Source organism: Ylistrum balloti, unplaced genomic scaffold (genome assembly GCF_031769215.1).
Source record: "Ylistrum balloti isolate Yb309-2 unplaced genomic scaffold, AGI_CSIRO_Ybal_v1 Utg370370, whole genome shotgun sequence".
In the NCBI taxonomy this organism is placed as follows: Eukaryota; Metazoa; Mollusca; class Bivalvia; order Pectinida; family Pectinidae; genus Ylistrum; species Ylistrum balloti.
The window spans coordinates 2,491,205-2,542,434 of NW_026782260.1; the positions used below are offsets into that span (position 1 = coordinate 2,491,205).

Genomic DNA, 51,230 nt, shown 5'->3' on the forward strand with positions numbered 1-51,230 from the left:
TTGACTTCTGTTGCACCAAAAACAATAATGTCTACATGTGTTAATCAGTCGGTAAGGTTTAAGAAATTTTTTTTTCTAGATGTAACGATAAAAAATCTTTATTCATCTCCTTGCCATCGACCTATCAGAACGGTGCTTCCGCAGACCCTTCTGTCCGTGTACAGATTTGGATTAGAACAAATTTTCGCCACGCTCGTGTTTTTCAAAGCGAAGAGAAGATTTCACTTATGTTAGTGATACTTCAGTTCTAGATTAATAACTATTTTATTAATAAGCTTACGCTCGTCACATTGAAAAATATATCGATTTCTCTCCTACTCAATAAATCACCTGCAAATTGCACTAACCTTACTCTGGTTTCGCATTTGTCTATAAAAAGTAATAATATTCTGTAAACTCGCGAGAAACGCCTGATAACGAGATTTTTCGGCATTACTGGGATATGCTGAGATTTTGGATAGGGATTGATCATTGTGAAGGATATAAAAATCTGTGGACGAAATCATCAGTGCTGATTGGAGATCCATGTGAAATCAATACGACGCATGGCTACTGTCGACAATAAGAACCAGATCATTGTTTATCAGTAACCGAGAGAACTTTTGGGCGTTAGAGGAATTCGTATATAAAACAGAATATCTAGGTAGATGAAATTCGATATTAACACGCCGAACATAATTACCCACTGAGATTTATTTTCTTTTCGTTGTCTGGAATGGCTGGGAACAAGAAACGTAAGTATGAAATATCAATATTTATAATTTACGACGTTTAATTAAGTTGTTGACCATAAAACAACCAATTGAAATATGTTACTTTTTGTTCGTTTCGACTGCATTAATCATATTTTACAACCACCATTGTACTTCTGAAAAAATGACGTATTGTCCTCGATAAAGACGCCATGTTTTTAAACCTAGATCTCGTGTTATGGAAAACATATTATGGGTAAGAATTATGAAGTTACCTAAGTACAGCACCTAGATCTTGTGTAAGGGTAGACATGATGTTTAAGGACTAAATCTATGTTGTGTTATGTTAAATACCAGTTCTAGGACTGAACTTCGACGTCCTTTGTACAATACGATGTTCTAAGACTGAATCACGATGTCCTATGTTAAAAACGATGTTTAGGACTGAATTTAAATGTGTTATGTTTAAAAACGACGTTTAGGACAGAACCTAAGCTGTTCTATGTTAAAAACGATGTTTAGGGCTGAATTTAGCTGTTCTATGTTAAAAACGATGTTTAGGACAGAACTAAAATATGTTATGTTAAAAAAACGAGATTTTAAGGACTGAACCTATGTTATTCTATATTAAATACGATGTTTAGGACTGAACCTATATTGTGTTATGTTAATAAAATGTTTAGGACTGAACCAAAATGACCTATGCTAGAAACGATGTTTAGGACTCAGTTAATTTGTGCTATGTTTAATACGATATTTTAGGACTAACCTATGTTATGCTATGTTAAATACGATGTTTAGGACTGAACCTATATTGTGCTATAATACATACAATGTTTAGGACTCAACTAATTTGTGTTATGTTAAATACGATGTTTACGAATGAACCAAAATGACCTATGTTAAAAACGATGTTTAGGACTTAATTGATTTGTGCTATGTTAAATACGATGTCTTAGGACGGAACCTATTTTATGCTATGATACATACGATGTTTTAGGACTGAACCTATTTTATGCTATGATACATGCGATGTTTTAGGACTGAACCTATGTTATGCTAAGATACATGCGATGTTTTAGGACTGAACCTATGTTATGCTATGATACATACGATGTTTTAGGACTGAACCTATGTTATGCTAAGATACATGCGATGTTTTAGGACTGAACCTATGTTATGCTATGATACATATGATGTTTTAGGACTGAACCTATGTTATGCTAATATACATGCGATGTTTTAGGACTCAACCTATGTTATGCTATGATACATACGATGTTTTAGGACTGAACCTATGTTATGCTATATTAAATACGATGTTTAGGACTGAACCTATATTGTGTTATGTTACATACAATGTTTAGGACTCAACTAATTTGTGTTATTTTTAATACGATGTTTACGACTAAAACCAAAATGACCTATCTTAAAAACGATGTTTAGGACTTAACTGATTTGTGCTATGTTAAATACGATGTTTTAGGACTGAACCTATGTTATGCTATGATACATACGATGTTTTAGGACTGAACCTATGTTATGCTATGATACATGCGATGTTTTAGGACTGAACCTATGTTATGCTAAGATACATGCGATGTTTTAGGACTGAACCTATGTTATGCTATGATACATACGATGTTTTAGGACTGAACCTATGTTATGCTATGATACATACGATGTTTTAGGACTGAACCTATGTTATGCTATATTAAATACGATGTTTAGGACTGAACCTATATTGTGTTATGTTACATACAATGTTTAGGACTCAACTAATTTGTGTTATTTTTAATACGATGTTTACGACTAAAACCAAAATGACCTATCTTAAAAACGATGTTTAGGACTTAACTGATTTGTGCTATGTTAAATACGATGTTTTAGGACTGAACCTATGTTATGCTATGATACATACGATGTTTTAGGACTGAACCTATGTTATGCTATGATACATGCGATGTTTTAGGACTGAACCTATGTTATGCTATGATACATACGATGTTTTAGGACTGAACCTATGTTATGCTATGATACATGCGATGTTTTAGGACTGAACCTATGTTATGCTATGATACATACGATGTTTTAGGACTGAACCTATGTTATGCTAAGATACATGCGATGTTTTAGGACTGAACCTATGTTATGCTATGATACATACGATGTTTTAGGACGGAACCTATGTTATGCTATATTAAATACGATGTTTTAGGACTGAATCTATGTTATGCTAAGATACATGCGATGTTTTAGGACTCAACCTATGTTATGCTATGATACATACGATGTTTTAGGACTGAACTTATGTTATGCTATATTAAATACGATGTTTAGGACTGAACCTATATTGTGTTATGTTACATACAATGTTTAGGACTCAACTAATTTGTGTTATTTTTAATACGATGTTTACGACTAAAACCAAAATGACCTATCTTAAAAACGATGTTTAGGACTTAACTGATTTGTGCTATGTTAAATACGATGTTTTAGGACTGAACCTATGTTATGCTCTGATACATACGATGTTTTAGGACTGAACCTATGTTATGCTATGATACATACGATGTTTTAGGACTGAACCATAACAAACATTACCTGCTTCAAATTTATCTTTGTGTTTTTTTCGTTCTTGTTGACGTGACGTATTTGAACTGAACCGATATTTCATGTGATATTTATCATGATGTTTTAGGGCTAAAATTGTGCTACAATTGTATCATGGGCGAGTTAACATGTAACTCGTAATTTAGAATAATAAATTCATGAATCAAAAGTTATATTTTTAAAACGGAAAAAACAAATTAATCAAGTTCATAGAGTTAATGTAAATCCGAGTCTCTCTCGTAACACGCCCATCAAGGCTGTTACCAGATAACACGATGAAAAGTCACTGAAGCATGGAACTTTGCATATCGAATTTAACGGTTGGGTGGTGTATTGATTTGGTATCAAGAACCCGCGCCGAGTGACATTACTTTCGTTGCTTCATTTCCTCAACAGTAATTGACACGGTTTGTTAATGGTCATCGCCGGTATATAGTTTTGATCACATATACGGAACAAATTTTAAATCAAAGGTCACGCTAAGTGACGCTAACCTGTTTTTGTTAAAACAATCAATGCTATTGAACCGATTCCTTTTAGGATGATATTTGTGTATGCTGTGACCCTGGGATGTTTGTCTGTATGTTAGACCTTCAACAAATATCGATCACCAATGATAATATACCTAGTACATCTGTCTCGAGATCGATATCGTCTATGAGGATACATAATCAAACAGATTATATTTAATGGATATAGTATTTAAAAAATGATATTGTTTCCTGATAGCCATGGAAAATTCGTACCTTATTAGAAATCCCTGATACCTAATTGTATATACGTTTTCTGAGAACCATGCCAAATAATGATTTGTGACGTCATCAAAACTTGATCAGTGATAATTTTTCAGTGTTATTATTTTTGTGATAATAATATTTACTTATCATTTGTAGTAGTTGAATACTTAAGAAGGCATCCCTGTTTGGCAGTATTATATTAAAAAAAAATCCAACACTTGGATCATCATAGATTTTACGGGTACATTTAGAGGGTGTAGCAAAATGATAAATTCAAACGATATTTCAACAAAAACCTACTAGATTTTAATATAATACCGACAAGCCTTTGCGAAGGATTTTTTTTTATCCTGTCAAAATTTTCAGTATGGTCTTACCTATCTATATTTTGTGTTCTAAGACATTTCGTTTCAAAAAATAATTATGATATTTATATATTATCTTTTGTCATGTCGTGTATAAACTGTTTCGACAGTCTTAAGACTGAAGTACGGGGGACGACAGACGTTTACAGAGTAAGACTGAAGTACGTGGGACGACAGACGTTTACAGAGTAAGACTGAAGTACGTGGGACGACAGACGTTTACAGAGTAAGACTGAAGTACGGGGGACGACAGACGTTTACAGAGTAAGACTGAAGTACGGGGGACGACAGACGTTTACAGAGTAAGACTGAAGTACGGGGGACGACAGACGTTTACAGAGTAAGACTGAAGTACGGGGGACGACAGACGTTTACAGAGTAAGACTGAAGTACGGGGGACGACAAGTACGGGGGACGACAGACGTTTACAGAGTAAGACTGAAGTACGGGGGACGACAGACGTTTACAAGGTAAGACTGAAGTACGGGGGACGACAGACGTTTACAGAGTAAGACTGAAGTACGGGGGACGACAGACGTTTACAGAGTAAGACTGAAGTACGGGGGACGACAGACGTTTACAGAGTAAGACTGAAGTACGGGGGACGACAGACGTTTACAGAGTAAGACTGAAGTACGGGGGACGACAGACGTTTACAGAGTAAGACTGAAGTACGGGGGACGACAGACGTTTACAAGGTAAGACTGAAGTACAGGGGACGACAGATGTTTACAGAGTAAGACTGAAGTACGGGGGACGACAGACGTTTACAGAGTAAGACTGAAGTACGGGGGACGACAGACGTTTACAGAGTAAGGCTGAAGTACGGGGGACGACAGACGTTTACAGAGTAAGACTGAAGTACGGGGGACGACAGACGTTTACAGAGTAAGACTGAAGTACGGGGGACGACAGACGTTTACAAAGTAAGGCTGAAGTACGGGGGACGACAGACGTTTACAGAGTAAGGCTGAAGTACGGGGGACGACAGACGTTTACAGAGAAAGACTGAAGTACGGGGGAAGACAGACGTTTACAGAGTAAGACTGAAGTACGGGGGACGACAGACGTTTACAGAGTAAGACTGAAGTACGGGGGACGACAGACGTTTACAAAGTAAGACTGAAGTACGGGGGACGACAGACGTTTACAGAGTAAGACTGAAGTACGGGGGACGACAGACGTTTGAATGAAGTACGGGGGACGACAGACGTTTACAGAGTAAGACTGAAGTACGGGGGACGACAGACGTTTACAGAGTAAGACTGAAGTACGGGGGACGACAGACGAGTAAGACTGAAGTACGGGGGACGACAGACGTTTACAGAGTAAGACTGAAGTACGGGGGACGACAGACGTTTACAGAGTAAGACTGAAGTACGGGGGACGACAGACGTTTACAGAGTAAGACTGAAGTACGGGGGACGACAGACGTTTACAGAGTAAGACTGAAGTACGGGGGACGACAGACGTTTACAAGGTAAGACTGAAGTACGGGGGACGACAGACGTTTACAGAGTAAGACTGAAGTACGGGGGACGACAGACGTTTACAGAGTAAGACTGAAGTACGGGGACGACAGACGTTTACAGAGTAAGACTGAAGTACGGGGGACGACAGACGTTTACAGAGTAAGACTGAAGTACGGGGAACGACAGACGTTTACAGAGTAAGACTGAAGTACGGGGGACGACAGACGTTTACAAGGTAAGACTGAAGTACGGGGGACGACAGACGTTTACAGAGTAAGACTTATCATATATATATATATATTATATAGATTGATCTAGATAATGTTCTGAACACCACGGACATTGTCGTTAAACCCTTCGATTCCATTAAGACAGGTAGTTTGTCGATTAACTTTATTCCTTCAGATTAATATTCTAGTGATCAATTACTTTGATATTTCTAGGTGTGTTGTCCTCAGCAGCTCATTATGGCTTTTACCTACTGATTTCGGCGTTAATGTGTGGCATCACGCAGCAATATTCAATGGGAATAATGACGTCATGGGTAGAGGGACATACTATTACAGGAAACGACATCCGCACAGTTCAGGTCAGGACGAAGGTAACGTCACTTTATGGCAGTCGATTGATTACAACAAAAGCACGTGTATGAAATCAAATGTATAGATATTTGTAAATTTCAATGTGAGACATAATCCATTACAGGCAAAGCAATCACTTTTATACTATAGAATTATTTTAACACAAATTTTCGGAAAAGATTTTTCGACGCTCACTGTCGCTGCTAAGAACAGATGTCAATGATTTCATAGTTCTGTGAATTCCTCAATTCTCAAATCTCGATCTGAATATTTTCACGAACCCTAGTCTATCGATTTCGGTAAGCTTTTAGCGGAATTATTGTTTTTCTCGTAACGATAGTATGTATGCATGGTTTACCCAGTTTGGAAGATGGCGGTATTGCTTAATAAAATACGATTGCCACTAGGGGTCACTGGCAAATCGTTGGAGTATTTCAACCATAACTGTGTTAGGTTTAGCATGAACAGTGTAGAATCGGGGGTTTGCTTCAATGGATTGCCTTTTTGTAAAGTTCTGATATGACCTTAGCCGTTGGTAACGACCGAGACATCCCTCCTGATATGACCTTGGCCGTTGGTAACGACCGAGACATTGCTCCTGATAGGACCTTGGCCGTTGGTAACGACCGAGACATCCCTCCTGATATGACCTTGGCCGTTGGTAACGACGGAGAACTCCGTCCTGATATGACCTTGGCCGTCGGTAACGACCGAGACATCCCTCCTGATATGACCTTGGCCGTTGGTAACGACCGAGACATCCCTCCTGATATGACCTTGGCCGTTGGTAACGACCGAGACCTCCCTCCTGATATGACCTTGGCCGTTGGTAACGACGGAGAACTCCCTCCTGATGTGACCTTGGCCGTTGGTGACACCATTAGTTCGGATTATATGGCTATTCGTGTTTGGGTATATAGCTTTTTTCTCTCTCTGTATCCTCTTTCCCTCACGGTTTCATGGTTTGTCCTTTGGCGAGTCACTTTTTGTCTTTCTGTCCAGAACTTAATAGTTGGAAGTTGGAAAAATCCATTGGAATTGTTCAACAAACTATGTTAAAATCAAAACGTTTTAGAATCACAAGATTTCAAACATAAAAAAGGCAAGACTGTACAACATCGAACAAACAATGTTATCAAATACACCATATTTCATTTGATATTAAATATCAATACTACTTAGATATAGAAATCTAAAGTGTTCGTTAACATCTAAATACAAATACTGATATACTAATTAGTCATGGTTTTAGTTAATTAATGTTAGGATGTTTTGATCTGACAGTTATGTTGTAATGTCTTCTAGTTTGTTATATCCTTGCAGGGGCGTAGCTTCCATAGAGAGAAAAAGCCCGGGCTTACACATAAAAAAATCCGTGCATTAAGTATGCTGGACAAAATTACAAAACTAGGGTTGAAAATAAATATCTAATACTTTTGATAAATAAAAAAAACATAAGTAGAAAATTGTTGAATAACTAGGCCTAGTGCATTGATTTATACACGTCATACTATTCTGCTTCTTATTATCATTTCAACGTTTCCGATTATAATGTTGTTAAAGTGCAAATTTTCAAAATGAAGAAGGCTTCTGGATTGCAGACGTCGATCGACAAGTTTTTCAAACAAAGTAAAGTCTTTTATTTAGTCAGGGGTTGAAGCTTGTTGTTAGATAAATAAATAAAAACTATCTCAGAAAACGATTCGTAAAGTAAATTAAGATATGAAAAAATCGAGATAAATATTGACGAATATTTTCCAAACTAGTGATCGTAAAATGGTGATTACATATTTAAGTAAACATGATTGTGTATCTTGTATGTATCCTATGTACATGTTCAGTAGTATATATTTGTGTAGTTCACCTCTGTCTACAGAAATACACATCCCGAGAGTACATCATTGTCCATTATGTCCACCCTAAAACAGCGTCATATTTAATTGACATAGTTCCTTAATAGGAATGAAATGGTTTTAATTGAGAGCCCTTGTCGCCGACATAACCGAAACGCCAAACACTAACCGCCGTGTCAACAAAAGGCAGTCAAAGAGAAAATACGTCATAACTATCTTTGTGATTTGTATTGTAAAGAAAAGCACATGCATTTCTGGAAATGATAGATTTGATATAAAACTAAAGTGGTCGTAAACTGGACAGAGTAATATCAACAGACCACGAGGTGACGGAGTGATATCAACAGACCACGAGGTGACGGAGTAATATCAACAGACCACGAGGTGACGGAGTAATATCAACAGACCACGAGGTGACGGAGTAATATCAACAGACCACGAGGTGACGGAGTGATATCAACAGACCACGAGGTGACAGAGTGATATCAACAGACCACGAGATGACAGAGTAACATCAAGTGACCACGAGGTGACACAGTAATATCAACAGACCACGAGGTGACACAGTAATATCAACAGACCACGAGGTGACACAGTAATATCAAGTGACCACGAGGTGACACAGTAATATCAACAGACCACGAGGTGACAGAGTGATATCAACAGACCACGAGGTATCAACAGACCACGAGGTGACAGAGTGATATCAACAGACCACGAGGTGACAGAGTAATATCAACAGACCACGAGGTGACAGAGTAATATCAACAGACCACGAGGTGACAGAGTAATATCAACAGACCACGAGGTGACGAAGTAATATCAACAGACCACGAGGTGACGGAGTAATATCAACAGACCACGAGGTGACGGAGTAATATCAACAGACCACGAGGTGACAGAGTGATATCAACAGACCACGAGGTGACAGAGTGATATCAACAGACCACGAGATGACAGAGTAATATCAAGTGACCACGAGGTGACAGAGTAATATCAACAGACCACGAGGTGACGGAGTAATATCAACAGACCACGAGGTGACAGAGTAATATCAACAGACCACGAGGTGACACAGTAATATCTAGAGACCACGAGGTGACAGAGTAATATCAACAGACCACGAAGTGACAGTAATATCAAGACACCATGAAAGCGGGAGAGCGAGATTGGTTTTTTTTTTCTATTGAATGTGCCTTGGTGATATCACTTAAATAGTAAGTTGATAGCGCGGATTAAATATGTTGTATCACCTTTTAATGAGGTCAATAACCTAAATGTTTGATTCTATGTTTTTATTTTTGTCTCAATGAGTAAGGACAAACTGCAACAACCATGTACTAAACTCATACCGTAGTGCTGTATATGTACACGTCATTTTGCAATAATATTTAACCATATCTTATTTAAACTAAGTCGCCTACGATAGCGGTGCCGAATGGGGACGGGAAATGACATTTTCTAATTCATGTACTGTGAATTCTACAAATATGTAAATGTTTTCACTATCTTATTGATTCTTATAGGCTTGTTACATAAAAAAACCTTATCGATTTTAATTTGTTTTAAATGAATTGATTTATTTTATACGTTGTGTAACTCTAGAAAATTGAAAAGAGAGTACTTCAAAGCTCTGATGTTTAATTTGAAAGCCCGAGGTTAAATCGTGATCCAATGCTACAAAAGCCACAAGGTCAAGGACAAATCAAAATAGCAAACTTCAACACATTGAGACATCGATATTGAGACGGGCGGTAGGGTTGCGTCAAAAATTTCTGAATGTAAATGTATTTAGGCCAAGGTTGAGGATTATACTACCTGTAACTCATATAATAAAAAGGCTCATTTGACCTAAGGAAGCGCATGATGAAACCTAAGTTTTAGGATAAAAAAATCGATATTTCTGCATCTTCATTTCCATATTTACGTCTTTTTCGAGGCGTCTATTACATCATTCTATCCCCAGGGTGTTCGGTACGACGCCATTTCTCTAGAGAGATCGTAACTGATTGTAACCCGTGGGTGTTCGAGGTGAGAATTCCCCAATCCATTTCTGCCTCGCGCAATTTCGATACGGACGGTGCAAATGTGTGCGACATAAACTTTTGTTGGTATGTTTTTCAAGTGCTCAGACCGTATCTGAGTATTTGTTAACGGATTGAAAACTAAATGTTGGACATTCGTTTGGGAACTAGGCAATTCTAACGTAGCGGTTTGAGGAAATAGCACGAGGTTAACAGAAAATATGGGTAAAAATTCTTTCATCTTATATAAACCACTTTACAAGTAGTCCCTGCAATTTGACGCCAAAATATGTGTCATTGAGACGCACTGTTTTCTGTCGCCTTTCCATTGTGATGTCACAATCACATTACGTCATTAAAGGTGACATCACAATTACACGTCTTCATTGAAATAAATTACACCTTTCGATACAAATTTAGGATGAGAAAGTGTTAAAATAGGAATTAAACGGAGTCTTCTTTTTGGGACTCCCCTAAATCCGGCAAAAATTTGGAAATCTAGGAGAGGATTCGGGAAAATCCAAAGTGATCGAAAGAAATGTAAAAATCTAGATGAGGAGGCGAATAAATGACGTCACGATCACCGTGTTGTCAGCTGTGTGCCGCCTTTTAATCATAAATGTATCGGATTTGTACCAGTTGTTCCGAGTCTGTATGGAACGCATGTGCTTGATTTGAGCGTGTTATTGTTCCCCAGAGAAAGTACATAGGGTTTTTAACAAAGGAATAGTTTGTTTTTTATATGAGATTCTGTGGTGATTGTCTCGTGATTTGTCTGCTGAAACATATGAAATTGATAAAATTATACAAATTACACATGTATTAGGGCGCTTCTATAATAGAAATCACCAAAAAAAATAACATAACATTTTAATGAAGTGTTTGTTTGTTTAAATCAAATCTTGGATATCTCTCCTGGCAACAATTTCAACATTCATATTAGGAAACCTTATTTGTATCAAGATTCCTTTATTACCGCACAGCATTCCCACAGCACGAACACTCTCTCTCTCCCCCCTCCCATCTCGATTCGTTCAACATATAAAAGCAGCAGTTTAATGTGTTCAAATCAAACGACGGATATAACCTCACCACAATGATCATGAAATCCTGACATGTTTGACGAGCAGAGCGGGAATAGGTTTTAAATCGTCAATAAGTTCTTTTCGGGTGTTGTTGTGTATTTCCGGATGTACTGAAATGACCGGGACCCCATGTCAGTGTTTATTATTAAGGCGTATGTTTGATGTGATATTTCAGTACAATGTCCTTGTGATTATTTCTAACACTGTGTCATGGCTTTTAGTTTCACCGCAATTTCATGTGTTTTCTCGATAATGTTTTAGTAAATGGCAATTAATATCAAGAGATTTGTCTGCCATCGATTTCCATTAAAATGTTGGCTGGCTCGTCTACTCCATTAGTGTGATGCTAATATTACACTCATCAGATGTCGGTGGTACAGTTCAACACACTGATCAATATCAGAAAATCGAGTACCACTTTCATACTATACACCAGTGACATTGTAGGTAGTGACGTTACTCGGGGTACAGCTGCACCGCTAAAGGTCAAAGGTCATCAGAGTACGTCTACCTCACGAATTCAATGAAGAAATGACCTCCTGATTATACCTGGGAACGGTTCTTTTTTTTAAGTTTGAAAAAACATGTATTGAGAGTAAACTCGAAAGTCTTTTTTAACTATGCGTCCCGGAATATGAAACGTATTGCGTCCCTGAACAGGACAATGACGGAAACCATTATCGTGGTTCGGTTGATATTGCCGACCAAGGTCGCAAAAAAGTAAAAATCTATTTAGCTGTAAGTACCTTATTGAACAGGTGCTTCTCCTAATGTCAAACTGTAGTATAATTACTACTGAGAGAACAGGGCTCGTATTCATAAAACCGTTCTCATGCTCAAGCATGAATTTTGTGCTCAAGCCTTATGTCTTGTTTAAGTTAAAAATTGATAAATAAGACTGATTTTGCCAATTATTTAAAAACAATTTTGAAAAGACTTCACGTGAAAGCTGTATTTAATGTTTATATTTGACATTTGTATTATTTTATATGATTTAGGTAAATTATAAAACGTTTGCTTGAGAATAAGAAAGGTTTCGTGAATACGGACCCTGGTGTTCTACTGATGTCAGACACCTGTAGTGTCATTAGTACTGACAGAACAGGTGTTCTACTGATGTCAGACTTCTGTAGTGTAATTACTACTGACAGAACAGGTGTTCTTCTGATGTCAAACTTCTGTAGTGTCATTACTACCAAGAGAACAGGTGTTCTACTTATGTCAGACACATGTAGTGTCATTACTACCAAGAGAACTGGTGTTCTACTGGTGTCAGACTTCTATAGTGTCATAATACTGACAGAATAGGTGTTCTACTGATGTCAGACACCTGTAGTGTAATTACTACTGACAGAACAGGTGTTCTACTGATGTCAGACCTCTGTAGTGTCATTACTACTGACAGAACAGGTGTTCTTCTGATGTCAGACACCTGTAGTGTCATTACTACTGACAGAACAGATGGTCTACTGATGCCAGACTTCTGAAGTGTGATTACTACTGACAGAACAGGTGTTCTACTTATGTCAGACACATGTAGTGTCATTACTACCAAGAGAACTGGTGTTCTACTGATGTCAGACACCTGTAGTGTCATAATACTGACAGAACAGGTGTTCTACTGATGTCAGACACATGTAGTGTCATTACTACCTAGAGAACTGGTGTTCTACTGATGTCAGACACCTGTAGTGTCATTACTTCCTCGAGAACTGGTGTTCTATTGATGTCAGACTTCTGTAGTGTCATTACTACTGACAGAACATGTGTTCTACTGGTGTCAGACTTCTGTAGTGTTATTACTTCTGACAGAACAGGTGTTCTTCTGATGTCAGACACCTGTAGTGTCATTACTACTGATGTTGGGTTCTCGGAAAGCCAAGGTCAGGGATTGCCATGTGATGTTGGGTTCTTGGGAAACTGAGGTCAGGGATTCCCATGTGATGTTGGGTTCTCGGAAAGCCAAGGTCAGGGATTCCCATGTGATGTTGGGTTCTCGGAAAGCCAAGGTCAGGGATTGCCATGTTATGTTGAGGTTCTTAGGAAGCCGAGTTCAGGGATTGCCATGTTATATTTTGGTTTTATCTTTGTCGTCATTAGCTCTATGCTGCTTCACATGCTTATTAACGATGTAGTCATAAGTTACTACAGGGAGCCCCCATCCTTCCCTCTGTGTTCCACTTTATGACATGATCACTTTGTTATGTACAAATATTAAGTTGATGTTAAGTATGATCACTACAAGTATCAATATAATATGAACTTCTGTTCTTTTTTAGCATGAGTGTGCTTTGCATTGCGTGTCGGATGCCTCTTGTGCAGCGGCGGCCGTTTACTGCAAGTTGCCCGTTGGGAGTGAAACTTTTAATTGTGAACTTAAGTTTGGGAGTAATTTGTTGACCTATACTATTGTAAACAACTCCGACATGTGTTATTCCATAGTACAATCTCGGGGCGAGTACATCAATGGTGTCAGTGTTAACGATATATCAACGACAAGTCCAGCTGTGACCACCACAACAACTATACCGACAACTACAGTGTCTGGTTCAGCTAAGGTAAGATATGAAGTACTGACAACTACAGTTTCTGGTTCAGCCAAGGTAAGATATGAAGTACTGACAACTACAGTTTCTGGTTCAGCCAAGGTAAGATATGAAGTACTGACAACTACAGTTTCTGGTTCAGCCAAGGTAAGATATGAAGTACTGACAACTACAGTTTCTGGTTCAGCCAAGGTAAGATTTGAAGATTTCCACAATTCTTCCCTTTCCAACCATGTAGATTTTCATAAACTAAGCCACCGAGACATAAACAAAACTTATATATATTTTCAATGAACTGCCCGAGTGGCTATAGAAAATCAAGTCTATACAAATGGCAGTTGAATAAGATACAGACAAAATCTAGCTTGACATTTCTGAAAAGAAAATTATGTCACAGCATCAACAAAGAAAAACAATATATACCTAAGCATCGGCTCATTCAGACAAAAATGTCACACAATGACAAACTTTTGTAATAAAGGCTCTGAATAAATGCTAAGAGTGTGATGTTTGAATTTGAAACAGCTTGAATGACATAGATTGAAGTATCTATGTATATAAACTGATTTTTTAAACTTTTACATTCCAGTCGGGGATAAGAGCAGGTATAGGAAACCTGAATAACATGTGTTCCGGCTCATCATCTGTTGACATAGCTCTGATCACTGATGACGGGGTGTACCTATATGATGACATGGGGTCCCTCACGACAGGCGCATGCTCGGGACCACAGGCGATTACAACAATATTCTCGGGCTATAGTGGTGGCAAAGCGCTGCCATCGGTATCGGACATCATATGCCTTATGGTGCACCAGAATAATGATATTGATATGTTTGACAGTAAGTACACACACGTACGCCTGTTGTAGTTTCATTATCTGCTGAATATCGCTGTGAACAAAGTCACAGATTTTACAAAAATGAATACATCTGGAATAATTCAAATTTTATTTTACGTTGTTGAAGTGTCAGTGATCTACAACGACATCGTGTTTGTGAAATTTCGTTGATAATTTGGTATTATCACATTTGTACAAGTATCTATCAATATTTGTGTCCAAAGTCACACTTGTACAATAATCCATCTACATTTAAATCAAGATCACATTTGTACAAACATCATCAACATCTATGTCAAGGTCACTCATACTTGTACATACATTCATGAAAATTTATGTCAAGGTCACACTTACGCAAATATTCATCAATATTTAAGTCAAGGTCACATTTGTACAAACATTCATCAACATCTAAGTCAAGGTCACACTTGTACAGACATTCATCATATGTATGTCAAGGTCACAGTTATTACAATCATCAATATATGAGTCAAGGTCACATTTCTATGTAAATCATCGATATCTATACAGTACGTTAAGGTCCCGTTTTACCATTTTTTCAAAAAATCTGATTGTTTCGATATTTTTTTAGATTCCAGGGTATGGCGATGGCAAGTACAAAGTGGTAACTTATGGAGCCTGAGTGACCAGTCTTATCCAAAGGACATCTCAACGCATTTTGGTGTGACCAATTCAAATATTCCCCCAAGCAATTCGGACTGGTGTGTAAACCGGGAGAAAAATGGCCGACAAGACAGATTTTTCTACAATAGTGATATGCTTTATTTTTACAGTACACAAAGTCCATACACTGACACATACGCGCCCTCTACCACAGGTAAAACAAATAACGGGTACAACCTCAACCCCTGGACGCAATTACCGGTGGAGACTCTTGTAGCAGTGATTTCTCTCAGCACCGACAATGATGACTTTGTTATGATCGGTGAAAGCATGACATTATACCGTTATCAGATGGACCACACAGCTAACTCAAACGACCCTCCCATCTCTATGACCACTCTGGGAACTCTAGTATTCTAACAATACAGGTATGGCGATGGCAAGTACAAAGCGGTAACTTATGGAGCCTGAGTGACCAGTCTTATCCAAAGGACATCTCAACGCATTTTGGTGTGACCAATTCAAATATTCCCCCAAGCAATTCGGACTGGTGTGTAAACCGGGAGAAAAATGGCCGACAAGACAGATTTTTCTACAATAGTGATATGCTTTATTTTTACAGTACACAAAGTCCATACACTGACACATACGCGCCCTCTACCACAGGTAAAACAAATAACGGGTACAACCTCAACCCCTGGACGCAATTACCGGTGGAGACTCTTGTAGCAGTGATTTCTCTCAGCACCGACAATGATGACTTTGTTATGATCGGTGAAAGCATGACATTATACCGTTATCAGATGGACCACACAGCTAACTCAAACGACCCTCCCATCTCTATGACCACTCTGGGAACTCTAGTATTCTAACAATACAGGTTCCATGTATAACCATGGTACAATTCTTAAGTTGATAAAAAAATCAACGATGGAAGACTGGACGATAAGTCTGGGTCAAAGTGATTTCACGTCACATTTCTGTTATCTCAATTACATAATAGCAAATGTTATTGAAATAGGAATAATTTATTCAAAATCGGTAGTTTTAGATCATTGACATTCTGTTTTCTAGTCATCATGCCTTCTGGATTCCTAAATTTATATTTACTTTCTGTTTTCGCTCCTTATATATTAGCCGTGACATATTTCTTAGGAGATGTCATTTCCTAATAGAGAAGATATTTCTGACACCCTGTATTTGCCATTTGCGACCTCCTTCAGTCATCATCCCCGACTTCCGTCAGGAGATACTTCAGACTTCTTACAGTCATTATCTTTACAACTTCCTAGAGTTTGATATTTCAGACATCATATAGTCGCCAATTACAACTTCCTAAAGATGATATTTCAGACATCATATAGTCGCCATGTACAACTTCCTAGAGATGATATTTCAGACATCATATAGTCGTCATTTACAACTTCCTAGAGATGATATTTCAGACATCATATAGTCGCCATTTACAACTTCCTAGAGTTTGATATTTCAGTCATCATATAGTCGCCATTTACAACTTCCTAAAGATGATATTTCAGACATCATATAGTCGCCATTTACAACTTCCTAGAGATGATATTTCAGACATCATATAGTCGCCATTTACAACTTCCTAGAGATGATATTTCAGACATCATATAGTCGTCATTTACAACTTCCTAGAGATGATATTTCAGACATCATATAGTCGTCATTTACAACTTCCTTGAGATAATATTTCAGACGTCTTACATCTTGTCATATGAGTCCCCCCTCCCCCTGGATTCATCATATCCAACCCCTAGATTCGATATTTCAGACTTTCAGTCGCCATTTTAAACATCATAATGTCATCATTTCGGGCCAGACTTGAGAGTTGTCAATTTGAAATAAAACCCCTCGGATCATGTTTCAGAACTCCTCGAGTTAAAAGTTCTTTGTTGTTGTGTCTACATTAGAGTTGTTTATTTACACTTGAAGTGAGATACCTGTGTTGTGTTACATTAGTAAGACATAGATATAAATATCCATGGAATCGTCTATTTCTCAAGAGTCGAATTAATAATAATAAATTTATGTTCTATTCAAGTGAGTACTGCCATGTATCACTTGTATCAGACGAATACCCAGCATATCTTTCACACGTAAGTGTATGACCAAAAAAACTGCTACTATGTCGAACATTTAAGTATATGAAAAGTTTGAATGGCGACTGTCAATTGTAAGTGTTATTTAGTTTAAACAATAGTTATTAAATAATTCAACATTATTACACACACGGACGCTACTTTAGAGATGGGAAAACAAGCTTGGATTAATCAGTGACTAATCGATGAAGTTGACAGCGTTTTTTTGTTTGTTTGTTTGTTTTTATTGTAGCTGCTGATGTTGCAAATTATACAAATCATGTCACTTTTAAAATATTCAATAAATAACTTAATCTTGCTTTGTATTTAGTTACTGTAGCTCCAGTACAAAATATTGTTTTATACTGTAATATCTTTATCAAAGTCCGACTGATGACACGCTTTGTATTTTAAAGGTTATGTGTATGATTAGTGTAGAACTGGTCTCGGAAATTGGCGGAAGGGCGATAACTCTTGTCAGACTTCTAGCGATAAGGTAGCAGGAAACAGTCAATTTGCATTTTTCCTGAAATTATTTGTCATGTTTGAGATATACAGGTATAACAGATTGGTTATGAAAAATACATCATTACATGTATATATATTTATAAACTACATAACAATTACATTAACAGTAGAGAGATGAAATTTGTGTAAATCTGACATTTGATTGTCATGGTTACCTACTGGAAAAATGCTAAAAATGCAAAAATACTGCTAATACCAACCTATTACTACAACTTTCTAGAAGAAATTTAATTCTAAACGCCTATATTAAAATCAACAACACTGTCTGTCGTGATTCCAACTCGGAAATCCTTCATAACATGACCACATGTAAACACTATGAAATTTTCACTTCCTGTAAAGCTAGTTTTTGGTGCGTAGACACATATTCGAGACAGCCCAAATAGTAATCTCCAACACAAAGCTAAAATGATATTCTGAAAAAAATGAATCCCCACATTGTCCACTTTAACATGGAAAGACCAATTTTAGCAAGGATTTATTTTTTCAATTTTAATTAAAACCTTTATAATGCGGTAATCTAATGAACAAAAAAATCACCAATGGTCACACCGAGAAACTGTGTACTGCTACCTCTAACGATAAGTTTATCGTGGAACTCTTCTTTTTAGGAGGAGAAATTGTATTTTGAGTAGGGTATCCTAAGAAATACAGAGCAGGTGGCCCAAAAGAAGAGTTGATTTAATATGTTAATTTTATCTAATGCTGAGCTAAATTCCCCCGACCGATACATTTGTCTTTGTTTAAATATCCACATATATACACAAAAATTGTGTTACAGTTTCGAAATGTTGATAAATAGATTCCATTCGATTTATAGAGGGATTGTTTGAAATCATTTTCTTGTATCTTCAGTCATAGTTTCATACGATGAGAATATTATTCACAACATACTCGCCCAATAAGTTGGTATTAATTTTAATTTGTAGACTAGTTTCGCCTCTGTTGTTGTGGCTTCATCAGAACAATTTTTTCCCGGAGTTCCTCCCTGAAGTACTGTCAGGGAGGAAAACTTTTAACTGTTATCTTCAACGTAATGGACAATTAAACTGAGATGCCTTAAAGTGTGGTACCATGTTGGCCGATATGCTGGTCTTTTCCTACGTTTTCTACTCTGAGTGTCTTCTCTTGGCTGTTCAGTTAGTTATCCCTGAATATTTCAACTGATGAATTCAATGTGAAATCAGAGTTCTGTTGTTTTGACATTATAGATAGTATGAACTAGTCACGATCCAGGTTTTAGGGTTCCTCCGATAGATCCGAATTTCCGTTGAAGTTTCAGTCATAGTTTTAGATGGATGTGACAATAAACACATTGAGATATGAGAAAAACAAGACCATTTTGTATTAAAGCTTCTTTAATCCACATAGTAATGACACAATAGACAACATGATTGGCTGAGGTAATAGCCACCGGGGTTACTAGCACCAGTGGGAAACATGAAAATTAACAACTATGGATGTGAATGTAACCATGAAGATATATGCCTAGTCACCGAGGCAACAAATTCAGAAAGTACGTTGATAGGATATCAAATTCTGAAAATATATCTCCTTGACAGCAATGATTCTTGAAAAACTCAAACATTTGTCAAAATTACGTATAAAAAGTGTTGTTTTTGTGAACAGAATGAAAGAAAATGCTTTGAAATACTTGATTAAATTGCACTCTCAGACTAAAAAGAATTATCACCATGGTTACACTCAATATGACACACCATCATCTGCGACGAAGGTGAAGTCGAATGGTTCAATGACTGAATGAAGGAATGAATATCATTGTGAATGACAAAGACCTCTGTATATATGTAGCACTTAGATTGAAGCTATGGTCAATCAGGAGTTTATCGTTTAACATTTAAAACACAATAACAACGAGGCCAAGACTCCTTCAGGACAAACGTAAGAGTTTACAAGTTTATACTAGATAAAATAACAGGATTTACACAATCAGTAACAATCGTCAACAAAAACAAGGACTAAAGTCATTGGTCCTCGTCCCGATTTCTCAACAAAAAACACAGGCTGTTTAGGCCTTCAAATTTTCCTACAAATAATGTATTGCCAAGTTATCTATTTAATTCACCCAAATATGGCAAAAATTCTCTTGACTATGACAACATAACGAAGACAAACGAAGTATCATAAAAAGCACTTAATGAAAGTTCTATGGTAAAAATTCCTATTACGAGGATATATTCTGAGTACTTTTTGTGAGAAACTGGGACCAGAGACTAAATCTAACATTTCTAGTTATGCTTCAGTTACTGCCAAGTCTACCTGTTTGTTCTATATAAAAGGTGGTCAGTTTAACTGACCAGTACCAATATACACATGAATTAATTACTACGTCTGCTTTAAAATAAACACATCTGCATACTTTTCAGCTTCTACAGAAAATAACATTTTGTAATTTTTTCTTCAAAATATTTTCAAAGTGAAAATGAGAGCAGCTTCAGTGACTGATGAAGACATCAAGAAAGTATCACTCCCTCAACCCTCATTTTATCTGGGTAGAATTCCAGTAAAAATAGTGACAATATAAAAAGCAGTAACTTTCACCATCAGAAACTGTTCCAACAAACTTATTGTAAAAGGAAGCGAAGAAACTACGACATTGTGTAATAAATAATGGGTCTCCCTAAGAATTATAATGCCAGAGTTTGTTCAGAGAAAACAATCTTATTTTCTAAAAAAAAAAAAAAAAAAAAAACATTTTTCAAATATTTCAAAATTTCTTGTCATAAACAAAGATAACAGATGAAAAAAATTGAATGTACAGACATGTGGAGAATGTTTCTGTCTGTTTTCATACAAAATGACTTTATAATGAAATATTGAATGATTGAATTATTATTATGCAACGTTATCTGAACATGTACATCAAAACTAATGTGCGTTAGGGGAAATGAGGTAGAGTTCATTTAAAAATTAATGAGGTTTTTTGTAAAGTAATTAATAAAAGATTGTGTGTAAAGATGTGAGTAAACAGGTGACTTTTTCCAGCTTACAAATCTTTGAAAGTGAATTAGTGTCGGTGTCTATTAATAAATGGTTCCCAGACTATCTATTATGTACTGGAAATGATGACTCGATGGTGTCAGGTGTACATAAAGAACATATCTGTTATTATATAGGGTTCAACAGCTTTTTATCAAAGCAAGCTTGATATTCTAAATCACGATCTGTTTACTTAGGAAACCGGTAAGCACCACATTCAGCAAAAATATTATAACTGAGTTAAGTTGTAATTTCCACATAAAAAAGTTTACTAAATGTAACACTTATCGCCTGTTGCAGTTTATATTATCTACTTGGCGAACCTTTACAGTAAAAATATTACATACAGTGAATATTCTAACTTATTCATATAGTATGTAGTTTCATAAAATTATCGATCAGGTATATTTCTTATCAAATACTCTTTGAGCAACATTTACAATCTGTCCAATTTCGAGACATCTGTTTTATATAAATAAGACATTAATAAGTTATAATAATCTACTCAAAATACTGTTGTAAAATTAGATTCCAGATGATCTTCTGAAAAACGGTTCTGTTCCATAGATCTCTGTTCACTTCAATAAAATGTATTTATAGTAGTAACTGAGTTAGACAATGTATTTTGATTATAATTAAGATTTTCTTTTTGCATCAGCTGTAACTCTTATGTCAGAATCAAACAAAGTTCTTCCCAAATTACAGATTGATAATAACTGTCCACAGACAGACAATAAAAGACCATGGACAGACAGACAGTAAATGTCCATGGACAGACAGTAGAAGTCCATGGACAGATTGAGAGTAAATGACATATTCACAATCAATGCGCACATGCAGACATCAGACAAGAAAAGTCTACAGACACAGGTTGACAATAAATGTTCCCAAAGATTGACAAGAAATGTCTACAGACACAGATTGTCATTAAATGTGCCCATAGATCGACAAGAAATGTCTACAGACACAGGTTGACAATAAATGTGCCCATAGATCGACAAGAAATGTCTACAGACACAGATTGTCATTAAATGTCTACAGACATATTGACAATTAATGTCTTTGACACAGATTGAAGGTAAATGTCCAAAATATTGATTGACAGTCATACCTGGATAAGAGATGAAAGTAGGCCGACTGCATATACAATGTAACACTGAACAGTCCACGCTATTCATTAGTTAGAGCTGATGAACCCTCTGATAATTCACTCAACGTTATGTAAATACCAGTCTTTTGTTTTTCCAAAATGCTAACTTAGTGTAATAGAACAATAATTAAAAATAAATGTCTTTAAAGCTAACTCTGTTTGGCGTTACATTACATATTATGTAACAATGCTTTAACACAGCTGTGTAAGTATACTAATGTATGGAAGTATCAATCCTGCCATCCATATCATGTAAAACTGCTTTTAAGTTAAAATGGCAAAAATAAATATTTTACACATTCAAAACAAATTTGGCATTGAAATCTATTTGTATTTTATATAAAAACTAAAAGCTAAAAATTATAAACGTATTCCTCCGCAAAGAATGAATTTAACGAAACGGAAATAAGGACATGTGTATCAACCACGTTAGCACTTAAAACTGAGGGACAGAATAGAACTTATAACTAAATAACAATATATGTCAGGTGATCTACTCCAGTACAGATGATCGTAGCAATGAATAATGAAGTGAGAAACACTTGCAAGTATTTCGTTAACTATAAGGAAATGAAATACAAGTGTAACAGAACATGGGGCTCTCTCCCAGGGAAGTGTAACACCTGTGAGTAAACATGACTTTAGGGTATTTGGTTGCTTATTAAGAAATCTACAAATGAGCGGGGTTTTTTTGGGGGGTTTTTTGTGCTAAGCACATAATATATAGATAGACATATAACTGCTGTATTTATTGTCACATCATGTCTCCATAATGCAGGCTATATTTTAGAGTGTGAAACCCACTAACAAATATTTGAATCACTCGAGTTATCAAAATACAAATTTTCTTTCCACCAACTATTGTCCAATAATCATTTCATTAAACATTTTTGCTTTTTACATAGTGCCAAAACAAACCTAATGTAATCAAAGTTCCTGGGGTCTGATAGCATTATCATATTCACTCAACCTCCCTTTCTAAATAGACTCCTAAAGATGCCATCTAGAACCTTTCTTTAAAACGATATCAAGGATTTCCAAGTATGGATTAATAAAACCTGGAGTTCAGAAATTATCTCTGGTGTTTATGTGAGAAAGGATAGAATTGCATTTGCCAAGTCAATTTTTAAAGTGTCATGAAATGAGTCAAAAGTAAAACCAACCTAGCTGATTTAACTTTACAGGTCAATAAATGTATTGTTTTGTCATTATTTAAAGTTGTCAATATGTCAGTTTATATCGAGTGTCGAAAACCTAAATATTTATATATATATTTAGATATGATTCAAAAGAGAAAAAAAAAAAACCCAACTGAAATTGCCTTCCTCATTAAAAGATATACAGGTAAACACTACATCCTACGACTGGAAACCTGCATACAGGAGAGCTAAATGCGACAAAAATTACACTAGTATATCAGCCAACATGAGTAACTACCCTGATAAAAAGGAAATGTCATCTTGGTCAAAAAGCACAATTCTTTAAAATAAAGAATTTAAAAATTGATTTCATATACTTCACAATGTATATCAATATAATACAATGTATATCATTATAATACAATGTTTATCAATATAATACAATGTTTATCAATATATATATATATATATATAATATATAATATATATTTGTACATATCCATAAAATCTGACAACAATTTTTTTAATTTTCATTATTTGATAAATATGTCTCCAGCTTTGTCCCATTAAACATATAACATTGGCTGAGGCTTCATACATACATCTGTAACAGAACAAAAGTACAAAGTCTTTCTTATTAGGATCTAGTATACAAAAATGTATCCTTATCAATTAAACTAGTTTTTAACTGTGATAGAACCAATAAAGTTACCAGGGTTCAAACATCGGCTATCTCTGTAAGATGATAATTGTCTCCCTTGTTTATGTATTATTGCCTTACTATACACAAGGTCAGAATATTCCTTATCTTGTAAACATGTTGAAAAACCTGTAAGAACCTAGCATGCTATAAAAATGTTTGGGCTTCAAGGCTTAAAATTAATAGACGGGAAATCACCATTCCCATCTTTATCAATGTGACCAGTGCCTAAAGGTTGTTTAAAAAGGGGGATGATCTACAATCAAGGGTCCCAATGGGCCTGCATCACTCACCTGGTAATCTATGCTCATCTCAAATACATGAGCATTTCATACCACTAACATCAAACATTTTTCTTCTTATGAATGTATCTGCTAAATATCATGCTTCTAGGCCTTTTGGCAGTTAACCAAATATAGAAATTTAATAATATAAACAAAATAGACCTCTGTGACCTTGAATAAGGGTCAAGGTCATTTCTTTTCCAAAAAATTTTAAGCCTTTATTTCTAAAACCTATCAGACAATTATTATGGTTCTGGATATTATGGTAATCAGTAAAAGTTGTTTTAAGGTTTAACAAATTCAACCCCTTTGACTTTGAATATTTGTTAAGGTCATTTCTTTTTCACAAACTTTGTCAGGCTTCATTCCCGCAACCTACCAGCTAAATACCATGATATTTGGCCTGTGGGTTACTGAGAATAAGTCATTTAAATGGAAAAGTTGATGCTCGACTGACAAAAGATAATAGACGGTGGATGCCTTGCTGTGCCACAACATAAGTATTGATAACCAAAAAGGGCTTATCACAAATACCATGACAATTTGTTCCATAATAAGGAGGGGTAAAATTTTGCCATGCAAGCAAACATTTTTACCTTAATTAACCACAAATGCAGTATCTTGTTTGAACAGTTTTCTATTGAATTAATCTAATGCTACCATATATGGTATCAGAGCATCTGTTATAAGCATCAAGCTTACTCTGAAAAAGCTACCACTTTACTCAGGTTTGTTGTCAGTGAATTTAATTTCAAAACAATGTAGAGTCAATCGCACAGGTAAGACACTTAAGTTCGTTTTTGTTTTAGTATAATACACTCCCATCTCTGAAAATGCTTCCTCAAACTTTCTCAAAAGAATATATTAGAATTAAGTTGACAAGACTTTACTGAAATCTGATTAAATAAAGTAAATTTAAATTAAAAAAAAAAAAAAAGAGGAGAGCTCACTAACATATATGAATTCAGTTAATCAAGCAAAAACAAAGCATTTTTTCAATCTTCTCGTAACAATTTCTCTCAGACTTTCTATTTCTCCAATCATAAATAAATTTCCCTTCCTTCTCCTTTCATAGTGAGAGAAATGTGTTTCTTGTCTGTATGATGAGGGACCAACACAAAGTTAAACCTGAGGTATAAGAAACAGTTGTTAAAGTCAAAATGTTTACCTACAGAACAGGTAAGTAAAATTGTCAAGGACAATCAACTCATCCAAAGCATTTAAACAAAGCTTGAAATTATCATCTTACAACCATTTTTTCTAGGCTTATTAATGAATCTGGTGAAGGATCAAATGATTCCACATCCCCCCCCCCTCCCCAAGTTATAATTTTGAAAGAAAAGTCCTCTTATATAAAACACAGCTCTCTCTTGTACACTGTAGTTAGAAGGTAATTAAACTTCTGATTTTACACTCCAATTAAATAAAGTATAACTAGTACTTAAATATTCATTTATACAAGCACTTTGGTTACAGTGACCCTGCCAGTGTTGTGAGTGATCACTGAGGGTTTGATAAATTGATGTATGTGTGATGTTTCAACAGTAAATACGCAATCTTAATTAGTAAATGATATTAAACATATCATATATGTCAAATTCTGATCTGATAACTATATGCATGAATATTTTTCAAACAGAAATTGTGTCAATCAAAGTTATAATTGATGATGGGGAATATCCTCTATAAAAATCTCACATTCAATATCACCAAAGTCTGAAACTGGAGAAATTATTGATAAACCAAAGTTATTACATCGTTGTTTGATTCTATGCTCCAGGTGTTATTTTATATACATTATTTACAATATTTATTGTCCATATTGTCAAATTCTATACAAGGCCAAACATGTTATCAACATATTAAAACAAATACTGAATGGTCAAGCACATTTACAACACTTATTATACCAATCAATTTAATTGCTTATCAATAGTATACTTCACTATATGGAACAGTTTCTCCTGTGTAGCCCATGTTAGTTGTGATGGAAATATTAGGTAAAAAAATCTTGGATATTTCTATATATAAAAATAAAGTTGATGAAATGCATCCGATTTAAGCTTTGCATGACGGTTCACCGGGTTATACCAAGGTTCTTTTCAGAGTTATCCCCCTTTAGATAGGTAACATATCCTTAAACAATATCATCTCACATTTCTCATATCTTAATGTAGGAAATTTGAATAATTTCATAGGAAACTATTGCCTCGTTAGAACATAGTTATAAATCTCTCTAACAAAATGAATATTTCAAATGAAAAAATGAAATTTTATATCACCTACATGAGATGTTTCAACAATACAAATACTAAACTGCACCAAGGCTCCGTTATATCATGACATCATCTAAGACAAATGAACCATTAATTCCACTGAATTGCAACAAACATAGAAATGTGATTTCTGATCAAATATTAACAATAACTTAAAGCAATAAAATATTGTCAGTCTAAAATTTCCAAACTGAATTGTTTGGATTCAAATAATCATGATTGTCATTATTCTGAAACAGACCTAAAAAGGCTAAGATAGTTTAGAACATGCCAGCTGTTTTGGCCAAGACCAACAATGAGTATGTATTGAAAACAGACCACAAACAAAAGGCATTGTATCATATTCTTATTCTGTTACAGCTAAAAATCATTTCATGATAATCTCATCTCAGCACAACCTTCACCCTCTGGTACATAAACAATGAATGTAGCATTTTCAATATATGTTTGGAGATCCATTGTATGCGACGGCCAAAAAGAGTTACTTCCCTTTAACTACTATCAGCATTTCCTTGTTATAGCTTCAAAATATGGTTTGAAAGAGTCATCATTGTCCATATCTGTAATATGTCAGTATGATTCAACAAAGCCCACTGTCATGATAGTTACTTACATTACCAATGGTGTACAATCCTTAATAAACTGGGGGAGGGTAATACTGCTATTGTCATCAACAATTCTCTTGCTTTTCAGCAAAATTTTTAAATATACTGATCTGACTTGTCCAAATGGAACACAAAGTGCAATATCTGTTATTTATGTGTAAACAAACATCAAGTGAAAGCAGACCTGAAAAATGTTACACAGGTCATAGGTAACAATGTCAGTTAGACAAACTTGAAAAAACAGTGCAGTGGGTAGGATAGGAATTGCACCAACCATGAAAATTGCACCCCAAACCACTATTTTGCTTTCCAGTGGCTTTTACTCAGACTGAACTATGATGTTGGCATTTTCCTTCACGGGAGACCTAACTATCTACTATTATAACATGACTTCCCTGATCAAATTCTTCAATAGCCAATAATAGCCAAGAAAATCAATTGCTACTTACATAAACAGGTGACAATTTTTAAATGCGCTAACAGACATTAGATCTGATAAATCCCGATTTGTTTTTTTCTTTTCATTGATATGTATCATTATCATTTAAAAACTTGAGAAACACAATTATCATACCAATGAATTTATTAAAAGAATTTTTTTATCATTGCCTGTTTATGATTTATTTGAAATGATGTGATATCACATGGGATTTTTTACCCTGTTTTTTTCCCATCTTTGTTTAATCGTACCATGGTCACTAAATTCAATATTTACCAAGGTATTAAGAGTGTGGCAGTGAGTATAAAAAGCTCAGTTTTGAAAATTTTTTTTTATACAATACTAAAATATAAAGCTGATGGATTAAATAACTACAAACATCTATCATTATTACAATATCTTTCCAATTGTTTCAATGTTTATCGAAAAGGAAAATCACATGTCGGGTTTCATAAAATTGATAAAATTTACAAAAAAAGTTATTGTCTATTAATACCAAAATAACTGATTTCAAATATGAAATGAAATGTTCAAAATGTTCATGAATTAAATGGATGTCTATATGTAAAATGACACATTACTACTAATGTTATGTAGATCAGGCCTATTACCACACACAATTTACAACATTTTTTTAAAAGTTATTGCTAAGGTTATTGTAGTATCAGGCCCTTTCCTTACTATTTTTCTTTAAAGCGTAACAAATCAAAATGATACTAAGTGATAAAACAGGATCCTGCAGGATTTTGGCCAATCACAATCAAAACTGGTTTTGTGAGCCATACAGGTTTCTCCCCTTGCTAGCCATGGGTATATTTCCTATTCATTACAAAATATTCAGGATACTAATTAAAAGATGAACAACTTGACTTTGATATTTGGCTCATAATCTTGATATAAGATAATGAAACACCCTATTTAATTTTAATGATCTTTGATTTGTGACATAACAAAATTGGTTCGGAGACAAAAGTTTGATTTACAGAAATTTCTCTGAAATTTCATTATGCACCAGCTTGTTCTGGTCAACTCATAACAAAATATTTACTAGTCTGAAAATTTACAGTTCGTCCTTTATCTTTGATCTTATGACCTTCAAATGACTTGTCAATAAGTTTCGATAAAAGAATAACTAAATGTATACTAGTTAAAGATTAAAAACAAAATTATCTTTAATCTTTACCTACAACCTTAAGACCTTGACCTGTATTCAGGTGAATTGCTTTAAGATTTGTCTCAAATTTGCTTCATAAAGTCACAACGTAAAAAGGTCACAGTGACCTAATTACAGTGAAATAAACAATGCCTGCCTTATGATATATACATAAGATTCAGCACATTATCTTAACAAGCTATAAAGCTATTGGCCGTGACAAACAATTAAATACAAGCTGTGACCTTTATTTGACCTTCAACATTATAATAATTATCACAGTGACCTTATTCATGTGCTCTGCACACAGTCTTTTAGTGACTAGAAAACCTTTCAATTTCATCAGTATATCTTCAACAGCAAAAATGTACTGCAAATGTTTCAGTGAAGTTGATGTTCACAGTGACCTAATTTAGTTGCCTGAGTTTGGAGCAATTATGGTGGTCATCAAATATCTTTGTCAGTCCGAAAGTTATGACAAGAAGAATGCACCGACAATTTTGCCTTTGTTTAATCTTTGAACTTGAAGAGAAGGCACATTGACCTAATTTCAGTGCACTGCATAACCAGTAGGTGATGGAGTTGTGTATTGAATGTTATGACTGGAACAAAATTTTCTTTGGACAAAGACAAAGACCAGTACTAATATTTGTCTCCTTTCACAGGAAGGGAGAAAATATTCCAATATTTGTCTCCTTTCACAGGAAGGGAGAAAATATTCCAATATTTGTCTCCTATCACAGGAAGGGAGACAATATGGACAATGAAATCTTGAAATTTGGTAAAATGTGACAAACAATGTCATTATATTGAGAAGAGTACAAATTAATTTGATCCTGAATTCTTATTTGAGAAAAATGATGAAAAAACAATTACATGTATTAAATTGTTTGTAGGGTTCCTGTAGAGCTTTACAAAAATGAAAATTGAATGGAAAATGTAAGTAAACCTGTCACCATGTCGGTAAACCTGTCACCATGTCAGTAAACCTGACACCATGTCGGTAAACCTGTCACCATGTCAGTTAACCTGTAACCATGTCAGTTAACCTGTCACCAAATCAGTAAACCTGTCACCATGTCAGTAAACCTGTCACCATGTCAGTAAACCTGTAACCATCTTGGTAAACCTGTCACCATGTCGGTAAACCTGTCACAATGTCGGTTAATCTGTCACCATGTCAGTTAACCTGTAACCATGTCAGTTAACCTGTAACCATCTTGGTAAACCTGTCGCCATGTTGGTAAACCTGTCACCATGTCAGTTAACCTGTCACCATGTCAGTTAACCTGTAACCATGTCAGTTAACCTGTAACCATCTTGGTAAACCTGTCACCATGTCAGTAAACCTGTAACCATCTTGGTAAACCTGTCACCATGTCGGTAAACCTGTCACCATGTCAGTTAACCTGTCACCATGTCAGTTAACCTGTAACCATGTCAGTTAACCTGTCACCAAATCAGTAAACCTGTCACCATGTCAGTAAACCTGTCACCATGTCGGTTAACCTGTCACCATGTCAGTAAACCTGTAACCATCTTGGTAAACCTGTCACCATGTCGGTAAACCTGTCACCATGTCAGTTAACCTGTCACCATGTCAGTTAACCTGTAACCATGTCAGTTAACCTGTCACCAAATCAGTAAACCTGTCACCATGTCAGTAAACCTGTCACCATGTCGGTTAACCTGTCACCATGTCGGTAAACCTGTCACCATGTCGGTAAACCTGTCACCATGTCAGTTAACCTGTCACCATGTCGGTAAACCTGTCACCATGTTGGTAAACCTGTCACCATGTCGGTAAACCTGTCACCATGTCAGTTAACCTGTCACCATGTCAGTTAACCTGTAACCATGTCAGTTAACCTGTCACCAAATCAGTAAACCTGTCACCATGTCAGTTAACCTGTTACCATATCGGTAAACCTGTCACCATGTCGGTAAACCTGTCACCTATCGGTAAACCTGTCACCATGTCAGTTAACCTGTCACCATATCGGTAAACCTGTCACCATGTCAGTTAACCTGTCACCATATCGGTAAACCTGTCACCATGTCGGTAAACCTGTCACCATGTAACATTGGAAAGTGTTGAAGTTACGTTATTAAAATATTGGGAACAGTCATCCTGATACCACCTGGATAAAATTGTCAGACAAAAAGGAAAAGAAGGAATTTTTGAAATACTTACATTTTTGTAGAAATACTGATGTATGAGAACCATGTTGTATAAAGGAGATAGGACATATTGTTTAGTATAGGAATATTGTCTTAGGACCCAGGTTTTGACGCTCATCTTTGTGAATACCCATATCTTATGTAATGCATGAAGATGTTATGACACAGAATGGCTGGCTTTCTGATCAACCTCCAATTCACTTGTGACTATTTAGGCACAGAGGACAACATGTTACACATAAGGAATGTCCAATCCACATACATTTGATACCATCAATTTTCATTGTGCATGTTTTAAAATGTGATATAAAACACTGTGATTATACAACAACTATTGTCCATAAATAACAAGAAATATCACCAACAATAACAAAAATTACTGTTGACAATATCTGGGTACAAATAAAAAGGCATTAAAAAGATAAAAATTCTAAGAGTTACGTCCCTTGATCTTTGCTGCCCACACTTCCCTCCATATCTGTGACCACCAGGTGGTGCTGGTCAACACTGGTATCTGTGCTTATTCTACATTTCTGAAGCCTCTCTGTGGCTGCAGAGGGACTGTCACCATATCTCCCAATCTCACCCGTATACTCATACTCGTATATAGTATCCTCGGCAAATGACTCGGGCCGTGACTTGCCATCCTCTGAATCTATGCTTTCAAAACTCGCTGTTGACCAGTTGCGCATCTTACGGTAGCCATAGTTAGGGTCAACTGTAGCAGCCTCTCGTTGGAGCTGAAGCAGTTTGAGCTTGTGACTTTTCTCCAGCCCCTGACTTATATCTTCAAATACTGTGCTATCTGTACTTGTATTTGTCCATGGATGACCTTTGGAATCCAAATCTCCACTGTCCCCCCGACTGATGGGGAACTGTAGATCTCCACTGTCACCGCGACTTACCGGGAATGATTTATCCCCTCCCTCACCTGGATTTACAGGGAAGGACCGTTCATTGTAGCCAGAGAACACTCGCTCACTGCTGTCTCCACGGCTAACAGGAAGCTGGCGGTCTCCACTATCCCCACGACTGATGGGAAACTGTTCACCACTATCCCCACGACTCACCGGATATGGTGACCACTCTCCACTGTCCCCCCTACTTACTGAGAATCGTTCACCACTGTCCCCACGACTTACAGACAATTTAGAACCAGCACTATCCAGTTCTAAGCTGTCAACACTTGAGGCAGAATAAGTCCTCATTGAATGCTCCTGGGAATCGGTAGTGTCAGTACTAGACAGTGAACTCTTCCGTACATCGCCTTCTCGTTCTGGTACTGAGAGATATTTTCCTCGCTTTGCAGATCTTTTAGCATGTGTGCGCATGTGTCTTGTGATCATGTCTCGTCGACAGGCAGCGTAGGGACATTGTGGACATCTGTATGGTTTCTCTCCTGTATGTGTACGTTTGTGTGTGTTTAAGTGGTCACTACGACTGAACACCTGGCCACAGTCAGTACATTCATATGGCTTGAGCCCCGTGTGAAGCCTCATGTGTCGTGTAAGCATGTCACTGCGCGAGAAGCAGCGATTACACACTTTACAGTAATGCACTTTGTTGTTATCCCCCTGACGTACGGTCTCTGTAGGCAAATGCTTGGCCATATGCTTGGCTAAATTATCATAGGATGGAAAAACTTGTGTACATACAGGACACAAGTAGGCATCAGAGTCAGACAGAGTCCGCCGTCCTCCTTCAACACTCTGAGATTCATTAACTTCCATCTTCCCTACAGGACTAGTTGATAGTTTTTGGCTTGGTACTTTCAATGGTTGATTAGGATAATAGGCACGTGGCGACACTGCAAGGCGATTGAGTTCCGACATAGATGTTACCATTGCAGCACGAGGTGGGAATGCAAAGTGAAGTCCAGGTGACATGGGACTAGGCGACAGGAGTTCAGGATCGGAGTAGAATCCCTCGAAAGGACTGGGCAGGTTGAAATTAAACACATGGCCTCCCTCAGGTACAGAACACAGGGGAGAGGATTGAGCAGATGAGATGTAGTGAGGTACCCCTGGCGAGCGGTGCACATATGGAGAGAACTGCTGCTTGGCAGCTGAAGGGCTCATGAGATCAGGATCACTTGTAGACAAACCTGAGTCAGGGGGAAATATTCGAGGCGTAGGAATCGGTCCTCGGAAAGACGGAGTGTTTGTGAGATCAAGAGGTTCACCACTACCACTCTGAGGTAGTGATGAGGGTTTTGTGCGTTTCTGGGTTGAAGGCTGCTTCCCTGAAGGCCCCATGAACACGTCTCCGTCATCACTTGTTTCCGAAGTCACTTCCGGTGATTTGGCCTCAAAAGACAGTGAAGGAGACACTGCTGATTCTGGTACCTCAAGGCTGGTCTCACAAGACAGGATATCTGGTGAGGCTGTGCCGAGAGATGTGTCAGATTTGTCCTGAGAGTGATCCAGGGATGTGTCTGTTGATGAGGAGGATCCACTGTGTTTCTGGCTCTTTAAGTACCTCGCATGTAAAAACTTTTTGAAATTACCAGGATATAAATGTCTACTGCGGGCTCTGCCCTCCTCTGTCAAGGGAGACAAATCTGTATCACTTTTAACTGTTGTCACACAATCATCATCACTTGTTATGACAATGCTTGTTGGTTGATGAATGATCCTTTTTTCTTCACGTGGGACCTCATCATATGAGCCAGCGTCACCCTGTCCACAGTGACTGGCATAGTCTTTGGTATATGGAGAAGCCTCTCGACTACTTGGACTGTCCTCAGACCCGCTGATGTCGGAGTAGTGGCCGCGAAAATTCTCATCACCGTGTAGTGCCTGGGAAAAAACAGGAGGCCCATGTGAAGTTTCTTTCTCAAACGTCTTTTTACGATATTCATATCTCCGTTCTTCCTGGGTCTGCAACAACAAGCTGGGAGCACTGACGTTGTGAGGCATTCTAAGCACAGTCTTGTGTTCAACGTTTGCTTCCCACTGCGATGAATATGTCTCAACGTTGTAACGTTCTATTACCGACTTATGCTCACGAAATTTGTCATACTCTTTTCGTTGAAAATAACTCCAGTGTGAAGTCTCTGCCTCAAAACTGCCTTCCCTCGCAGTTCGAAGGCCAGGGTCACTGTGCTGCTTCGGGAGCTCCCCACTAATAGCATTGATACCAAGGTATTGCCCAGATCGTGAAGAATTATCCTCAACATCCACCGCTTCCTGTTTGATGAGCGGCCGCCGAGGCTCATCCCCATTGTTAGGGCCGGTACCACCAAGCATCATGGTGACTTTGTCCAGTGTGACTACTGTAGAGGGAGGAACGGGATTTCCAACGGTCATCTCGTCATGGTCATTCAAGCTTCTCATGCTGTCCCCACTGCCTGTAAACTATACAGGGCAGCCATGGATATCCTACAAGTAACAACACAATACATTACATTTTTGACGGTAAAATACAGAGAAATATCTCGCTGATAAATGGGTAATTTTGACTGGTGAAAAATAACACATTTTTGTTATTTTTAAAACATCTTGGCAGTCTTGGCAGATTTACACCAATGAAGAAAGGGAACCCAAATCACCTTATAAAATTGACAAATCATAATGCCTGGTACAGAACAACACCAGAAACCTGACCTTCAATTCCATAGAAAATTTTCATTTCTATGTAAATCAGTAAACAATGGAACAATATCAGTTATCAAACCCAAATCCCTGACAAACATCTTGAAAGTGGAGCTAGACATTTCAAGAGGATATGTGTCATCAACAGCAATAGCTATGTTGCCACATATTAACTTTTCACAGGTTAAACTCTCCCTGAAGGTTTCACTGCAAAATTTGCCTGTTAGTGACATCAGAAAGTGGATATAAAGTAAAGTTAACTGGAAATTTATATTTTTGTTTACATATTTTTATTGATTTAAAAAATATATTTTGTAACCTTCTGTGAGGTTAAAATGAGTGAATAGTGTCCCTGAAATGTCAGTTTTGTCTTTCCTAAATATGGCAGCAATTTGACCATTTTGCTTGTGAATATATATAATAAATAGAATATTGAATACTTTCTTCAGTAATAATAAATATATTTCACCCGTGTCTTATTTTATTTTGATCTTTCACTCATGCTATGCACTTATGAAAGATGCTTATATATTAGACACACTTGTGAAATAAATTTGTTGTTACTGAACATGATAGTAATGTCCTTTTTATTTTACTATATCTCTGACATAAACCTAATAATATTTTATATTTTACATGTAATAACACAATATATTATATATCCTATATCAACTTACAACATAACACAGCAGTAGAGAATAACTGATAGAATTTATAGTATAACACAGCAGTATAGAATTACTGACAGAATTTACAGTGTAACACAGCAGTACAGAATTACTGATAGAATTTACAGTGTAACACACAGCAGAGAATAACTGACAGAATTTACAGTATAACACAGCAGTATAGAATTACTGACAGAATTTACAGTGTAACACAGCAGTACAGAATTACTGATAGAATTTACAGTGTAACACAGCAGTATAGAATTACTGATAGAATTTAAAGTATAACACACAGCAGTACAGAATTACTGACAGAATTAACAGTATAACACAGCAGTATAGAATTACTGATAGAATTTACAGTATAACACAGCAGTACAGAATTACTGATAGAATTTACAGTGTAACACAGCAGTATAGAATTACTGATAGAATTTACAGTGTAACACAGCAGTATAGAATTACTGATAGAATTTACAGTGTAACACAGCAGTATAGAATTACTGATAGAATTTACAGTGTAACACAGCAGTATAGAATTACTGATAGAATTTACAGTGTAACACAGCAGTATAGAATTACTGATAGAATTTAAAGTATAACACACAGCAGTACAGAATTACTGACAGAATTAACAGTATAACACAGCAGTATAGAATTACTGATAGAATTTACAGTATAACACAGCAGTACAGAATTACTGATAGAATTTACAGTGTAACACAGCAGTACAGAATTACTGATAGAATTTACAGTGTAACACAGCAGTATAGAATTACTGATAGAATTTACAGTGTAACACAGCAGTATAGAATTACTGATAGAATTTACAGTGTAACACAGCAGTATAGAATTACTGATAGAATTTACAGTGTAACACAGCAGTATAGAATTACTGACAGCAGTATATATAAAACACAGCAATATAGAATCACTGACAGCAGTATATATAACACAGCAGTATAGAATCACTGACAGCAGTATATATAACACAGCAGTATAGAATCACTGACAGCAGTATATATAACACAGCAGTATAGAATCACTGACAGCAGTATATATAACACAGCAGTATATAATCACTCACAGCAGTATATGTAACACAGCAGTATAGAATCACTGACAGCAGTATATATAACACAGCAGTATAGAATCACTGACAGCAGTATATGTAACACAGCAGTATAGAATCACTGACAGCAGTATATATAACACAGCAGTATATATAACACAGCAGTATAGAATCACTGACAGCAGTATATATAACACAGCAGTATAGAATCACGGACAGCAGTATATATAACACAGCAGTATAGAATTACTGACAGCAGTATATATAACACAGCAGTTTAGAATTACTGACAGCAGTATATATAACACAGCAGTATAGAATTACTGACAGCAGTATATATAACACAGCAGTATAAAATCACTGACAGCAGTATATATAACACATCAGTATATAACACAGCAGTATATATAACACAGCAGTATATATAACACATCAGTATATATAACACAGCAGTATAGCATCACTGACAGCAGTATATATAACACAGCAGTATATATAACACAGCAGTATAGAATCACTGACCGCAATATATATAACACATCAGTATCTATAACACAGCAGTATATATAACACAGCAGTATAGAATCACTGACAGCAGTATATATAACACAGCAGTATAGAATCACTGACAGCAGTATATATAACACAGCAGTATAGAATCACTGACAGCAGTATATATAACACAGCAGTATAGAATCACTGACAGCAGTATATATAACACAGCAGTATAGAATCACTGACAGCAGTATCTATAACACAGCAGTATATATAACACAGCAGTATAGAATTACTGACAGCAGTATCTATAACACAGCAGTATATATAACACAGCAGTATAACACAGATGATCTATTGAATATATATTTACCTGCTCCCCAATCTTGGCATGAGATCCACACCCTGAGGACAAATACCTACACCTGAAACACACAGGAAATAATAATTAACAAGGTGAATATTGACTTTGCTGATTTACCTTTATAGCTAGTATGCTAATTATGGTTTCAAATTCTCCACATTTTGATATACAAGAGGTCCAATGGGGACACATAGCTCACCTCCGTGGTTCAATCTTGCTTGGAAGCACATTTTACAACGGAGACCTATATAGTGAGTCATAGTCAACAGATACACAGGAATGAGTGAATTTGACACTTGTTTACATGGCAACCAAAGAACCATTAAGATTGAGAATCTTCCTCTATAGTAGAAGGTACTAGTGGACAGACACACTGGAATCTGTGAATTTGACAATGTTTACATGGCAATCAAAGAAACAGTAAAACTGAAAAATTCCTTCTTCAGCAGAAAGTACTACTAGACCATTCTATTAATATATATAAAAAGTTTTGGAAATTATACTGCAGTAATACTAAAATCAGTTATTTTGACAATTTGTTTCCATGGTAACCATATGGAAACTGACACCTACTCCACAGCAAAAGGCACCACCAGACTGCTTGAAACTTTTGTGAATTTTTTTTCTCTAGCCAATCTTTGTTGGACAGATGATCAAAACTAGAGGTCCACAGGGCTGTATTGATCCACAAGGTATTTAAGATTTTACTTAAAAACATTTACATTGTGACATATCCCCTAAAATATGGGGAAGTTTTAAGTTTCTTATTAAGTTTAACGAAATACCTTCCTCCAAGTAGAAAAAGATTATTTCAACTCTTACTTATACCTATGTTTCCCATATTGGGCTCAGCCCCTTTTGCAGCCTTTTGAGTCTCCTTCACTCAAGGAATGTTATTCTAAAACAGAATTCTGTCAAATACTTTCATTGCACTAGAAGAATATGGATTTCAAAGATTACATCTATCTACCCTATTTTGCACACCATTTTACACCACATTTAGTTCACTTCATCAAACGCTGCTTCAGACCACGTCTGGTCAAAATCCTGTCAATCCTACAGAATCAGAAGTATTTTCTAAATTTCCACTTTTTGACACTGCCCATCAGGTCCTGTGGGAGAAAATGCTCCTGTGACAGGTAACTAAACACTCTTTACATGAATACAGTTGAAATACCCTTTCACTAACTTTATGAACTATTTCAATGCATTCTCTTATAGAGTACAGCAGATATTTATATTCAATTGATCATGTCAATATCTCATTAACACCCACCACCCACCTCCTGGTACTTTCTTAGCTATGGCTATAACAAGAAACTCCCACAACTATATATCATCGAAGATCACATGCCAAATTAAATTCCACGAATGATTACACTTCAGGTGAATGTTAAATGTCAATTAATAGGTCACCAAAGGTCACATGTCAAACTTGTCATTAATTGTTATCAATGTCAAAGACAGTCTTTTTATTCCCATATCTAAGAGTAAAGTTATGACAAGTTATGAACACCAGGAAAGGTGTGTCAAAAGGAGAATATGTTTTTTGGCAAATTTTGTACACGTGGCCCCTTGAGCCAGGCGAGCTAACAATGTAAAGTTATACAAAGGTCAACATATAGGTCATTAAAGGTCACAGGTCAAATAATTCATCAATTCCAAATAACATTTGATTGATCATGTTGAATGTCCACTTTTTCAAAGTCCAATGTATAAAGTCCCTGTAGGTTTTAAGTCAAGTTATAGTTCTTTTACCTAAACTACCAATATACTCACAACATAAAGATATCAGTAGAAATGAAGTCTGTCAGAGGCCATCACATTACACTCCTGATGATCATGACATAACACCATTACTCCTGATAAATCCTCATCTTTCACATAAAATTTCATTAAAATCTGCTAAAAATGTTTACAAGTAAACCTCATTCTCATTTTGGAATGTGACATTACATACTTGAATTGACCAAGATTTACATGACGGGTGATATTGATGAAGCAGAAGTTACTTACTCTTCTGGAACACCTCGTCTTATTCTCCTTGTACGTTTTCAATAGTCTTTTTTTCTGTTCTTCACATATAGCAAAAGTTTGATTAAATTTCAGTTTGGATTGTGATTCGGTTTATAAGTAGGATTTTTTTTTAAAGTCTGTTACCTTCGCAGGTGATGGATGACCAACGTAGCCCCATAGCAATTTAATAGACAGATGCTGGATGATGGGCCACAGCATAAAAAGTGTTGATGAGTGCTAATAAGTGAAATCTGTTAGGTAGACCAGGTGTATTAGAGACCACCAGAGACATCCTGTTGTTCACAGTGACTCAGACAGATTAACAAGGTGTTAAATGATGTTCCCTTACTACTTCAAAGAAATACACAGATACATTCAAGTTCCTAATTTTACCAAACTTCTGTGGCTGTGACTATACGTTCAGTTTAAAACTGGCATTTACAAATAAATAAATAAATAATAAATAAATAAATAAATAAATAAAAAAGAAAGAGGACTACACAGAAAAAAATGATATAACTGAAATTAACTGTTCATTTCACCAAATCAAAAAACCAAAATTGACAATTCAACCTGTCTTCTCTACATCAGGAAGCAAATCACACTGGTTATTCCAAAATCTAGAGTGAAGTGAGCTCTTAATAATTTGATTTATATCAATACACCTCACTGACCACATCCTGACTGTAATATCTAATGATAAAGTGTACATCTTCAACTTCTAACTAAGCTAAGGCTTAAACTATCTCTGCTTACCTCTATCAGTTGTTAGTTACCTGAACTTCATGTCCTTACAATTTCACCTGTGTTCACTCAATTGAGGCAAAAACGATATATCAATCCCCCACCTACATACTGAAAATCCCACGCAAAGATAAGTCATCAGAGTTATTTATAGAAACGTGTTACGAGACAGTTCCAGTTCCGTGTTGACACAAAGACAATTTAAGTTGTAGCAGACACTGTTAAGTCAGGACCAACACCTACACAGGTAGAACACTTATTTTTCTGGATGTTATTTATAAGTAAACATTCTATATATATATATACATATATATCATGAACTGGACTGTTGATAAGTATAAAGCGTAACCTGCATAATGACACCAGGTGTTATGAAACAACCATCCTATTTATAGAAAATTAATGGTAATCAAAACAAATATGTACAAGTGAGAGAATGCCTCTAAAAATGTATAAACTGGCCTTGAAGATAATCACCATAATGATGTAACAGGTCTTACAGGACTTATCAGCTGGCTAAATATTGCTTCTAGTTATCTTAGAGATCCCTGTAATAAAAGCTCCATCCAATACTTTTCCAGAAATAGAGATAATAAAATTTCATTATCAAAATCCAAGATGGCCACATGTCAGCCATTTCGTTTTCACAACCAGGGACTAAAGGGAACCCACATATGAAATAAGAGAAAGATCTATCCAGTTTTTCTCATGAAATGGCCATTACAATCTTTCATTATCAATAACCAAAATTGGCCACCAGTGTCAGCAATTTTGTTTTTCTGCTCTGTCCTAAAATCAAACAGGCACAACTAGAGACTTATGAAATTTGAGAAAGAACTCTTTTAGGGAGTATGTGTGTTCAGATAGTTTGACTGGTAGAATACTATTTTAGGGAGTATATGTGATCTAACCACTAATTTTAACCTGACTGGTCACTTCAATGACAGTGACGAATTGTTATACAGAACAATTATGCTATGCTAGAGACTATACGTCAACATTCCCACCCACAATCCCTCAGAGTGTGGACTTTCCCGACAGGATGAATTACTCTAATTTATGTTTTGCCCTACAGTACACTTTCAGATCATTTGAAAACAAATAATCTATTTCAACAGATCAATGAATTACTGTTTAACATGTCATGCCTATAAACAGATAATATATTTTACAGGATCAATATTCCAGCAGTTTAATTGGAGCAGCCAAGCCCTCTATTTTCTACAATAGGATAAATGCTTAATGATAACAGGAAATAGTCAGTGTGATTTTCCACACTGCATCAATAATAAAAACATGAACAAAATGGAACACATTAGCTTCATTGTAAATATGTCTAAATATGATTAAAGGAATTTTATTTTTTTGCTTAATTAAACGTCAATTTTGAGCTTTTGTTTTGGGAAGGGCCCAATACTGACTTTGGAAGTTAACTGAACTTATTGGGGAAAATATCTGTCAAACCTGGTCATTTGTTAAGTGACAATTCTGACCTTTCATGAAGTGTCCATCCAAAAGCTTTATTAAGTGTAAATACAGTCCAGAACGTTGACTGAATTAAGTGACAATCTTGTCGAGTATTGTTAAGTGTGAAACCAGAACTTTTATTGAGTTAAGTATGAAACCTGATATTTTATTAAGTTAAGTGTTATTTAAGTCCTGACTTTTGCTGAGTGTGATCAATAATCTGAGAAATACAGGTAAACAACACCAACAGTAATCAGAGAAATACAGGTAAACAACACCAACAGTAATCAGAGAAATACAGGTAAACAACACCAACAGTAATCAGAGAAATACAGGTAAACAACACCATCAGAGCAGTTACTCTTTCTGTTGTGAAAAAGCAAAAAAATTTTAAATTCTTTATCTAAGTCTACAGCATAATCTGTAAAATATTTCAAATGACATTGACAAGTTGACCTTAAATCTTTTTAATTTGATGTGGCTAACATATTTGTGTACAGTTACTATGTGACATTTAGTTTGTCACAGACACCATAATTAATTACAAATCGGATGACAGTAAATAAAAGATTTGAACAAAGAATTCTAAAATGATTGATGTGTTATATCACAACCAGGATCTAAATGATCTCAACTAATGTATGTGTCTTGTATAAGTATCATTCTCTTTCTCTAAACAAACTGTACTTGTCACATCTTTATATGGACACATTTGATATAACCAAGACCATACAGTACAACACAGGTGGTCAGTCTGATGTAATATACCAAGACCATACAGTACAACACAGGTGGTCAGTCTGATGTAATATACCAAGACCATACAGTACAACACAGGTGGTCAGTCTGATGTAATATACCAAGGCCATACAGGTGGTCAGTCTGATGTAATATACCAAGACCATACAGGACCACACTGGTGGTCAGTCTGATGTAATATACCAAGACCATACAGGTGGTCAGTCTGATGTAATATACCAAGGCCATACAGGTGGTCAGTCTGATAATGTCCTACCAAGGCCATACAGGTGTCAGTTTGATGTAATATAACCAGGCCATACAGGTGGTCAGTCTGATGTAATATTCCAAGGCCATACAGGTGGTCAGTCTGATGTAATATACCAAGGCCATACAGGTGGTCAGTCTGATAATGTCCTACCAAGGCCATACAGGTGGTCAGTTTGATGTAATATAACCAGGCCATACAGGTGGTCAGTCTGATGTAATATACCAAGGCCATACAGGTGGTCAGTCTGATGTAATATACCAAGGCCATACAGGTGGTCAGTCTGATGTAATATTCCAAGGCCATACAGGTGGTCAGTCTGATGTAATATACCAAGGCCATACAGGTGGTCAGTCTGATGTAATATACAAAGACCATACAGTACAACACAGGTGGTCAGTCTGATGTAATATACCAAGGCCATACAGGTGGTCAGTCTGATGTAATATACCAAGACCATACAGTACAACACATGTGGTCAGTCTGATGTAATATACCAAGACCATACAGTACAACACAGGTGGTCAGTCTGATGTAATATACCAAGGCCACACAGGTGGTCAGTCTGATGTAATATACAAAGACCATACAGTACAACACAGGTGGTCAGTCTGATGTAATATACCAAGACCATACAGGTGGTCAGTCTGATGTAATATACCACGACCATACAGTACAACACAGGTGGTCAGTCTGATGTAATATACCAAGGCCATACAGGTGGTCAATCAAAATAGCTACCAATGATAAAACACAGGTTCTATGGAAATCAAAATAGCTACCAATGATAAAACACAGGTTCTATGGAAATCAAAATAGCTACCAATGATAAAACACAGGTTCTATGGAAATCAAAATAGCTACCAATGATAAAACACAGGTTCTATGGAAATCAAAATAGCTACCAATGATAAAACACAGGTTCTATGGAAACCAAAATAGCTACCAATGATAAAACACAAGTTCTATGGAAATCAAAATAGCTACCAATGATAAAACACAGGTTCTATGGAAACCAAAATAGCTATCAATGATAAAACACAGGTTCTATGGAAACCAAAATAGCTACCAATGATAAAACACAGGTTCTATGGAAATCAAAATAGCTACCAATGATAAAACACAGGTTCTATGGAAATCAAAATAGCTACCAATGATAAAACACAGGTTCTATGGAAACCAAAATAGCTACCAATGATAAAACACAGGTTCTATGGAAGTTATTATGATGCTTTAAAGAGTTGGATATTGTCAGTCAGATCAGGTTAATGATATAGGATAAAGCTTGTAATCTGCTTACCTGTATCAAAGTGTAGTCATGAAAGAACCACTATTGATCAACATTATATATATAGACATGTACCAATATATCAAAGCTCAAGTGTGATGTGGAATTTTACACTTACACCTCCCTCCTCACATCCAGATTTAGAAACTTAATACTGACAGTAAGTGACAAGGAGTGCCAATTATATCATAAACTGACCAACTAACCCTAAGGTAGAATTCTGATATCAAAGTGACCAACTAACCCAAGGTAGAATTCTGATGTCAAACTGACCAACTAACCCAAGGTAGAATTCTGATGTCAAACTGACCGACTAACCCAAGGTAGAATTCTTATGTCAAACTGACCGACTAACCCAAGGTAGAATTCTGATGTCAAACTGACAGACTAACCCAAGGTAGAATTCTGATGTCAAACTGACCAACTAACCCAAGGTAGAATTCTGATGTCAAACTGACCAACTAACCCAAGGTAGAATTCTGATGTCAAACTGACCAACTAATCCCAAGGTAGTTTTACTGATGTCACAATTATACAAACTGACCAACACAAGGTAGTTTTACTGAGGTCACAATTATACAAACTGACCAACACAAGGTAGTTTTACTGATGTCATAATTATACAAACTGACCAACACAAGGTAGTTTTACTGAGGTCACAATTATACAAACTGACCGACACAAGGTAGTTTTACTGATGTCACAATTATACAAACTGACCGACACAAGGTAGTTTTACTGATGTCATAATTATACAAACTGACTAACACAAGGTAGTTTTACTGATGTCACAATTATACAAAATGACCAACACAAGGTAGTTTTACTGATGTCAAATAATACAAACTGACCAACACAAGGTAGTTTTACTGATGTCATACACAACCAACTAACCAGAGGTAGTTTTCCAGACATCAAACATGACAAACTAACCCAAAGAGTCTTAATGATGTCCCATACAACCAACTAGCCCGAGGTGTTTAAATGATGTCACAAACATGACCAACTGCACGGAGGTAATATTACTGATGTCACACACAACCAACTAACCAAACGTACTTTCATTAATCACACAATTAACCAACAAACCTCAGGCAGGTTTACTGATGTCATACCTACACGACTAACTAACCTGAGGTAGTTTTACTGATGTCATACCTACACGACTAACAAACCTGAGGCAGTTTTACTGATGTCATACCTACACGACTACTTACCTGAGGTAGTTTTACTGATGTCGTACCTACACTACTAACTAACCTGAGGCAGGTTTACTGATGTCATACCTACACGACTAACTAACCTGAAGCAGTTTTACTGATGTCATACCTACACTACTAACTAACCTGAGGTAGTTTTACTGATGTCATACCTACACGATTAACTAACCTGAGGTAGTTTTACTGATGTCATACCTACATGCCTAACTAACCTCAGGCAGGTTTACTGATGTCATACCTACACGACTAACTAACCTGAGGTAGTTTCACTGATGTCATACCTGCACGTCTAACTAACCTGAGGTAGTTTTACTGATGTCATACCTACAAGACTAACTAACCTGAGGTAGTTTTACTGATGTCATACCTACACGACTAACTAACCTGAGGCTGTTTTGCTGATGTCATACCTACACGACTAACTAACCCGAGGTAGTTTTACTGATGTCATACCTACACCACTAACTAACCTGAGATAGTTTTATGATGTCATACCTACACGACTAACAAACCTGAGGCAGTTTTACTGATGTCATACCTACACGACTAACTAACCTCAGGCAGGTTTACTGATGTCATACCTACACGACTAACTAACCTCAGGCAGGTTTACTGATGTCATACCTACACGACTAACTAACCTGAGGCAGTTTTACTGATGTCATACCTACACAACCATCTAGCCAGAGGCAGTTTTTACCTCCTGATGACAGTTTAATGTGCCCTGGCAGGAACAGATTGTCAGCAGCATGCTGACTTTGCATAAATGTTTTCTAAATATTAGCACTATTCAATGGCTATATAACTCAGAATCATTCTGTGGCTCAAATGATTGTCTGAAAGTAGACAAAATACCCAGATAGCACGGTAATCTTCTCCACATCCCTATACATCTAAGCAATCCCTTTTCTGTAATAGTTTTATTTAGATTGGTGATCTGGCTAAGATTGCTTGTAATTTGTACTGTCACAGTACCACCCTCTAATACTGATCGTAAAACTTTGTCTCAAAGCTGAGAACTCACACTAACTGCCTTCACATTTTGGTTGCTCTTTGCCTAGTCAACATTACGATGTTAAGATGTAAAAATCTCCGACTAGTACTTTTTTACTGCTTTCGATACACATTAATGAATGAGTATGAATAGGTTATAGGACTTAATGATCCATATCACCACAAGTTGTATTGTTTAAGTGTCTACTTTAAATAAGATGAATTAGAAGTTCGCACTCCATAACCTGAAGAAACATGAACCTTTGACATAACCTTTGACCAGCTCTAATTACAAGATCGTTTTAATATCATTCTTGTTAATCAGTTACAACTAGTAATATCCTAAAGCTGGACAGTATCATTATATCACAATTGACAGCCATAACAGTGACAGCTTCATTTTACATCGATCTTACATACCACTAACCAGGCCACTACACTGTATATTACTTCACTAACCAGGCTACTACAATGTATATTACTACACTAACCAGGCAACTACACTGTATATTACTACACTAACCAGGCAACTACACTGTATATTACTACACTAACCAGGTCACTACACTGTATATTACTACACTAACCAGGTCACTACACTGTATATTACTACACTAACCAGGTCACTACACTGTATATTACTCCACTAACCAGGTCACTACACTATATAGTACTACACTAACCAGGTCAATACACTGTATATTACTACACTAACCAGGCCACTACACTGTATACTACTACACTAACCAGGCCACTACACTGTATATTACTACACTAACCAGGCCACTACACTGTATATTACTCCACTAACCAGGTCACTACACTATATAGTACTACACTAACCAGGCAACTACACTGTATATTACTACACTAACCAGGTCAATACACTGTATATTACTCCACTAACCAGGTCACTACACTATATAGTACTACACTAACCAGGCAACTACACTGTATATTACTACACTAACCAGGTCACTACACTGTATATTACTACACTAACCAGGCCACTACACTGTATATTACTACACTAACCAGGCCACTACACTGTATATTACTACACTAACCAGGCCACTACACTGTATATTACTACACTAACCAGGTCACTACACTGTATATTACTACATTAACCAGGTCACTACACTGTATATTACTACACTAACCAGGCCACTACACTGTATATTACTACACTAACCAGGTCACTACACTGTATATTACTACACTAGCCAGGCCACTACACTGTATATTACTCCACTAACCAGGTCACTACACTGTATATTACTACACTAACCAGGCCACTACACTGTATATTACTACACTAACCAGGCCACTACACTGTATATTACTACACTAACCAGGCCACTACACTGTATATTACTACACTAACCAGACCACTACACTGTATATTACTACACTAACCAGGCCACTACACTGTATATTACTACACTAACCAGGCCACTACACTGTATATTACTACACTAACCAGGTCACTACACTGTATATTACTCCACTAACCAGGTCACTACACTGTATACTACTACACTAACCAGGCCACTACACTGTATATTACTACACTAGCCAGGCCACTACACTGTATATTACTCCACTAACCAGGTCACTACACTGTATATTACTACACTAACCAGGCCACTACACTGTATATTACTACACTAACCAGGCCACTACACTGTATATTACTACACTAACCAGGCCACTACACTGTATATTACTACACTAACCAGACCACTACACTGTATATTACTACACTAACCAGGCCACTACACTGTATATTACTACACTAACCAGGTCACTACACTGTATATTACTACACTAACCAGGCCACTACACTGTATATTACTCCACTAACCAGGTCACTACACTGTATACTACTACACTAACCAGGCCACTACACTGTATATTACTACACTAACCACACTTCACTGTATATCAAGTACTAACCAATTCTAAATACCAAGATTGTTGAGCTGACAATAACATAACTAATAACTGAGGTTACTGGAAGGTGAAATATTTAACATTTCAATGGCCAATCACAAACGATTCAATGGTCAATCACAAACCATTCAATGGTCAATCACAAATCATTCAATGGTTAATCACAAACCTTTCAATGGTGAACACAAACCATTCAATGGTCAATCACAGACCATTCAATGGTCAATCACAAACAATTCAATGGTCAATCACAGACCATTTAAAGGTCAATCACAAACAATTCAATGGTCAATCACAAATCATTCAATGGTCAATCACAAAATCATTCAAAGGTCAATCACAGACCATTCAAAGGTCAATCACAAACAATTCAATGGTCAATCACAAACAATTCAATGGTCAATCACAAACAATTCAATGGTCAATCACAGACCATTCAATGGTCAATCACAAATCATTCAATGGTCAATCACAAACAATTCAATGGTCAACCACAGACCATTCAATGGTCAATCACAAAGCATTCAATGGTCAATCACAGACCATTCAATGGTTAATCACAAATCATTCAATGGTTAATCACAAACCTTTCAATGGTGAACACAAACCATTCAATGGTCAATCACAGTCCATTCAATGGTCAATCACAAACAATTCAATGGTCAATCACAAACAATTCAATGGTCAATCACAGACCATTCAATGGTCAATCACAAATCATTCAATGGTCAATCACAAACAATTCAATGGTCAACCACAGACCATTCAATGGTAAATCACAAAGCATTCAATGGTCAATCACAGACCATTCAATGGTTAATCACAAATCATTCAATGGTTAATCACAAACCTTTCAATGGTGAACACAAACCATTCAATGGTCAATCACAGTCCATTCAATGGTCAATCACAAACAATTCAATGGTCAATCACAGACCATTCAAAGGTCAATCACAAACAATTCAATGGTCAATCACAAACCTTTCAATGGTGAACACAAACCATTCAATGGTCAATCACAGATCATTCAATGGTCAATCACAAAATCATTCAAAGGTCAATCACAGACCATTCAAAGGTCAATCACAAACAATTCAATGGTCAATCACAAACAATTCAATGGTCAATCACAGACCATTCAAAGGTCAATCACAAATCATTCAATGGTCAATCACAAACAATTCAATGGTCAATCACAGACCATTCAATGGTCAATCACAAATCATTCAATGGTCAATCACAAACCAATCAATTTTCAATTTCTCTTATCTATCACAAACTTTTCAATGGTTAACATATAAGATTTATCTGCCTACTGAAGTCATGGTAAATCCATATCAAATGACTGTACATCATACTTCCATCACCTCTGTCTATGTCTCCAATGTAAACTGCAGTCTTAATGTCACTGCTGTAAATGTCAACATTAAAATGCTAACTTTGATCACCAATCACCATTATTTTTGAAGAAGAATGCTACACAACAAAAAGACAAAAGTAGAATCCTACCTGTATACTCATTGTGCTCCAATCATATTCCAAAGCTCCAATATATTCTTCTGTGTTGGATTGTGTAACACAAAGGCTCAGTCAAATACTTTCCACAGACTAAAATGAAACATAAGGACCGTTAAAAGTACCTCACACTAAAGTTTTTTTTTTATTTTAATTTTCTTGTTTCTCCATAAGCAGTTTCAAAATTTTCATTTCAGAGCTGTGTCCATCTTTCACATGGTGACTTATCACCCATAGCAGGTTTACAACTACCCAGTCAACCATTCATGGGGTGGTCTATTATCCTCAGCAGGCCTTAACCTGCCCAATACAACTATTATGGAGTGACCTTTCTGTCCTCAGGAAGCCTTTATAACTGCCCACGCTCTAAGCATGCTTATGAACGCTCAGTACACTTTACATGGATTCACACTTCTGTCTAAGCAGGACTGTGATTGTCCTGACCACCTCACATGGAGTGACTACTGTCCTAAACAGAGCCTACTTCTGCCCAGAACTCCTTACCTAGAGTCAGTATTGTCCTAAACTGGACTGTTTCTGCTCAGAACTTCTCACATGGAGTAACTATTGTCCTACACAGAACCGACTTTGGCTGAGAACTCCTTACCTAGAGTCAGTATTGTCCTAAACTGGACTGTTTCTGCTCAGAACTTCTCACATGGAGTAACTATTGTCCTAAACAGAACCGACTTCAGCTCAGAACTCCTTACCTAGAGTCACTATTGTCCTAAACAGGACTGTTTCCACTCAGAACTCCTTACATATTTTAGTTTCCTGTCTTTTCACAAATATCAATATAGGGAAAGCAAACATCTATCACATTTACCTGATCAGATGGTCGTCCAGTTATGATCCTTGTGTATACATATATGTATCTCCACTATACATCAAATTACCAAGTGTTGCCCAGCTATAAGATGTTACATCCCAATAGAGTGTTTTTTACCTGTGATATTTAGACACTATTAACACCTACAGTAGAGACCGGTCCTCCTCTTATCATCACCTCCCTTTTGTTTTATTGTCAAGCTTTAATAGTCAGAGACAAGCCAAAGGTAGCACATCTCATTTAACGAGGAGAGCTCGATTTGTCATTCATGTGACGAGACCGTAAACCTGTCTCAACAACTTGGCCAGGCCTCATGCTATCTTCTCCAGCCCTGGCATTAGCCCCAGGCGCCCAAGTGACCATCTTGTTTGGCTGTTAAAATCATAGCCTGAAGGCTCTGTCACTGACCAAAGGTCAAACTATACATGTCCTTGAATGACTGCTCAGGCATGCGAGTAATGTGTGCAATGGGGTTTGACCATTTTCGAACAGGAATACACATCATGAATGGGAGTGTCAACGCCCACTCCTGTCACCTATTATTACATAAAATGCTTTCTCATGGCAACGCCACACACATAAATCTGTATTTCTGGGCAAGATGTTCTCATTAGCTTATGTCTCAAAGGTAGTCTAATGAAAGCTGACAATTTAAGCTCGTCTTCGATAAGCCAAGGCCAACCAGGCGTTAAACTGTACCCTAATCAAGGAAGATGGTCATTCGGTAAAGGTTTGTCAACATTAATCCTGTACAGTCAAACCTCTACAACCTGGCTTACACTTTTCATATATTTTTCTCTCCAGTTTTTCTGGTTTATGAAAATATGATATATAACCAAGAACATTAAAATGCCAAAAACCTAAATCCCTAGAGAAAGACACATATTTGCATATCAAATCAACGCTTACGTAAACATTTTAACATTCCAAGGAAGAGGAAGTAAGAAAGTCCATCCAATATTAACAATGGAGAATTCACCATTTGATAAGGCTTGTTGTATAATATCTGTA

At 36.4% G+C, this 51,230-nt stretch overlaps 2 protein-coding genes across 2 annotated transcripts; one reads left to right on the plus strand and one right to left on the minus strand.

The window, feature by feature from the left end:
* Positions 1-715: 715 nt before the first annotated feature.
* Positions 716-15,452, plus strand: LOC132554007 (uncharacterized). The gene is made up of 5 exons (XM_060218301.1): positions 716-734; positions 6,323-6,480; positions 13,702-13,992; positions 14,558-14,824; positions 15,402-15,452. The coding sequence occupies exons 1-5, from the start codon at positions 716-718 to the stop codon at positions 15,450-15,452; spliced, it is 786 nt and encodes a 261-aa protein (XP_060074284.1).
* Positions 15,453-31,430: 15,978 nt separating this feature from the next.
* On the minus strand, positions 31,431-34,328 carry LOC132554008 (uncharacterized). The gene has a single exon (XM_060218302.1). It carries the CDS (start codon positions 34,326-34,328, stop codon positions 31,431-31,433), a length of 2,898 nt encoding a protein of 965 aa, XP_060074285.1.
* Between the last annotated feature and the right edge of the window lie 16,902 nt (positions 34,329-51,230).

Excerpts from the sequence above, each read along its gene's own strand:
- LOC132554007 (XM_060218301.1), top strand. Across the intron at positions 6,481-13,701 it reads CAGTTCAGGTCAGGACGAAG|CATGAGTGTGCTTTGCATTG; the intron begins GTAACGTCACTT and ends GTTCTTTTTTAG. Across the intron at positions 14,825-15,401 it reads TTGACAGTAAGTACACACAC|ATTCCAGGGTATGGCGATGG; the intron begins GTACGCCTGTTG and ends ATATTTTTTTAG.
- LOC132554008 (XM_060218302.1), bottom strand. The coding sequence starts at position 34,328 with ATGAGAAGCTTGAATGACCATGACGAGATGACCGTTGGAAATCCCGTT.